Source organism: Styela clava, chromosome 15, assembly GCF_964204865.1.
Source record: "Styela clava chromosome 15, kaStyClav1.hap1.2, whole genome shotgun sequence".
NCBI classification, from domain to species: domain Eukaryota; kingdom Metazoa; phylum Chordata; class Ascidiacea; order Stolidobranchia; family Styelidae; genus Styela; species Styela clava.
In genome coordinates this window covers 12,487,234-12,538,119 of record NC_135264.1, presented here as the reverse complement: position 1 = coordinate 12,538,119, position 50,886 = coordinate 12,487,234, and the positions used below count along the sequence as shown (strand labels likewise).

Here is a 50,886-nt window from a genome sequence, read left to right as displayed (position 1 = left end):
TTTAATGAAATCTATATAATCAAATGTTAACTGTCAAAAAGTTATTTGAACTAATTATACCACTAGGAATTAGAAAGCCGAATATTAAAATAATCAAACACTCAATGAATTTTATCGTATTTTTTAAAATAACAATTTTTTTACTTGAAATATTGAACATTTAATATGTTGAAATTATAAGGTAGCAAGATTTTTTGCATATTGCATATTCTATTTTAACACTAAACGATGAAAAACCATATTTTTCATTATAAAAAATTGAGGTTTTTAAATCTGAAATTTCCATCTAATCCATCTCAACCATACTTCCAAATGGTTATAGTTTAATCCGTTCAGAGCTTTTCGTGATGCTGTGGTTTATTAAAAAATAATTTCTTGCCATTCAAAATGAACAAAATGAATTTTTGTTTTTAAAATGCCAGGGAGCGGTAAATTCATTTTTTATTTTTAAAATTAGAGTAGCTATGGATTTAGACCAAGAGTTTAATCCGCACTTAAAGTCGATATAAATTCGATATTGCATATGGGATTTCTGGCGCTCCAGAAGTGTGTACCAATATGAAGGTAACTAATTTTTTTCACCTACTTTACATCAAGTTGTGTAAAGGGACAGAAGCCTATGAGCAGAAGGTCACGTGGCTAACACAGACAGTCCCTGAACTCTTAGAACTAATATAAGAAAATCGGAATAAAATTATGGCTCAACCCTAATCTGGTACACATACTACACGGAAGTACCGAATTTTTTACCCAGTTTCCTATTCAATTATGTATTCACGTATTGAAGCCTCCGTTATGTATTTTCAACTTTATAAATATAAGTATACAAAACATATTTAATAAAATTGTAAAGTAATCGGTAATTAGATTGCTAGAAAAATACATTGATGCCGAATCACATGCTCTTATCATGAAATTTGTACTTTGTTCGTTGTCAACCAAAGCACAAATAAAAAAAAATTATCCAGACTATAGAAAAAGAATTCTGCTCAGAACAATGTTAATCCTACAAAAAACACAACAACGAGTGACGCGAGCAATGAGGTGTTAGCAGTTGTACGAGATACTGTACTGGTGAGTCGGAAATACCGCGCGCATCGACAATGCAACACAAGAGGTGAAATTATTAATTTTAGCGAAAATGAATCCAAGTCCAAATGAAGTTTTTTTGTTTTGTTTTTCAAAATAGTCAAACAAATTCCACCTCAACTCTTATTGAGCGCCCATTGCTACAACAGGTTCGATACCATGTGTTTTAGGGCCATTCCAAGCAAAAGTTGAATTCCATCAATTTTTTTAAAAGTTTGGTGAAAGTAATTTTTTTGTATTTTTTATATCAAAAGACATTGGAATTTTATCGGACTGCATTCATTTCACCTAAAAAGGTAAAATTTCACCCAGGTTTTTGATGGTTTATAAAAAATGGCTTGAAATTTTGGTGCAATTGACATATTTTGTGATGATTCGTGACACAAAGTGTTTGATTGTGTGATACAGTTATTTCAGATGAAATAGACGCACTGGATTTAAGTTAATAACGATTACATGTTGGCAGTGCTGTAGGACATTTCTTCACCCATTTAACGATTTATTACCATAATTTTAAGGGATGATAGAGGCCGCTGTTCCGAAGGGGGAAAATGTCCTGTAGTGGCACATACAATATGCACATTATTGGCATGGATTTACAGTGCAACATTAAGTAACTTAAGCAACACATCGAGGGGTCCTTCAGCTACTGCATCAGAAAGTATTGTGGGCTCCTGCTGGAACATCGCAAAAATTTACAGCACAACACATTGTAACGTTAATCCATGGTGGATTTCCCGTCCTGTAGTGTCACGATATATTTTACTATGTTTTTATATACACTAAGTAAGTCTTGTGTGTAACTTTCGTACATTTTTTTCCATATTCAATAAAGCAACTGATTGGACAATGAAACAAAACATGTAGCTGAAAATGTGAAAATATATTGCATCAAACAACATGCAAAATTTCTGGAATTGTCCTGGAGTGTCGCTTGGAATAGCCCTTTAGCGTTTTGATTATGACGCCACAGACTCGAGAGATTTGACCTGGGTCCTTGGTCTATTACTCGAATTGTTTGATTTGACCAACACCTGAGTTGTCAGATTTCCGATAAGAATAAAATTAAAAAAATTAAAAATTGTGTCGTCCTTTTTTTCTCCAATTAGAAACATGTATTCTTTCCAAATTTTAGCGGACATAAAACAATAGTGGGGTAGTAATGAAGAGTTCTGAATACTTGTCTATATTTTAATTCTGAAATCTTAGTTTTGGGGGTAATATTGATGCTTTTTGAGTATTTTTTGCTCTGTAATAAAACCACAAAAGTCAGTATCATATTGTCCCACTCAAACTAGCCTTACTATCGTTATTAACTAATCAAACAATGTTGTCCGGAATACAATTTATTTTATTGTCAGAATATTCAAAATTAGTCTATAGCAGTTTATTTTTTATAATTCAGAAATACAATGCATTTCATTATTTTTAAACAAACGATAAGAAAAAGCCAAAAAACACAAATTATAAGCACCAATGTTTCAATTCACAATTAAATGTTCCCATTTTGGCCAACAATTGAGAGAAAAGCTGATTTATGTAATAACTTTATTCACTGCACACATGCATCCATCTGAGATCTGAAAAATAAAAAATTCAAGAATGGAATTATAAATTGTTGTTAATCAAAACTTTACCTTTGTCGAGAACTAGGAACTATTTCAAAAGTTTGAAAAGTTATATTCTTATAATTTAGTAATTAATAATTCTATCAATATTCTATTTTCATGTTTTTGATCTTGTTTGCAATATCTTATAAATATTGTACGAACTCATATTTCACAGCAAAAAAAATCAGAAAAATACAGATATATATTAATAAAGTGCTTCAAATAACATAAACTATAACTCTGAAAATGCACAACACTTGTACTAAAATGTATTAGTAATTTAATCGGGTCAAAGTTTAAAATATTTCAAGGATGTAAATATATTTCGAAATCTATTATTTATGTACTTTCACCACACAATGCACATTGAAAGACATTTTGTGACATCAGAGGTCAGATGACGTCATAGATAGTTTAACATATATCATCTCAATCTCTTTTATTGTCTTCATAAAATTGTGAATATATGAAACAAAATACCGTGAATTTGATCCAGCGTTCGGTTAATTTCACTTTCCCACCGATCTCCACATAAACACGAGCCTTTTCCCATAATGTTTTCCCTTTCAGGCGACATTTGCATGGATTAATATCCTTGCTACATCTCATTCCAAGTACTTTGTTCCTAAAATTAAGGCCATATTATTAAAGATAATATTAAAAAAGATAAATTACGATATTTAGGCGGCAAGGTCGACGGTCGACTTCAATTGTGAAGTGCCCAATTCCGAATTAAAAAATGATAATTCTAAATTGTTTCAATAAAATTTCAGTTAGATTGAAATACCTTGTATACTTTCCTCCCAAAAATTATTGTTTTATGTAAGTAAATACAGATTTGTACAAGTAAAATTTAGTATAGGCATACTTGCATTCCATCCCTTCTTTTATCAATGGCCGTCTCAATTTAACTGTTTTCCCAGTGTTCAATTTACCCTCTCTAACAAGAAAATTGCATTTTTTTTCTGAACATCTGGACACTGGCGTCGTTTTGCATTGGACGGGATTCTTCGATCTGTGGTATCCAAGAAAAAAAGCAATAATATAATCACAAATAAACTCCTAAGAACTGCGACGTATATAAGAGGGAATTCATTGCAATATATGCTATACTTACGGCGGGTTAAAGACGCAAAATGGCGTCGATCGACGTCTTCTCTCATTTTCCGACTCCGCTGAGCACAGAAAAGTTCCTGCACAAAGCAATATAGCAATGCAGAGTTTCATTTTGGTAGAAGGATACCAGATATTGCTAGCTTTTTTATATTGCATATCATTTTATAGAGTTTCTAGACATTGTAGGATAATCCAACCACAAAAGCTTTTTACCCGCTCTAGAGCTTCCATCAATATAAGTTATTAATTACAACCATTTTATTTGAAAGTTTTTCGGTGGTAAGATGAATGCACACAATGGTGCTTTCCAATGTTTACGCACGCTTTCTCCAAGCTAAAGCTCGATTCCATCAGCTATGAAATAGTTCAAAATGGCGGTTTATCAGTATTCTCGGTTTTGCAATGTATTAAAATTACTCCGTTATTTTTATATTTGGTTCAATACCTTTGGACAACGTAATCTTGATATGGTAGTATACAAGTAAGACCTTTTTTTTTTAAAATGGTATTCCACAGTTCGCTGTTGTCAAGGCACATATTTTTTTGCTCCAGATTTTAAGACCTATATTTCAAGTTAAGGACTACTTCTTAAACAAAACGAGGATATTGATTAAAATATCAAAACCAATCATCACAAACTAATTTCAAATTGGCCTTGGATGACAACCACCGCTAGTTGACAATGGCTGGAAAGTATCAATCGATCGCTCAAAATTGAAATGTCAAATATTATTTTCAATTTACAGTATGTCAACTGTAACAATAGAAATGAATAAACTCGTCGCAATTTTTTAATTTTTCAATTATTGCCTCTGTTTTTAAAAACAATGACAATTGATAGGGAGCAATGATGGGATTCGATTTTATCCATGATTATGCTTTCTTTTGAAGGACAAATTTGAAGAATCTTAGACTGGATTACTACTGACAAAATTTCTCCAGTGAAGATACAACTGTCAAGAGATTTTTTTTTTGAAAAATAGTTATTCAAATTCGATGCAATGTGACATTCGGCCATCGACGCTGTTAAATATAACAATAAATACTTAACTTTTCATTCTTATTTTTATACTATTTTCCTCAAAAAAAGAAACATGAGAAACCTGAATTAAAAAAAAAAAACAGGCAACCCTAGCAAGCAAACAGTTAGGTCGAAGCTTTCCTTACGTAATATTTTCCTGCTATTCCGTATGTAAGTAGACAAAGTGGAGGCGATATTTTTACTGCAAGACCGAATTGCGCTGTTGTTATAATTGCAAGAATTTATTTTCGTAACGAAATACTTTCAGATCTATATCGAGTTAGCGAAGAAGCAAATAAGATAAGTAATAACTCAAATTTCATTTTTTTTAATAAAAAATCGGAACGGGAGAATTCCTAAAATAGATTTATTTATGCACGATATAGTGCTTTTCATTGTTTTTAGTTTTTCTTTGAGGTAGCTTTTCGTGGTACCACAGTATTTTGAAATAAATATGTGTTTATGAAACTTTTGAAGCTCGTTTTATCAAGCTAAGTATATCACGGTATGAGCGGTATTTTTTATTAAAATAACACTGGCATGTGGTAAGCGTGCTTGATAAACTACGTTTTACTGCAAACGCATGTCATGAAGAAAAGTTGTTTTTGCGATAATCCGGGATTTTGCGGGATCCGGGAAGGGAATGCCGAAACTTCGTTATGCTGGGTAATTTGATGCTCTTTTATGTATTCATTTTCAAGGAGAGTAGAAAACTCCCGAAATTCAATTCGAGTAGATGTATAAACTGAACATGAATGGCTACTTCGGACTTCAATACTTTTCAACCAATGAATGTTGCGGTTGACACATCATTCGTTTCCTTATATGGTTTACGAAAATAAGCTTTTTGTGCAAGCATTCTATGCTTTGCCAGAAAAAATGTCACGAAATATTTCAATGAGTACGTCATTAGTACATGGGATTAGAGCACGTGGAGTAAGAGTTACCACTTCAAATACTCTTACTACATGACGAAGCGCCTACAGTCTGTATTGTTATTAGGCTTCCCGCTGCTTGTCAGCAGGGAACCTATTGTATTCCTGTGATTTATTATTATTATTATTTATTTATTATTATAATTATTATTTATTTATTATTTATTTTTATTATTTTTTTTTCAAATTGGTCCTACAAACTTGAAGTTCACCTCAAATGTGCAGAAGTTCTCAGCTAGCAATAAAATGCAAATTTTATGCATGACTGACCACGCTTTCACGCTCCAGTGAGCAAAACGCGTTTTCAGTTTTTTTGCGATTTCTCAAAATTGATACATGTTATTGGGTTGCGATTCATAACAATGATTAATGGACATGTTCCGGATACGACATATCAAGGATACGCATGAGTGACCTCGGCGATACGCTCCAGTGAGCAATATAGGATTTTACATTTTCATCTTCTTCTCGAGAACGACACTACTTAGAGACTTGAAATTTACATCACATGCAGATAATAAGTCCCCCATCATAAATTGCAAATTTTATGCATGACTGACCACGTTTTCACGCTCCAGTGAACAAAACGCGTTTTCAGTTTTATTTGCGATTTCTCAAAATTGATACATGCTATTGGGTTGAAATTCATAACAATGATTAATGGACATGTTCCGGATACGACATATCAAGGATACGCATGAGTGACCTCGGCGATACGCTCCAGTGAGCAATATAGGATTTTACATTTTCATCTTCTTCTCGAGAACGACACTACTTAGAGACTTGAAATTTACATCACATGCAGATAATAAGTCCCCCATCATAATTTGCAAATTTTATGCATGACTGACCACGCTTTCACGCTCCAGTGAGCATAACGCGTCTTCAGTTTTTTTTTACGCGGGAAGCCTGTTAAAGCTGCACGCAGCTCTAGTTATTTTTAAACTTGCAAACTAATTTGAAGTTTTCGAATTGAAAAGCGTTTTATAGATTTATTTCTGGGAACTATAAGCTCTTTCAACTTCGAAAATTATTATGAACTCCACAGTTTCCGCCGGAAGTAAATATTAATTGCAATTGTTTTCGTAACAGACGTAAAGAATTTTTCGGTGGTAAAATGATTGCACGATATGGTGCTTTCCATTGTTTATTCTTGTGGAATACTTCCGTGCTATTAGATCTTAGCTTTCTCAGCCTGTGGTAGTTTAAATAAAATATCACGAGCCTGTGGTAACTTGTTTGCAGCTTGATAAGCTGTAGTTCACGACAAACGTGCAGAATACTCAGTATTGCGGCATACGATTACTCACAACTTCCATGTTGATGTTTTTATTTTAGAATAAGATTTTGTTACAAAAAGTGATGACTTTATGCAAATACCTATTTTGGCTCACTAGTACACTTGCTGACTATGATATATACTCGGTTTGCATTCGAGCTGAAATGTGGAGAATCCCAACTCTTTCTTGGCACTGCACACATGAAAACATAAAACTTCGTAACGAACTTGCAGTTCTTACATCCCCATACCGGGATTAGCAGCCATACTATATTTACAATCCATCCCAATGATAACTCATTCGACGTATTGCTGACGTATGTGATAAATCTATGACAATATTTTGCTTCATTTTAAATTCAGCAATGCGTCAAATGTTGTAAATGAATTTGTTTAACTAGTTGTCGAGACTTTTAAAAAATTTTCTACAAAGTGAGCTGGGCAGTGATCGTTTAGACCTTTAGACTCTAATGTTGCAGGGTCGACCAACCTTTTTCGCCGAAGGGCCACATGTGGTTCACTAATAATTGCGCGGGCAACTTGACATGATAGTTATGAACTAGTTTTGCTACACTGACGACAGGTTAATGAAAAAACAAACAAAACCTTAACATCAAACTTTCACAATATTTAGAACAATAAAACTGTTGTTTTCCATCCATTGATGGGACGCCATCGGGCGTTATTCCCGAAAGTTTCACCAAAGACAAGCCAAGACGCTGATCATTTTTATCACAGCTCTTAACAAACCAATGTCTTTAGTGCTATTCGTACCCTCAACAGGGACAATTTTTGCGAGCTCCACGGTTATTACATGTCATCAAACTCACCCCAAAAATCGCAAGTCGCCAACGGAGCCGTAAACTTGATGTAAGTGCTTTCGTCAAGGGCCAAGGAATACAATGAAAATTTTCCCGCTTTTGCAATTAGAATATTTTAAAAGACCAGTACAGACAGGCTATTTTTGCAAACGCCTCTTTCATTTCCGGACGTAAACATTGGCAATCCGATTAATAAATACATGATATACATACATTCCTTGACAAAATCTCTATCTGAAAATGGCCAAGTGTGTAAGCGACTATGGCACCTTTATGTATCGATATCTCCTCCCAGTTGGTTTTGATTCAAAATGTCACCCATGGCTCGTTTGGAAGGGCTGACAGAGCGCACTTCAGGGAAATAAACAAATCGTTTGTATCACATTTTTGTATAGACCTACTACATCACTCGAAATAGCTTTACTCAATTTTTTTTATTCAATACTGAAAAAAAGCGCGGGCCACTCGAAATGCTTCCGCGGGCCACGGGTTGGACAACCCTGTGCTAGCCTGTCAAAACATTATCACTCTAAACGAAAGCAGAGTTTTCAAACGGTGGGGCGCCCTACAAGTGGGGCCCAGACAATTTTTTCAGGGGGCTCGAGGCTAAATAGAAATATTTGTTAGATTTGATCTTGCCTCCCTCATTTTGGATGTTTATATTTTTTTATTGTTCAGAGATTGTTATTTTATCAACGTATTTTCAACGTGTTTTTCGAATAAAACATACTTTCGCCTTACTATTTGTTTTTGCAGCTTGTTGTTTTAACTAGTTGTTTTTGATGTGGGCGCGAAACTCGACGAATTTTAAAAAGTGGGCGGTTTGAGAACCACTGCTCTACTAAAGTTTTTATTTGTATAATATACCCTGGTTTTGTATTTAATATCATCATCGGGCATCGTTCTTCTGATATTTCCGTGGCTATACAAAATAGGCACCAACAATCTAAGCAAGTCTGAACGATTTCTCGCGTTCTGATCCTGAAGGTGATTATAGTTTGTATCGCGTTTCCGTTTTTGCCTCAATTCTATTAATGTAGAATTATGTTCACCCAATACCCCATACAAAATCATAGTTCAATTAAACACATTTTTATTGACCGGTATACGCACAAGTAAACAGCACTTTTTGAATTACAAACTCCTTGTTAGGATGTTCTGCTCAGCGCACATGCATCCAGCTGGAATCTGGGAAAGAAATTTATATTTAGATAAGTTTTATTGAATAACCACACCAATCGCGGATTGATTCAGTATATTACGTTACTTGGTCTATTCCAAATTGTCGCGGATCGTAAGCTTAAAGTATGAATCATATAGTATTACTTTTTGAGTCGATCGTGTTAGTTTTCAAAAGTAGATCTAACATGAGCGGCAAATAAACCTAAGAATAAATTATTTAAAACCAATTGAATATTTTATTAAAAGTAAATTAATTCAAACAATAACTTTTGTTTGTGCTCAAAAATATTGTTTTCTCCTTTCTCATATTTTAAGAGTCAGTAACTTTCCAAACAAAATTAAATCACAAATGTAAATGTTAGTACACCTAAACGAGAAAAATATAGAATTTGTACAATACGGTTATTTCAAAAAGCATAGACTTGCGATATACTCACATGTATTTCAACCGATTTTTGAACAGACATCCACTTTCCACTAATCCAGGCTGTTACGACTGTCTTAATACCCCAGTTTCGACATCTGCATGGAAATATTCCACCGCTACATCGCTTTATTTGACCTTTCCAGTGTTTTTTACTTTAAATAAAAATTCAGTACTTTAGGATTTGTTCACGAATTGTATTTAGGCTTTTCCGTATTTGAAGCCATTTGAGAACCCATTTTTCTTTAAAATTCAATGATTTTACACACAAACACACGCACATAACATATTATTATATTCTTACTCGCATTCTTTTCCATTTACTTTTATTGGTTTCACAATAGCAACTACTTTTGATTTTCCATTCTCAGTGAGTATCCCTTTTTCAATAGAGAGAGAGCATTCTTTCTCTTCACATTTCGACCATTTGTTCTTTTGGCATGATCTTGGTCTTTTCGATCTAAAATATTGTAAAGCAATTTTTGGATTTTTTTCATGAACTAGAAAAAAATCTGTTTTGAAAGCTGGAAAACGTAGCATGCCAATCATTTGTTATTTATAAGTTGCCATCAAAAAAATTGAAAAAAAAGGCTTGACGTTTTATTATACTCAATATACCTTATACTTACGGCAAATTTTGCACAGAACATTGAGGCTCCCGAGACGATCCCGAAACGCAAACTGCCGCACACGCAACAATACACAGCAGCAGATATATTCTCATTTTGCCACGAGGAATAGATCATATGAATACTTTACTTTATTCGATTACTTTTATAGACTTGAATCAACAAAAAAGGCAAAATACGGTGAGTTATATTCTCAACTATAACTCTTTTTATATATATATATATTTTTTTTGATACATGAGAGATACGAGAGAATGTATTTTTTTGTATATAAAACGCTCCGAAAAAAAGCGAAAATAATAGTTCAAGGCTAATAAACAATTCGTGTGCTAAAAGCTTCCTTCCATTTTTTTATTTTATTATTATTATTTGTTTTTACATTTAGCTAATACTTAATTTTTTTCTATTCATTTATGCAGACTACTTACGATTTTGGTAAAAACAATTCATATTGTTTTGTCGTTTCAATTAGGTTTCATTTTTTCATTCTATTTAATAATAATATTCCATTCTTATGATGAGTTTTCCGCAAAGTGTTCAATCATTTTACCACTTATGTGTTAGGAGCTAATAATATGTTGGCGAGTATGTCAAAATAAAAATTTATTAGTTATATCTTACCCAGCTTAAATCAAAAGTGTTGTTATATATGTATGGTTCAAACATGATATTCAACTCGAGACTCCGACGTAGGTTAGGTTTGATGAAATCTGATCATATTTAAAAGTGTGCTATTCAAAATATTTCTTATTTTATATGGATGAACTTGTGATTTATTCAACACAGACGCGCATTTTTATATTTAAAACTATTTCTTATGGAAACTTAATTGAACTCAATTGAATTAGGCAATAAATAAAACAGTATTAATTGTAATTGAACTACATATATATAAATTATGGAATATTGAAATACGTGAGCATTATGAGATTTTTTATGTATTCATTACTAAACCGTTATTGCAACATTGTATAGATAACAATACAGGTACATATTTTAGTCCGTGTTCATTTTGGATTAGACTTAAAAACTTTAAGTAACGTTATAGACAACTCAATTATTTATCGCTGAAAAATATTATAAATCTGATATAATATCTTGTCCAATGTTGATTTTCTCTCGTATGCCATGTTTCTCCCGATTTGTTTTTTTACGCCAATGGTTGTTCTGCCTTATTCAATATGCTGTCTATTTCTAGTACTTGTAATTAACTTCTAAAAATTACTCTCGCACACTGTTTTCATCACAATGCAAACTCGAAGTGTATAGTTCCATTGTATTCAATACTTATATGCGATTTTTTTAGGATCTATGTTTTTAAATAAAAGATGATAATTTTGGCTCAATTTCATACAAAAACTCACTCAATCAGCAATCTAAATTTATAATGGGAGGATGTTAACTAATTAATATCTTGATTGCATTTCATAAATATTAAATCATTTTTACCACCTTTTACGCCATGATTTGTGATCTCTATCCATACATTTTCAAGGATAACATTCATTTCATAAGATCTCCCCTATTTGTTATTTTTTGAACAGCCAGACTATAATAGACCTATAATCGACTTATAATTGGTTTCCCGTTTGACATTGGCAACAATGTCGATGATATTGAAAGAGGAGATTATTTGACTGATTTCTTAGTAATATGGAATTTCTAAAATCTATACTATGAAATAAATGGAAGTTTAAATCAGTCGAGCGACGAATCATACGTCACACTGGTCAAATGTTTGTTTCTACGGTATGCCGTGATAGATAGGATTCGCATATTTATCTCGGGGAACAGGACAGCCGACGCGACGGCTTCATCATATGGCGAACTACGACCGATCGACCGGTTAGTAACCGGTTTCAGTCAATGTCGAATATGAGATTAGTTAGCCAGTTATTTGTTTCCAGATGCGTGGTGGAGGAAGCCGTAACCACTGCACCCTACGGAGACGAGGACTCCAGCAATCCTCTCGCCCAAAATTAACCCCGCATGGCAGAAATTTATGATATCATTTGGCAAGAAATTCGATGCAACAACTGAATCTAATTTTGGTATATCATGGAATATTTATCGTGCTAAATTTCTATACTCTGATCGTGATTTTGTGAAAAAAATATTGCTGATGTTGTCGCAGTCTTGAATCTCAACAACACGAAGCGAGTATTAGCCCAAACGCCGGTTTCGCGTCGCACTACACAACAGCGCATCTCCCAAATTAGGACCAATGTACCAGTTACAATAGAAAATGATTCAATGAACTTCAATATTAATAATTTGAAAAATTATGCGGTTCTTCCATATTTCTGAATTGCTGCATGCGGCTCTTATACTAAAAAAAATTCAACCCCTGCACTATAAGATGTATATATATTGTCAAAATATAAACAGAAAATCCTGATTGTTGATGAAGGATTTTATAGAAATGCTTCAATATGAAAATAAAACGCAACTTTGAAATGCACACATTTGCTTGTATTTGTTTATATTGCTCCAGTATTGATGGCGCTCAAAATAGAATTAATTTAATTACGAATAAAAATTTCAATTTTCTTTATTTCAACTTCTTCATCTGCCATCGATTCTAGTCATCAGGTTCAGTGCACGTGCAACCCCCTGGCACCTATAAAAATGCAATAGTAGTATTTTTAGTTACTATTGGTGCTAATCTATCAAAACACAACTTATTCCATAATTTCTTTTTTCATTTCTATTCTACATCACCTTTTTAATTGCTTAAGGCCTACATTACTTTGCTTTTATAGATTTAAAATACACGTGTAGTCTACACAAATACATCTAGAAAGCCTAATGGCAATATTAGATAATTACCCTGAGTTTGACTGCTTTCGGCACAGATACCCAGTTTCCATTAATTTTCACTGTTACCATACCGACTTCCCAGATCCATTTTCCCTTATTGTAGCACCTACATGGGCAACGATACCCAGAGCATTTCTGACCCGGTTTTCTGTTATGTGGGAACATAGAAAAATGTTTTTTATTATTCTGAAATAGTCAGTAGTTGATTACAATGTTAGTTACTTCGCCATGGCCGACTCATTAAACTTTTTTAAATGATAATATTATTATTCTTCAAAAATAAAATAAGAAATTCGTTCTGGACTAATTTGGCAATATATAAATTTAAAAAAAATTTAAACAATTTTGGTTCAGAAACAAAAATAATAAAACGTGATACTATTTTTCTTGGTATACACCTTAAAAAATCAAACTATACTTACTTGCATTCATCGACTGTTACTCTGATTTTTTTCGCTAATTTTACACTCTTTAATTTTTGGTTTATTAATGTCAATCCTTCTATTGCCGTAAAAGTACATGGTCTAACAAGGCAAAACAGCGACTGTGGGACATGTGTGCATTTCATGGGGTTCTCTGATCTGAAATATTACGCAATAATTTATTTTATAACTACTATGCAATTATTTCCATATAAAATAATCAAACACAAAGTGCGCAAAAGCATAACGCAAGGAAAGATAGTAAGTTACACAATTGTTTAGTTTCCAATCAAACACAAATTATTTAAAACTTGCATAATTTTAAAATTTTTCTAATTTAATTTTTAGTAAAAAATTTGGGGTTTGAAATGATAAATTTAATATTATTTTGTGAATATGCATATCAACACTTTGATCAGCTATCCGTAAACAACATTTTCTTCTCGTGAAAAAATTGAAAAATTTGTAATAATAACAAATAAAATAATTACGCAACTTTCGAAACAATTGGACATGTTAGTCTTTGATACTCACGGTGGTTTTTTCGTCATGCATGGTGGAGGAAGCGCCGAACCCAGCACAACACATGTGGCGAAAATGACCAGCGTAAACAGTCTCATTGTGAAGCAACAATAAGAGCATATGAAAACTTGTCTTAGCAGATTGGCGTTAAATAGATAGACTGAAATGAAAAAAAATGCATTATTGTTAAAACGAAAATTGTTTTGAATCTTCAATTTTGATATTTGAGAGAAATGGAAGGGAAAAAATGTTTATGACGTATAAGCGACTGTATTTATTTGAACAAAAATTAATTTTATTATTTACAGGTAATTCCTTGTGGCAGAAAACTTGTGGCATCGTTTCGATTTTAAAAACTTCTTTGTCCTATTGATTACAACCTGCGATAAACAATGTACAGCTTTACGTCGGATTATTTTCACGCGGGTGGTCTGATTCAAATTGTATTTAATAAAATCTATATAATCAACTGCTAACTGTCAAAAAGTTATTTGAACTAATTATACCACTAGGAATTAGAAAGCCGAATATTAAAATAATCAAACACTCAATGAATTTTATCGTATTTTTTAAAATAACAATTTTTTTACTTGAAATATTGAACCTTTAATATGTTGAAATAATAAGGTAGCAAGATTTTTTGCATATTGCATATTCTATTTTAAGACTAAACGATGAAAAACCATATTTTTCATTATAAAAAATAGAGGTTTTTAAATCTGAAATTTCCATCTAATCCATCTCAACCATACTTCCAAATGGTTATAGTTTAATCCGTTCGGAGCTTTTCGTGATGCCGTGGTTTATTAAAAAACAAATTCTTGCCATTCAAAATGAACAAAATGAATTTTTGTTTTTAAAATGCCATGGAGCGGTAAATTCATTTTTTATTTTTAAAATCAGAATAGCTATGGATTCAGACCAAGAGTTGAATCCGCACTTAAAGTCGATATAAATTTGATATTACATATAGGATTTCTGGCGCTCCAGAAGTGTGTACCAATATGGAGGTAACTAATTTTTTTCACCTACTTCACATCAAGTTGTGTAAAGGGACGAAAGCCTATGAGCAGAAGGTCACGTGGCTAACACAGACAGTCCCTGAACTCTTAGAACTAATATAAGAAAATCGGAATAAAATTATGGCTCAACCCTAATCTGGTACCTATACTATACGAAAGTACCGAATTTTTTACCCAGTTTCCTATTCAATTATGTATTCACGTATTGAAGCCTCCGTTATGTATTCTCAACTTTATAAATATAAGTATACAAAACATATTATTAAAATTGTAATGTAATCGGTCATTAGACCGCTAGAAAAATACATTGATGCCGAACCACATGCTCTTATCATGAAAATTGTACTTTGTTCGTTGTTGACCAAAGCAGAGATAAAAAAAACTCTCCAGACTATAGGCAAAGATTTCTGCTCACAACAATGTTATTCATACAAAATAAAAACACACAACAACGAGTGACTTTGGGATTTTTACATGATCAATGAGTTGTTAGCAGATGTACGAGGTTGTACTGGTGAGTCGGAAATACTGCTTACATCGACAATGCAACACAAAAAGGGGGAAAGGCTGAGCGCGCATAGCTACAACAGGTTCGAATCATGTGTTTTAGCGTTTTCAGTATGACGTCACAGACTCGAAGGTAAACAAAGCAAATTGTGTCGTACTTTTCTTTCTTCAATTAGAAACATGTTTTTATTACTAATTTTAGCGGACATAAGACAATAGTGGATTATTGATGAAGAGTTCCAAATCCTTGTCTATATTTTAATTCGAAAACCTTATTTTGGGGGGTTAATATTGATGCTTTTCCACCAATTTACATTTGTTCATCAACTCACAAGTTACTGTTTTTTGAATATTTTTCGCTCCGATATAAAACCACAAAAGCCAGTATCATATTGTTCTACTCAAAATAGCCTTACTATCGTTATAAACTCATCAAACAATGTTGTCCGGAATACAATTTATTTTATTATCATAATATTCAAAATTAGTCTCTAGCAGTTTAATTTTTATAGTTTAGAATAACAATGCATTACATTATTTTTGAACAAACGATAAGAGAAAGCCAAAAAAAAACATTATAAGCACCAATGTGTCAAATCATAATTAAATGTTCTCATTTTTGCCAGCAATTGAAAGGAAAGCTGATTTATCTGTGAGGGACATTAACCACTGCACACATGCATCCATCTGGGATCTGAAAAAAAGTCAAGAATAATATTATAAATTGTTGTTAATCAAAACTCAAGCTTTGTCGAAAATTAGTAACTTTTCCAAAGGTTTGAAATGTTAAATTCTTATAGTTTAGTAATTATTAATTCTATCAATATTCTAGATTTAAATGTTTTTGATCTTGTTTACAATAGATATAAATTTTGTACGAACGCATATATCACAGCAAAAAAACATAAAAATACAGATATATATTAATAAAGTGCTTCAAATAACATAGCTTGTACATAAAACTTTAACTCTGAAAATGCACAACACTTGTACTAAAACTTATTAGTAATTTAATCGGGTCAAAGTTTCAAATATTTTATTGATGTTAATATATTTCGAAACCTATTAGTTATTTAAGTTCACCACACAATGCACATTGAAAGACATTTTGTGACATCATAGGTCAGATGACGTCATAGATAGTTTAACATACTTTTCCTTGTCTATCACCTCTAACTCTTTTCATTGTCTTTATAAAATTGTAAATATATAAAATGAAATACCGTGAATCTGATCCAGCGATTTTGTACTTCCAATTTCCCAGCGATCTTTACCCAAACATAAGCCTTTTCCCATAATGTTTTGCCTTTGTGGCGACATTTGCACGGAAGATTAGCGTTGCTACATTTCATTCCAGATACCCTGTTCCTAAAACAAGTGCCGGAAAGATAATATTAAAAAGATAAATTACAATATTCAGACGGCAAGGTCGACTCGAGTTGTCAAATTCTAAATGAAAGAATGATAATCTAAATTGTTTCATTAAAATATCAGGTCAAAAAAAAATTACTCTATGATGTGATTGTATATATATTTGTAGTAGTAAAACTTAGTGTAGACATACTTGCATTCTTCCACGTGTTTGTCCAATTCCCATATCAATTCAACTGTTTCCCAAGTGTTCAATTTACCCTCTCTAACACGAAAAATGCAATCTCTTTGTGGACATCTGGACACTGGCTTCGTTTCGCATTGGTTGGGATTCTTCGATCTGTGGTATTAAAAAAAAAAATAATATTATAATCACGAATAAACTTCTAAGAACGGCGACATATAAGAGGGCTACTCATTGCTATATCTGCTATACTTACGGCGGGTTTTTAACGGCGCAAAATGGCGTCGATCGACGTATTCTCTCATTTTTCGACTCCGCTGAGCACAGAAAAGTTCCTGCACAAAGCAATATAGCAATGAAGAGTTTCATTTTGGTAGAAGGATACCAGATATTGCTAGCTTTTTCATATTGCATGCCATTTTATAGAGTTTCTAGACATTGTAGGATAATCCAACCACAAAAGCTTTTTACCCGCTCTAGAGCTTCCACCAATATAAATTATTATAAACACTGATTTTTTTTGCTTCAATGAAACATTTTTAGACCCATATTTTAAGTTAAAGGAAGAGTACTTCTTTAACAAAACGGAGAGATTAATGAAAATATAAGAGACAATTATCAAAAACTTCTAAAATCTAATTTCTAATTGGCCTTGAATGACAACCACCGCTAGTTGACAATAGCCGAAAAGTTTCGATCGCTCAAAATTGAAATGTCAAATATTATTTTCAATTTACAGTATGTCAACTGTAACAATAAAAATGAATAAACTCGTCGCGATTTTTCAGTTTTACAAATATTTGTTTAAAAACAATGACAATTGACAAAGAACAATGCTGGGATTCGAATGTTTCCATGATTATGCTTTCTTTTGAAGGACAAATTTGAAGAATCCTAGACTGGAATACTATTGACAAAATTTCTCCAATGAAGATACATTGTCAAGAAATGTTTTTTAAAAAAGTTATTTAAATTCGATGCAATGTGACATTCGGCCATCGACGCTGTTAAATATAACAAAAACTACTTAATTTTTTATTCGTATTTTAAGACAATTTTCCTCAGAAAAAGAAGCCTAAGAAACCTAAATTAATAGAAAAAAAATAGGCAACCATAGCAAGCAAACAGTTGGATCGAAGCTTTCTTTACGCAATATTTTCCAGCTATTCCGTATGTAAGTATACAAAGCGGATTTGATATTTTCACTGCTAGACCGAATTGCACTCTAGTTATAGTTGCAGGAATTTATTTTTGTAACGAAATACTTTCAGATCTATATCGAGTTAGCGAAGAATCAAATAAGATAAGTAATAACTCAAATTTCATTTTTTTCATAAAAAATCGGAACGGGAAAATTCCTAAAATAGATTTATTTATGCACGATATATTGCTTTCCATTGTTTTCGGTATTTCTTTGAAGTAGCCTCCCGTGGTACCACAGTATTTTGAAAGTAAATATGTGTTTATGAAACTTTTTGAATTTCGTTTTATCAAGCTAAGTATATCACGGTATGAGCGGTATTTTTTATTAAAATAACACTGGCATGTGGTAAGCGTGCTTGATAATCTACGTTTTACTGCAAAAGCATGTCATGAAGAAAAGTTGTTTTTGCGATAATCCGGGATTTTGCGTGATCCGGGAAGGGAATGCCGAAACTTCGTTATGCTGGGTAATTTGATGCTTATTTATGTATTCATTTTCAAGGAGAGTAGAGAATTCCCGAAATTCAATTCGAGTAGATATAGCTAGGCCTGTAGGTAGCGCATAAAGTATAAATTGAACATACATGGCTACTTCGGACTCGAATACTTTTCAACCAATGAATGTTGCGGTTGACACATCATTCGTTTCCTTATATGGTTTACGAAAATAAACTTTTTGTGCAAGCCTTTTATGCTTTGCCAGAAATAATGTCACGAAATATTTCAATGAGTACGTCATTAGTACATGGGAATAGAGCACGCGGAGTAAGAGTTACCACTTCATATACTCTTACTACATGACGAAGCGCCCACAGTAAACGTCTGTATTGTTATTATTTTCAAACTTGCAAACTAATTTGAAGTGTTCAAATTGAAAAGCGTTTTATAGATTTATTTCTGGTAACTATAAGTTCTTTTAACTTCGAAAGTTATTATGAACTCCACAGTTTCCGCCGGAAGTAAATATTAATTGCAATTGTTTTCGTAACAGACATACAGTATTTTTCGTTGGTAAAATGATTGCACGTCATGGTGCTTTCCACCGTTTATACCTTTGCCAAAAAATGCATTCCGTACTATTTTAGTTCAACATTGATGGTGTTGAAAACCGTGAGATAATGTCACTGCAATCAAAAGGCACTGAGAATATCACCATAACAAAAAACAATCGAAATTACATATGCAGTGCACGATATGGTGCTTTCCATTGTTTATTTATGTGGAATAGCTCCGTGCTATTAGAGCTTAGCTTTCTCAGTCTGTGGTAGTTTTAAATAAACTAACACGAGCCTGTGGTAACTTGTTTGCAGCTTGATAAGCTGTAGTTGACTGCAAACGTGTAGAATACTCAGTATTGCGGAATACGATTACTCACAACTTCCATGTTGATGTTTTTATTTTAGAATAAGATTTTGTTACGAAGAGTGATGACTTTATGCAATTACCTATTCTGTCGCACTAGTACGCTTGCTCACTATGGCCGCATTCGATATATACTTGGTTTGACAGAACTTTTGAATGAACTTCAGTTCAATTTTTTCTACAGTGTTTCCGTCGGAAGTAAATATTAATTGCAACTGTTTTCGTAACAGAAATACAGAATATTTTATGTTTCTCCGTGGTAAAATGAATGCACGTCATGGTGCTTTCCACTGTTTATGCTTTTATCTAAAAAAGCATTTCGTTTAACACTAAGGATTTTGATGACCATGAGATAATGTCACTGCAATCAGAAGGCACTCAGAATACGCCCAAAAAAAAATCGAAAATAAATATGCAGCAAATATGTATGCACGATATGGTGCTTTTCCTTTGTTTATTCTTGTGGACGCTTTCCTTGATATTAGAGCTTAGCTTTCTCATTCTGTGGTAAGTTCAAATAAACTAACACGAGCCTGTGGTAACTTGTTTGAAGCTTGATAAGTTGTAGTTGACCACAAACGTGCAGAATGCTCAGTATTGCAGCATACGATTACTGACAACTTCCATGTGATTCAGTGTTGATGTTTTCATTTTAGAATAGAAGTTGATTATAAAAAGAGACGACTTTATGCGATTACTCAATCTGTCACAATAGTAAATTTGCTTACTATGGCCCCATTCGTTATATACTCGATTTCGCCAGATTTAATCGAGCTGAAGCGTCAAGAATTCCAACTCCTTCTTGCCACTGCACACATGACAACATAAAACTACGTAACGAACTTGCAGTTCTTACATCCCCATACCGGGATTAGCAGCCATAGTATATTTACAATCCATCCCAATGCTAACTCATTTGACGTATTGCTGACGTGTGTGATAAATCTATGACAACATTTTGCTTTATTTCAAATTCAGCAATACGTCAAATGTTGTAAATAAGTTTGTTTTACTAGTTTTCGAAACTTTCAGAAAATTTACTACAAAGTGAGCTGTGCAGTGATCGTTTAGAACTTTAGACTCTAGTCTAGAGTCTAACTAAATTACTAAACGATCACTGCTTAGAGCAAGGCTGCCCAACCCGGCCAGCGAGCCGCGTGTAACCCGTCAGGCTGTTTACTGCGATTCGCTATATAACGAGTTTATAAGCAAACATTTTGAATTTGTAATATTTACTATTTAATATAAGCTCTTTCGTGATTTGTGTTTGATGGTCCCGGTCATCAACATCCAAAAGTCCCTTCTCCTTATTACGCATGTATCAAGTCTTACGCTCTTGTTGACATCGATATACATATTTTTTTTTTTCATTACTTGCAGGACTGTGGGTTCTGTTCAGTAAACTTTAAAGCTACTGTGCGATCATTAGTGACGAGACGCTGATAAAAAAGAAAAAGGGAGTTGCAATTTAAAACCCACGTTTTTGAATTAATTTTATTCGGATTATTATATTTCTTGTCGGCTTTGATCGCTTTATCGCCGTTATACAATAACAAATAATATATTTACTACTGGCTCTGGGATTCGTTTTCTTTTTTCTGTTCGTATTTTCCTATCCTGTCTATGTTTGTTTTTGCGTTAAATGAATCTTCTGATTGAGCGCGTTCAGGTCACGTGTTACAAGATAGTCGAATAGTAAGCCGCTATTGTAATATTCGATTATTATGCCCAGCCCTACTCAGTAACCACTAACTATTGGCTGATGATTTTTACGTAAACAAACTTACTTTTTAGGTATTATGTAAATTCTCACGTAAATCAGAACTGGTGTATGTATACTTAGTTTAATAAAATCGTTTGCCGCCCGCAATGTATTTCTCCATGTGAAAGGGGCCACGACACCAAAAAGGTTGTGCAGGCTTGGTTTAGACTTAGAGAGAAGTTCTTTGTGTTGCGTTATATCATTTCAACAGAATGAATAAATTGTGATTTTTAGTTAACGCATATGTGATGCCCAGAACCAATCGATTTTCATAATTGCATATTATAAATTTTCACATAAGAATAATACTACTTGTTCAGTTTCTTCATATTTTTGAACACCCTTTGTCGATTGCGGGCCAAAATTAGGGATTACAAATCTTGGCGGGCCGCACATGTATTTCTGAGAAAGGTGAAAACCGAACGCGTGGCTGATGAATCACATTTGTTACACAGATCAGGAGTTGAAATTTTAGATTTCAAATAACGAGCACTGCGACCACTCGTGGACTCAAGTCACAGTACTAGACAAAAAAATTACAAATGGAAATTAATGTGACACTTGTTGTTGCATTACGCTTGCTATCTGTTCGACATCAGGCGACACACTGGATGAAGCCAAGATTAGAGCATTTTTAAATGGACTAATTTTAGTTCTAGATCCATAGGTCCGTGTCCAATAATCCTACTCCAGCATAGATTATACTATGCATACTCCGCGCGCCAGATTTTTGTGCATATGGTGCCAACACGTGACATTACGTCACATTAGTCCGCCATTTTCGGAATACTCTGTGCTCAGCTGATGCTTTACCGGTACCGATACCGAAGTGAATTGATACGCTCGATTTGTAATTTAAATGGACAGATAAATTTATTTATTTCGATATGATGGCAGGTAAGAACCAAACACTCTGCTACAATATGGCACTAGACTGTACTACCTGCGTCTGTTTCGTCTTAGTTGAGAAAGTCTTAGGTAGTAGACCCAGATTGCAGCAAGCGCGTCATCGCACAGTACTGCCTGTGTTTCAGCGACCTGCTCTCGGTTACCTGTATATTCCAAGTACAGCTGTCTCACCTTGGTTTGGCACGGATCTGCGTTTACAGGTGAGATAGTTGCTTCTGCTTGGTGTAAACAACAACATCTTAATATTGCGAATGACAACTAGCGCCAAACGTAAATTTCTTTTCTTCAAAAGCATGTTGATAATGTTTCTCCAGAATTGCAGCATCGACACGACTTCTGGGAAACTAGTACTCCCGTAGTGTATGTACCAGGTTAGGATTAGGCCGTGATTTTATTCCCATTTTTCTTATTTTCGTTCTATTACGAGTTCGGGGACTGTCTGTGTTAGCCAAGTGAATATGCTCCCTGCCCATAGGATTCAGTCTACGTACACTTCTAGAGCGTCGGGAAACTATCGCAGCACACAGCTGCTTACAAACAGGCTAAACGTTGAACACATACCGCAGGGCAACTAGGGCCAGAAGTGATAGTAATAGATCGCCAATGTCGTTTCACGTGTGGTCACGTCTGTGTATCTACCGTTGGACTTACCCCTAATTAACGGGTAAACAAATCAACCCCAACCGAAGCGCCGGGCGAAACTTATTGTTACGACAGTAGGTACGAAGTGGAATTGTGAATCGTTTTGCTAAATCGCTGTTGTTTTCATACGTTTTGTTGTTATTGGCGTGATTGTTGTTTTTTAGAAAATACGCTTTTCTCCTAGACAAGTGGTTCCCATATGATGGGACGCGCCCAACTAGGGGGACGTAGACAATTTTTTGAGGAAACGTGAAGGTAATTAAAAATAAAAATATTTTTAGATTTGATTTTGCCCGCCTTATTTCGGATATTAATATTTCTTTAGTTTGGATATTTACGTTTCATCCTCGTATTTTCAACGTGTTTTTTAATAAAACATACTTTTGCCTTACTATCTGTTATTTGTAATTTATTGTCAGCTAGTTATTTTTTATGTGGAACGCGAGACTCGACAAATCCTAAAAAGGGGGCGCAGCTTAAAAGTTTAAGAACCCCTTTTCTAGACTTATAGAACAATTGATTTTCTTTTTTCGGTACTCCGAAATCGAAGAAAAATATAGCTTTTATATGTATTGCTGTTTTTTGATTAAAAAAAAAATTTCATTTCGTCGTGTTCAACGTCTCCGTTACACTTGTTCCCCAATATTTTCAGCTCATTGTGCTCAGGCCATGCTATATCGGTATATGTTTGCTACCTTCGTGTCTTCATATTTGAGAATTAATTTCTTGCTTTTCTAATTTTTAGCGTTAGGCTATATTTTACTTATAAAAGTAGATGGGCTTGAAGAGATACTGCTAGTGCTAAGCTTTTAAGATTGCTACAGAAGTCGATAAAAGGTTTACTGAAAAGGCTTTATCCGACAGGTGAGATTATATTTTCTGTCATAATTTTAATAAAACGATTATGACTTGCTATAACCTATGATTTGTGGGAATATATTTTTGCAAATTTCATTTTGAATATTTTTTCAAAAACGTTGCAAAATATACTTTATTTTTGTATCAAACAAACTGAAATGCAGTTAGTATCACTTGGTTTATTTGAAGGATTGCTTCTTGTCGGTAACTAGACATTTCATGCTGTGTCTGTATGTTAATTTGTAAAATAGAGAGGCAGTGCATGTACTATCCATACATATACCATATACCGGTATATATGATCTTGGTACGTTTGACAGCAAATGGCTTGAAATGCTGAGGTTCTCAATAGTTGCAACGTAAAACCCCCTGATGACTGATAAAGTAATTTACAGCTGGTGACTGAAAACTGGTATAAAATGGATTTTGTGGTAGATATTGACAATTTTTCGAAATTGTTATATTTATTATTGCTAGGCCTCGCACAACCTTACCGACAAAGTCACAATCAACGGAAAATATGAAATTCTGCTTAATATGTTAGGCAAAAACCCATTTGACGATTTAAATAAGATAATATATCTAACTGATACAGTTTCAGCGTGAAACAAAAATAACAATGTTTATTGCTGCAAAGATAAATTTATTTTCAGCGTATAATTTTGACACTTTATCTGCGTTCGTCTGGTATTTAATTTATGACTCCGTGTTCAATCTATCTCGACAATGAGCGGTGAGGCACATATGCATCCATCAGGAATCTGTGATAATAAAATATTATTTTGAGTTATATATCACTAAAATTAATCAATTTATAATGAGTTTGCAAAAATATTACGTTTTTTTAGATATTTGCTCACAGGTGACTTACGTAACATTTGAGCAGTGTCAATGTTCTAATGGCGTCAAAAGTGTCAAAATGTGTTTGAGCCATTAATGGACATTTATATTTGTTACGAAATCTGCATTGAAAGGATGACATTCACAAGGCTTGTATACTTAACAAGACTTACATTGACTTGAACCAAAGTTCTAATAGATTTCCATCTTCCTTTAATTTTCTTTGCGACATACAAGAATTTAAAGATTTTTTTTCCCATATGTTGACATCTACACGAGAATAAAAACTTGGCGTCGCATTTATCCAGATAGTCCCTGTAATTATTTTTATTAATGTAATTTGAAAATTAATTTGATTACATATAATTTAATTACATTCTATTAAGTAGCACTCTTTCGTATCTTATCAAATGTTTGTACGAATAATATACTCAAAATACAGTTTGGCCCATACTAAGTTCCGAGTTGCCAATTCATGGATCAGTCTCTTCAATCAGTTACATATGTGTGTAATATAACAATACATGGATTTAACCTACCGACATTCAACAACTTTTATCTTTTCCGTCCTTGCAATTTTGACCTCCTTCTTTTTTCCATTTTTGTAAATGTATCCCTTCGTTATTGTAAAGATGCAAGTTCTCGGAAAACATTTAGACTTTTTCTCCTCGCTACAAAGTTCAGGATTTTTCCATCTGAACCAAAATTTATATTACAAATATAAAATTTTCATAAATATTAGAAAGACAAAATATTAGGAGCCAATATTTTTGACAGTGAACTATATACTCACGGTGGAATTTTAAGTTTGCACGGCGGAGGAACAGGCAGAGACAGGTCTTTGGGTCCTATAGGCGGCCAAGCCCAACCCGCAGTCACACAAGCAAGTACAATACAAAAAACTGCAACTTCCATTCTAACGCAGCAAATTTAGCAACTGACGATTTCGATAGTCATAACCCTGATTATATAAATTCTCAAAAAAACACAGAAACCTATTTTCGTCATGATTGTTAAAGGCTGAAAGACGATTTCAAGAACATCTTTATAACACTAGTACTTGTTACAGATGAAGCGGTATGATAAGTAGAATTAGTGAAAGAATGGGAATTTCCAATGTTTACGATAATTGTTGCTGACATGCGATAATAGTGCAAAGTTCATTTGATCGGAAAAATATATTCCGGAATCTTTGCTTGCGGCATTGCTGTTGACGCATGCTAAATTGAAACTAAAACAAATGCCACGCGGTTTCGATTTTAATAATTGTAGTTAAATGTTTATTTCACTCCAGTATACGGCACACATTTATTTTATTATCTAGAATCTTGATAATGGTCCAGCAAAGCTGAGTCCCCCTGGGTATTGGTATAAACCAGAACAGTACTTTGGTAAATTATCCATATTACCCGTATTCAAATACAGAAAAACTTCAAATCTTAGCCACGTGTATTACATTCATTCAACTTGTTTTGTCACAATAGTATTTCTGATGATATTCCCGTTAGTGAGTGGTGGGATTCGAAATTTTGAAAACAGGTTTTTCTTTGTAAAACTCGCTATCAACAGATTTCAGAACAGGGACAAAGCAAAAGAACAAGAACCGGTTCGCTGATCCAAGGACTGCTTTGCGCGGACCCAAAATCCCACTAATACAGTTATTTTTTTATAGCCGATATCGTTCCACCATTTTTTCTTTAGTTTTGCCATTTTAACTAGACAACGAATAAAAATCGCGTAGCACAATAAGATCATTTTTTTGGGCATTTTAAGATTTCCTGAAACCGTGACCATTATTTAAATAAAGATGATGCTTGCTATATTTCCTGTACTGCTAAAATATGCAATATATATCCAGAAGTACAAGTAAGTTTCTATTGATTAGCATCAAACAAAATATGTCTTTTTATACAACTCATGCGTTATTTTTACCTAAAAATATATGCTCAGTCTAAATAAATTCCTGATTTTTAATTTCCTTGTATTTTTGACAAAGCAAATGCAGACAAAATCTTATTTATACTCCTAAAACTGTATTTATTTCTGCCACCTTTGCCAAATTGCTTGTATACACAGATCGTTATGTGTCATTACAAAATGATAAAAAGTTCACAAATAGACATTATTTCTGAAATTCACAGTTTATGGCCAATTTCATAATAAAACTTATCCTAGCATATTATGAATTTTAAATAAGCTATCAGCTACATCAAGAAATTTTTCTTATCGTGGTATATTAATTATGTTATAATAAGTCAATCAACTTTAGGAAACTCGAGGGAAATATTCTAGTGGCCAATAAGAATACGCCAAAATGCATTTGTGACGACGCTGTAATAGAAAACTGTAAACAACTTGACAAACAGTTTATTATCAAATGATGCCTTTAGGTATGTCGTCATTTAATTTGAAACCCACGTCTTCGGCTCGGGGTTAGGGAAGATTATCTCTTATTTGTTCACATATGAATTTACGTAAGCTAAGTTTGGGTATTTGAAAAAATAAACGAAGAAACCCCATTGCGTATAATCACCCTAGGCCTAGAGTAAAATGGACTAATTCATTTTCCCCAACCTTCGGGTCGCGACCGAAAACTGGGTTGCTCGTTGTTGTTTTGTTTTTCAATCAAAACATAAAAGTGATTTTATTTTCTAGTAGATTTTATTGTTTATTTGGTATTGAGTAATATTTGTAGATTATCTTGTATTTATAATTTAATTTTGCGGCAATAGAAACCCTAAATGCCTTTTTTTTTTACAAAATTTGGTTGGCTTGAAAAAATGGCTGAAAAATACTAGACTTTAGCTGACTTGACATCACCCCACATTAGTCTAACGCACTAATTACTCTTTCTCATGGAACTCTTTCTTGAAGAAGAAGTACCCACGCATTGGATGATTGATTCATTGATGATTTTACATAGAAGAATTTTTTTCAGTGCCAGGCTTATTTTTTTATATTTTGTTATCTGAGAAACTAGATGCTATATACAGTTATTTACTCTACCAAAGGGCATGTGTCCCATTCATAACTAAACATATTGCCAATTTTAGATGTATTTAAGACGTTTTACCCCCTATATATATTTAATAATTTTGTGGAAACTAAAGTTTCCCTATAGTTTTTTTTTTGTTTTCATTAACAAGTGCACATCTTCTGCACTTGTGCACAGCTTCTAAGTATCCAGGAGAATAGTAATCTTCCAAGTTCGGCAAATTCGATTCTGAGAGGGGGTTGTTTGGGTTGATGATTTATTCAGTGGAGAACCCTATTCGTTATTCATGTCCTTCATTTCTGCGACATGTTACATTTATACTTTGGATTCTGTATCTAGTTTTGAATTGTATCTAATTTTCAGCTGTCTGAATAAATCATATAACACGGAAATATCGTCGCAGTCGTGATGTGATAACTTTACTGACATGAACCTCTTCATCATTTCTAATAAAATGGTGCGAAATCGCCCAAATTGAATACTGATCCACATGAATGACATAAATAATCAAAATGCATCAATATCAATTTATTTATTGTCAACTTGATAAATCGCTTTTTCCATAATATGATTTAAGATCCGATAAAAAAGATATTATGGTACGAAAGATGCTATGTTTCTCCTTGCACACATACATCCACCCGGGACCTATAAAATAATATTAAAATAAATGAGGGCTAAAATGTAATTGGATAAGCTAGAAAATAGTAATGTGACTACGGGTTGCTTTGGTAATCACAATTACATATTAGATTAGATTACCAGAAAAAAATAGTAAATATTTTTATATATATCTCGGAATAACTGACAATTCAAATACAGATTAAGAGTCAGAATATAAGTCTCAGATAAAATATTAAATCTTAGTATAATATATCACATGTAGGGGTGGGCAAAATCGAATATTTTTTTCGAATCGAATAGTTCGAATATTTTTAACGAATACCGAATAACGAATATTTTTTTATACACAACAGGAGGTCTACAACGTCGGTCGATACTCCCTTTGGAAATTAATAAAGACATTGAAAAATTCGCTACAAAGCGTTTTTTTACTGGTTAATTTCGTCATAATCGCTGATTGTTTTTGTCACCGTGACCGTTTTTGCGGCGATATATAATTTATAAAACCGTTCTGTTATTTGCAAGTATTAATTCTTTCGGGTCGGCGGACATCGACGTTTATATTTCGGGTTTACCCGTGCGGTCACGTCGGCAACAACTGTTAAAACCATTAAGGATTGATGTAAAAACCCAAATTAATATTATTCTCATTTTTATCATTTGCGTTGGCTCTCATATTACTTATCAACGTTTGTAAATTTACCGTCACAATATTAAGCGAATGGTATATTATTATCGATACTGGGATGTAGATATTTATTAAGACAATACCGTAATTAACTTTGCTATGCTTTTTTATGGTGTCTATGTTACTTTACAGATAAACCTCGCAAAGCTGCGATTGCGTCAATCCCGAATGTTGATTTAAAATAGTGACTAAATAATTCGACAATAAAGGCATTTCTGCGTGGCCATATGACGAGATGACGTTAATAAACAGCGCTTCCTGAATAATAATTTACATATGCGACCTAATGCTGAAAAAAATTGCGCTTTTTTACTTTTGTGCATAATAGATGGCCAGGCACTAATTATAACTAACTCTTCCAAGTTCCGACGTTTTCTTTCAACAAACCGCGCGATCATTATAGCTAATATCGTTACCGAGTAATTCACGATTTTATTTACGGAATTTGCGAATTCACTTTTACTTCTCTTGACAATTTTGATAATGTCACGCCCTATTTATTAGTGCAAAAATGCTCAAAATATAACGAATGTAATCATTTCCGACGATGAAACAATTGGTAAACGAGACAGTGCGCGTTGTTACATCGAAATTCACGATTGATTTTACGCCATACTCCTGTTCACGATTTCTACACTCCACCCGCCATGCATGCCCGAGTGAAATGTTTACACTTTCGAAACATTATTTAGTCAAGAATGAAAGGGATCACTAAAGAATTATTTGAAAGTACATTAAAAGAACTATGTCCTGCCATTTCTTTTCTGGTCATAGCTTGTTCGTGTTATACTATGTACGGTTTCACGCAAAAGCTAATTCAACTTTTAATTTTTGTTTAACAAATTTATGTTTGGTTCATGCATGAAACGGCTAATCCCGTGCCGCCAATCACACAGAGTTTAAAATCTGGAATATTTATTTTAAATACCTCATCTGATTTAACGTTTCTAAATTTAGGGAACGGTGTCGGTACCTCTTTGTGCGACATATGGAATTGAAATGAACGATCGAAACGCAAAGAAAACAAATAACACCACAACGCAAAGACGATTTTTCAAATTTGTCGCTTTTGTCTGTTAGCGAGCGTTGTAGGTGAATTCTCGCGCAATTCACGATCGGTTCAGAGACGTTCTGTGTCCAAGTGAAGCGACGCAGATCACGTGGTACCTAATATTCGAATAGTAAATCCGTTGACAGTGATTTATTACATGACGAAGTATTTATTAGTGATACATTGAATAGCCATTTTTAAGACCAATGTTGCAAGCAAACTCTATTTTGAAAACAGAAGCCATTACAATATCTGTCAGGATAATTTTAATCAAGCTTGTCAGGTTTTTTCCGTTTCATTAACTTACTAGCGCTTCAACTTTTTTGAGAGCAGAAATATGAAAGTTGTTCTTTTTCCAAAGTACCCAAGACATTGAATAGCCATTTTTAAGACCAATGTTGCAAGCAAACTCTATTTTGAAAACAGAAGCCATTACAATATCTGTCAGGATAATTTTAATCAAGCTTGTCAGGCTTTTTCCGTTTCATTAACTTACTAGCGCTTCAACTTTTTTGAGAGCAGAAATATGAAAGTTGTTCTTTTTCCAAAGTACCCAAGCCTTTATCTTAACCCACTCTCCCTTGTGTTGGCATGTGCAATATTTTTTTCCAGGACTACATATTTTTCCATATTTTCTGAAAATAAAATTAGATTAATACGACTTACCTTTTTGCGAGTGTAACGAATTTGAAACTATGAAACTATACTTTAAATATGTAACGTAGATTTTTCAGCTGTCCTATTAAAATTGTAACAGCGAAGAATATCTAGTAACATGCAACTTTTAAAATTACATTTAATAGAACAGATATTTTACATACTTGCATTCCCGAGATAAGTGGGTTACTGGAAGAGACAGTTTCACGTAATGTTTCACGCCTTTTTCTCTTACAATCCCTTTCTTAATTGTAAATAAACATGGTTTCGGAGGCAAACATCTGTGTTCCCAATAGACATGCATGGGACAGGGATCCGGATTGTTTAATCTAAAATAATTTTTAGAAAATATTTAGAAAAATGTGAAATGAATAAAAAATAATTAAATGACAGGACATCTTGTTTAAACTTTTTTTAAACGACCTTTCTAGATATTAACGAGCTCGTATTAAGGACAATTTGACTTACATTAAAACGAATATGGGTGAATTAGATTACCAGGAAAGTATAATTACATTATTATAAAATATAAACACGCTGAAAAATATAAGCAATGGCAGTTCACTTACGGTGGTCTTTTAAGTTGGCATTCTGGTGGTGGTGGTGGTGGCGCTTTATCCCGTCTTGGTGGACCTCCCGCTGAGCAGAAGGCCGCGCCAACACACAGCCAGACAAGAAAATGAATAAACCGTTTCATTTCATCGGCAGCTCAAAAGCAAAATGGTGATATTTACCTCAGAAGCTTTATAAATACGATTTGCCATAAGCGTTTTTTAATTGTTATTAAAATATGGTAGCCCACTTTTACGTAGAAAATTGAGTAAACCGCAATCTGAAGATTTAATCTCCTTTAAGAACGATTTGGGAATTTCCATTGTTTACAATTCGTGTACAATCGAAAGTATTGTCAATCTATATTAATGCTGTGAAGTCAAGATTGTTATTTTTAAAAGATGACTGATAATGGAGCCACACCTACATCACACCCTCGGGTTGAGCATGCGTAAAAATTCTTGTGCTGCAGTTACAGATAGTTTTGGCAGATAGTTTTTGCTATTTTTATTTGGCTCATTTTGCTATATATATATAAATATATATGAATAATTCAGAAATGCAGTATTACTTTATACTTCAGTATAATATTCATATTATTCGCAAAGCAACCCACCTTGATCATAGTGATCGGTATATTTCGTTTCTTTCCTTGCGCTGTCGCTTGCTTACACAATTCCAAATATTTTCCTAAAAATCAGATCTTTTTTTTCACTATTTCATCTCGTTTTTCCAGAGCTCGTTTGAATTAGAAAATAGATATACGCTCAAAATATTAAAGTGTTTAATTTATAACATATTTATTGATAAAATCATATCTGAAATTTATTCCTTATGTGAGAAATGTAATTTTCTGTGTAACTATTCTTTCTGTCTAACTAACACCTCGTCAATAAGTTTTGATTCAAATGACGAATACGTTAATAATCTTTTCGAAGCGCATACTTGGCATTATCGGGTTTTGTAAACTGCGAACGCCTAACAATGCGAGGTATTCTGAACAAACACCAATAAAATTTATTTATGTACTCAAGATGGCGCTGTTTTCTTATTAACTTAAAATATATTTTGCATGGAGTATTGCAAGACTGTGCACATCTCCCAAATGCAAATATAAATATGATTGTTTCAAATCTAGATTTATTTTTGCAAAATCTTTTCACTGGAAAAAATATGGATTGTCTAAACTTTTTCACAGACATTGAACCAGACTTTCTTGGTCTGATTTTCGTAGAAGTGACACTTTGTCAACACTGTATGGCATTTTTTTCCAATTTGCGTTTTGCTGAAGAATCTTCTGGCTGATTTAACTTGATTTGTTTAAATTCCTGTAAAAGAGAGTATAATTTTCACATCATTTTACGCATTCACATTTTTTTAGTATTTATTTCAGAAGTGAATATCCGAACAAGGAGAAAAAAAAAGATTTTAGTTTGAATGAAAACCCAACAAAAAATCACAAAGGAATATAAACAAATTTGGCATTTAGGTGGGATCGAGAAGTTGACATCTAGAGACTAGCAATATGTTATCACACAATAATGAACAAAGATGAACAGAAGTATCAAATTCTGGAAAAAATATTGAATTTTGAAAATTTTAGCCATTTTTATAGTTTTCCTTGTCGATCGATGACAGAAAAATTCGTTTACCATTTCTCTGAATTGCGACCCACCCGTGACTATATTTTTTTATTCGAATGTAAACGGCTTTGAATTACGTAAAAATATTAAAAACCCTTCGAGAAAAGTACCAAAACATGTATTAAAAACACTCTCACTAAATAACGTGCACAATTTGTTTATTGAATGCAACATTTTAGTATAAAAACATATCAAAAATAAAATATAAATGAAAATATACTTGATGAGTTGATTGCGTATTGTAATATTAAATGGTACATGTTATTTTTAAAACGCCGATAAACGGCCTATTGCCTGTAGTTTATTTTTAAACATAATTTGTTTGAATTTATCATGACCAACAATACTATGTTCTACATTCATTTTATATTTCTTAATTTTTACAATTTTAACAAATATAAAATTAATAAAATATAAATTGTTTCACGATTTTCGTAGTAAGACTTTCAACAAATATGAAACTTGTCACATATAGTTTCATTACCACATGATTTCTGATGTTTTCCAATTTTTATCTAAATCGTGACGAAAAAAAGGATTTTCGTAAAAAATTATCGTGTTAAAACACTCTCTTTTTTACTCTGTATTTATTTTTACAGTATGTTGCTATATGTGGCACATAAGTATCAAGATAATAATAATTATTCAAATATCGCGTGCGCGTTGTGTCATGTTATCATTCACGTTCGTGACAATAGAAAATTTCGAATGGAACTTGAGAAAATGTAAAATGCTAATATACTCGAAAAAAAATTTCAAATTTTTTGAACGAATGTAGACAGACATAGCTAGTTCTCAGTTTGAACTTTCGTTAATTATTTACAATTCTTTTTTTATCGAATAGTATACAAACTAGCCTCGTCTATGTAAAATAGTTGTTTCCAAAACACATTTTGCTGCTTGCTCCATTCGTATTTTTGTATTTTTAAAATTTTAATAGGAAAAATACTTTCCATAAATGTTAGAAGAGTGATATAAAAAAAATACATTCATGTCATGTAATAGATTCATTTTATTGATTTTAAAAGTGCCTTTATTTTTATGTCTATAGGAACTCATCATAATCTTACATAATATTACTTCTTGGCATTGGTAAATTTGATAATAAAAATTAATTTATTCCAAATGCATTTCAAAAATTACAAATTTACTGATAGTTTCATGTACTTTATCTCAAATTTGTTACACACTAAAAGTTTGAACCTTTTTCAGTTATAGATCATTTTTTTGAACAACAAGGCCAAAATCTAACCAGGAGACTGAGATAGGGGCTATTGATAAATATACCCAACTCATCAATAAAAACCAAATGAAAAAATTTACTTGCAAAAAATGTTACTTGTTTCAATTCAGAAAGTCTGAAATTAATATTATAATTACCTTTATTCTTATTTCAATAACATCGGTAATTTTGGAACAATTGCGTCAATTTTATTGCGACATATTCCACATTACTTTCAGCAAAAAAAAAACAAATACTTAGTATCTAAATGAAGTATGAGTTTACTCATCTTTTATATTCTTATCTGAAAAGTCCGGAAGTCTAACAAATTTTTAAAAAAAATTTGCAATCACATGACAAGTCTCATCTATCTCATAATATTCTTGGGCAATTGTAATTTGCATAGGAAATTCTAAACCGCAAATAACCGCAGGCAATAGATTTGTCCAATGCGTTTTGTACGTCATTTAATATTAGAGATTAGGGCTCCCGATCGTGGAATTATTACAAGAACATGGTACTTTCCAATTCCCAAATCATGTCAAACAGGAAAGCCACTAATATTTAAAAACTAAAAACAAATGTTCTTCTTGAAGGTTCACTTATATTAATACATTTTTGAGATTACTGCTACACTCATGCATTTTTTTCTATGTAATAAAAATCGTCACCAAAAAAGTGCAAAAGTTTATAAATGGCTTGAAAACTTTCAAGCGTTTTGTTTTGATTCCATTCAACAGGGCCAATAATTATTTTCTAGGGGCAATAAACAACAAAGCCACATTGAACTACCATGTGTCAATTGTTTATTAATAAAGAGTTTCTATTTTTATTAAAGACTGTTCTACAAATTCCCCCGACAAAAAAATATTAAACTTACAATACTAAATTTTCACACAACTGTATATTATTTATTTAATTTGTTGGTGGTGGTTTATTTAAGAAAACAAGAAACGAACAGAGAAAATATATGCATTTATGTAATATTGTTTGCGTGTGAATGGTTGTATGTATGAATCTTTGTTGGAATCTTGTTATTAAATGATCTGTACTTTCGCGACCGAATTCCATGCATTGTTTCACGGTGTCGAAGTTTTTAATCATGTAACCCGATATTGAATCTCTAAAGTTTTTTTTTTTCTTTTAGTTGCCTTCAAGCTTCGCGCACTACTTTAGAATCATTTCAGCGTTTTTTTGTATAATTCGAGAAAATTTTTTCTACTAATTGATACGAGTTATTTATTTGTTTTACATTTTTCTTGTCCGTCGACTTAAGAAATGCAAGTAGTGATTTATTTTTAAATTTTATATTTTTGTTGAAATCATTGTTGAATTAGTATATTTGTACGTTAAGGCGTTTATTTATGTGTTTTCACAATTAACTTGTTGAACAAAACATTAACTTCATAAAAGATAAATTAAATACCGATTTAGCCAAGTTTATGTGATGAAATCCTATTTCTAAAATACTCGTTTCTATCATATAATGAGATATAGACTATGAGAACTAAAATTGTATTGTTTTCACAAATTGCTACTAAAAGAGTCAATAACTTTAAAAAATATTCTAAATAATAATGAGAAAACGCGAGACGTTTTGAGGAATTACTATTTATTGATAGTTCTTGTTGAAGTAATTTAAAATTGGTTCTTAGATACCAGCATATAGTATTCATTAAATTTGTCAGTGTGTTTAAACATTGTTCTATAAGATGGATTTGAGTTTCATTACATCATATTCTACAGATACATATTGGAGTACAATACTTTAAGATCGGTGGGCGTAAACTTCGTGCAAATACTAAATCAATTGCATGTTCAACCAATAATTTTTCGCAAAATGTAACGTACTTCTAGGAAACATTCAAAGTGTCACGTTTAGTTCATAGGAATCGGGCAGCACGGAAATATATTTCAAACGAGAATACAAATATATGATATAATTTTATCTCAAAAGTCAACTTTGCTTTTTGATTTTCTGTTAAATGAATTGACATATAGAGGTCTTGACCCGATAGCCTTTATTTTTTAATTTCAAGAATGGGTAATAGAGAATTGGGTAGAAACTAGTCCCAGCTCTAACATTTCAGCAATTGATTGTTTAGTCAAATTTATCGCCCTAAATAATATTTCATTTGGTGAACTTATTGTTCGTGCTCACAAATAGAATAAAAAAAAGAAAATTAATTAAAGATACATTTTGTTGATAAGCTTCACCCATACGTAAAGCTTATGATCATTTAGGATATATATATATTCATCATTCAAACTTTATATGTTTGAAATTTTTGCCCTTGGTCATCAAAAGAAGAATAAAAAGAAAAATTGCCATAATTTTATGAAATGATTTCAGGAACATTTTTTTTATTTCTCCGTTTTAATGTATCTAACTTATGTTGTGCTCTGGGGTTATTGTGCTGAGAGCTAATTATTTACTGCAATGCTATCAAATACTCTTCGTCATTTGTGAAAAGCCTGCATCTAAACAACCCGTTTTATCAAAATATTCATACTGGAAAAAACGACAAAATATTTTACCACAACATAAATTTTATTCCTTTTTTCAAAATAATTTTTTATACGGATAAATTCACACAAATTTATTGAAATTGACTCTAATTGCCTTTTGATTATGTAAAAGAACAGATAATGATGATGATCAAAAAATTTTTTTGTTGCGATGATAATCTCTTTTGATGTAGATTGCTTCATATTAATTTGGAAACTTGAATATCTTGTCATCCAGTATGGCAGTCTTCTTAGCACAAATGCAACCATCTGGAATCTAAAGAAATAGGATAAACACTGGTTTAATATGCAGTAATCAACCTTTAGGAATCAGAACACAAAATGATACTCACCCTGATGCGGACATATCTTTCTGCTGGTTCTCTGGATATTTTGGTTTGAATTTTGGCTTTCCTCCATATCATCTTGACTCTCGCTTGACATGTACAATCTTTAACCCATAAACTGCATCTCTTATTGTATATCCTAAAATATAGGAAACAAGGTAGATTTTTTATATGATTTTAAATGGAAATAGATTTTTGTTTTGAAAAAAAAGCATATTCTCAAATCAAATGTCTATGTATAATTTGATAATTGACTTACTCGCACTCGTCAACTGCCTCGTAAATACCTCCAATCAAGTCTACTTCACTCGGGGGATCAGTTGCCAAAAACCCTTTTGTAATTTTGATTCTGCATTTTTTCGTTGGGCAGAAATTAGTCGAGGTTGTAACTTGGCAATATTCAGGATTCTTAATTCTGAAAAAATGATTGAACATTAGCATGCATAATTAAAAAATCACATACGATATTCAGAACTTTTAAGAACTCACGTTCTCTAATAAATATTTTAGAAATCTCCATTCGAAATAAGAAGAAAGAATTAAATCATTGTTTCAGATTTTATTTTTACATAAAAGCACTCATTAAACCCATAATATAAACGGACTTACGGAACATTTTTCATTTGACATTCTGGTAGAGGATTCGGATTTTCCACGTCTAGAGCCATGCAATATGCTATAACACAGCAATAAACAAAGATCGTAAGAAGTCTCATATTGATAGATAGTTGGTATCATGAGATACAATAATTTTGGAAATATGATTTTCTTGCTCCTAATCTATTCTTTATATAGTTTCCGTCAACTTTTTTTTTTTTTTTAATTTTTATGAGTCATCACTTTTTATGTTCGTGATAACATTTAATATCTGATCTTTATTTGAGTTTGAAAAAGATTTATATAAAAAAGAATTAACATTGAAACTACTTAGGAAAGTACCAGAGCATGTTACAAACACCTTCTTGAGTTATGGTTTATGACGTAAAGTAAAGTAGTATTGTTAGAGATCTAATCTTGTAACATTTTTGGTTCAAAAACGTGATCGAAATAAATGATTTTATGGTACCTCAATTCTTTTCTAAATTGACTTTTTTGCAAAGTTGAGTAATTTTTGTGTGTTCGAACACGTTTTTATTTAAAATTATTTATGCGAAACCCTAAATATAAACTGGATATTTGAATAGTCCCAGAAATGGGTAATTAATTTAAAATAGTTAGAAGACAAAAAACATGTAATATTCCTATATTACCATCATGTGTTGTTTGAGTTATTGTGAAAGCCAAATATTTATCGAAACAGATCTCATTTGAAAATGTTCATGTGATGATTGCACGATTGGATTTTTTCCTAATCTATGCATTCTATGATTTAACGCGTCATTAAAATATCCACCCATTGTCTCAGGTTTATCAAGAAACATGAGCCTGGAAACCACAGACATTTTTGGCACTTTCAAGATGATAGAAAAACAAAATATTCATTGTATGCACTGAAATAAATATTCCATTATATTACTTTGAAAAAATGAATTTTTCTCCAGATGTTACAAATTTATCAACTTTTTAGGTGAGCAATAAAGATGACAAGTGGATTTGACAACACTTTTAATTTTTTTTAACTTGTCAAAATACTTATTTCACGATAAAAATACACAGAGATGTTTCAGTAATAGCATATATTGGTAAATACCAAATTTGTACCCAAATTGTCCAAATTTTCATTTTAGTAAAATTTCCCTAATTTATGATCACATCTACATATATTATAAACAATCTCAAAATACATCAACCTACTGTAAGTCCTTTGAGCAAATTTGAGTATATCTAGGTTAAGAAGCCGATGATCAATTCATGCTTAAATCTGACTACATTTCAAAATACTTTTGCATATTGACAAATTTTGGTGAAATATTATCAACATCCGTAATATTATTATTATTTATAGTTCATTAGTTCAGTCAGTCAGTAAGTTATACACACCTACAGTCCCATCTCAATACGTTAATTTAACATAGCCTATGTAGTTCCTACATTTTTCAATTGAGTAAATATTGTGTTATCAGTCTGTATGTTACCGGTAATTCCGAATGCGACCAAAATATTTTCACTCAGCATTACGATACCGGTACTTACCTTCCGATCAAAGTTATCCTCTGTGACGTAGGTCGTTACTGTAACTCTTGTAACTGTACACAAAGAACCCTCATGCGGTGCATAATTTTGCAATAATATTTGTGCTGTATATTTGATGATAAATGTACTAGGTTATATTTATGTAAAGTGTAAATATTACTTGTTCTGCACGAAATGCATTCATTGCGAATGATATATCATTGCTTATGATATAAAACAATAAAAAATAAAAATATTTTTTTCTTTTTCGTTTCATGGTGTTTTATTTTGACAAATTTTAAATGCTGGTCCCAGTAAATTGACTATGTAATTATGATGATTAAATATTGTCTATATCAGGGGTGGGCAACCACTGGCACGCGTGCCGAACTTGGCACGCGAGCCCATTTATTCGGCACGCGAACGAGTCCTCTGAAAACGAGATCATTCTTCTTCAGATAACAAGTTTCAAGAATTATCTGATGAAACTAGGTGTTCGTTTATTCATTATCGTTTAAAAATCCGTTATTTATTTAAACTCTTTTTGTCTTTTCATGACATATGGCTACAAAGAAACATATTATGACGTAACAAATGAGTGAGCTTTCGAGAGGAGAGCAGCATTCATTTGGCTACATTCTTACATAATATAGTTTGACTGTGCGTGCCACCCTTTTTGCTTCATTTCTGCTTTATTCATAAAGTTGTAAAGCTCAAGTTGGTTAGAGTTACTTGCTAACTTACGGTTATCCATTAATTTCAAAAGAGATTATGACCGGAAATACAGAGAGAGGTGCAGAAAACTAACTATTGCATGATTGGGATGCCATTACCGAAAATTTTCCTTTTTTTAAAAACTTTGCAACTGAATTACCCCTCTATGTTTTCATCTACATATGCTTGTGAATCTCTGTTCTCAGTTATGAACTTTATTAAATCTTGTAATAAGAGTAGTCCGAAAAATGAAACCAGTAATTCGTTTATTTCTTTGAAAGTTACAGAAGAAAGACCCAATGTAAATCTCCATCAGCGGTAATACAGCAGCAGAAGCCTCACTAATATAGAATAATAAATGGAATCAAATTCGTTTGTCGGATTGATATTTTCCCGACTAGTGAATCTGTCTGCACATGTTTAAAAGGTTTATTATTGTGTATCTTTTCTTTGAAAGCAGCGAAAAATTGTTTTTAATTTTGGTCGGCACGGGAAGGAATTTTGTCGTTAAATTTAGCCGATTTTGGCACGCAAGCCGATAAAGGTTGCCCACCCCTGGTCTATACCAATCTCACTTTTTGTCTGTTCATTTATTTCATTCTAACATATACCTATTTGTGTTCCTATTTTTTAAACCCTATCAAAACTTCCGAAAAAACAACCGAAAATTGTGTTTTATTTTCTGCAGTTTAGGAAAACTTGAAAATAGACGTGATCTAAATGTAACAAAATAACGTCTTGAAAATCAAAATAGAAGTACTATTACATGGAAAATTGAAAAATGTAGTATGAAAAGTTCAGATTACAAAATTTTTGAAACAAGTTTTGAAATGGAATTTTTTGAAATTGAGATTTAGGCGAACGAGAAACAATTCCATATTTATTCAAATCTTAGATATGTTCTCAAATATAAATACATGACTATTTCAGTATAGATTACCGTAATATTATATATAGCAGGGGTGGCCAACCTGCTTTCGTCCGCGATTCGACAAAAATCTTCAAAATAGCTTGCGATCGACTGATCGTTAATAAGGTAATACACAAAAACGAACGAGTACTGAATATGCAGATAACTGCACACACGCATACAAAAAATTCAATGCCACTGCTTCTTTTGCGCATAAATATCATCACTACACGTTTGTTAGTCAAGACACAAAATGTTCGGCTCGTTCATTTTAGACCTTGGTAGCGGCGAAACTTGCATTTGTTACGTAATAAAATGCTTGTTGGGCTTGCCTAGAATCAAATACTGTGCATGTATTTTTGCACATGTAGAGTACTGTATTCGTCCTGTTTTAAAACACACAGCAGGCGTTGCATAAAACTGGTTCAAGGCAATTTTGGGGGTATGACGTTAAATTTACGAACATCTGACGCGATCGACCACTCGAAACGTGGAGATCGACCGGTCGATCGCGATCGACGTGTTGGCCACTACTGATATATAGTATAGCATTTTCGTGATAAATTTTATGCTTTATTAGCAAAAATGTCGTCGCATTTCGTTACCATCTTCTTGTGCTAATTTACATACTTTCAAGTAACCGCGGGCGAAATATATATTTACACCATAGAATTGCAAGATCGGAAGTAAATTATCGTGAAATTATTACATTCACGTTTTCAAGATTAAAATTCCCTATTTTTCTGATAAGAAAATTTACTAATTTTTGTAATTTTAATAACTTTCGATATTATACGTGATGCTGCATGTATTTTTATGTAGAGATTGGGTTTTAAAAAATGAATGTTGTTGTTGATTTTTATTTAAATTATCAATGCAAATACTTATACTTAAACATTGCTGAATCATTCATACAACTGTGAATTAATGTGTTTGTTAGAAAACGTATTATTTTGCAGTTTTTTGTTTTGAGCAACTTTTTATTATGCTCAGTTAAGAATTGCGATGTTAATCATTCAACGTTAATATTTACTTTTAATTGAAAGTATACTGTGATAAACAAATGATAGATGGACTGTAACTCTGAATCTAAAAAGTTGGTAATTGATAAGCGTCATGAGATCTTGCTGCCATTTCAGATTTACCAATTTTTAAAAAGTTTGTGAAAAAGAAATCCGCTTCATCAACTTAATGGATTCATGTTATATGGTTACGAGATATCATTTTTGAATTGTTGTTTTGACGAAAGTAAAATACAAATGTCATAATAAATTCTAATTTTTTTGATGGCAGCATTCCTTCCCCGAATAACTTTAAATTCCCCAATTTGTTCGTACAATTTACATGTTGTTATCATATTTTGAAGTTGTTTTCAATATATACAGTATATTTCGGCTTTTGTAATTTGAACAATTGCTGATGAACATGAGGTCATCAGTTTCTACCTACTGCCATTGCCTGCAACTATTTACGACGGACCCCGCGACAATTTATTTCCGCGACCGCCATTTTGATTTATATTGTGAGGTACTGCGATTACGAAACAACACATTGGCAACATTCAATATTTCACAAATAAAGTTTAATGACCCTTTCTATTGATTCAAGTATGTGTACAATGTTCACAGCTTATAAAAGACTGACAACGCCGAAAATGAAAGATTTACTGTAAGAATTTGGAACCCTGCTATCTTGTTTGATCAAACCTATTATATCAAAATTCATTATGGAATGACTGACTAACTGTTGATGAAAGTCATGTGTCGTTATTATGCACGTAATATTCTATATACAAATAGATTAGTTTGTGTTATATGTCTGCATGCCCTCTTTTTGTACGATAACAATTGATGAATTTTTTACTAAACACAAATACAGTAGATTGTTTTTCAGATACCTTCATATAAGCCTCAATAAAATATTTCTATAATTAATATTACTTATACCCATAAAAGTAATTTAGGGTCATATAACAGGACTGCACAATACAAAGATGTAGCACATTATATATTAGTTATTTTATAGGACAGTCTATCCAGCAAACGAAACGAACAGAGAAAATATATGCATTTATGTAATATTGTTTTCGTGTGAATGGTTGTATGTATGAATCTTTGTTGGAGTCTTGTTATTAAAAGATCTGTACTTTCGCGACCGAATCCCATGCATTGTTTCACGGTGTCGAAGTTTTTAAATCATGTGACCCGATATTGAATCTCTAAAGTTTTTTTTCCTTCAGTTGCCTTCAAGCTTCGCGTACTACTTTAGAATCATTTTACCGTTTTTTGCATGATTCGAAAAAAAATTTTCTACTAATTGATACACGTTATTTATTTGTTTTACATTTTTCTTGTCCGTCGACATAAAAAAAATCAGGTGGGCCACTCCTGCTATATATAATATTACGGTAATCTATGCTGAAATAGTCATGTATTTTTCTTTGAGAACATATCTAAGATTTGAATAAATATGGAATTGTTTCTCGTTCGCCTAAATCTCAATTTCAAAAAAATAAAAAAGTAGTGATTTATTTTTAAATTTTATATCTTTGTTGAAATCATTGCTGAATTAGTATATTTGTACGTTAAAGCTTTTATTTATGTGATTTTACAATTAACTTGTTGAACAAAACATTTATTTCATAAAAAAGAAATTACATACCGATTTAGCCAAGTTTATGTAATAAAATCTTATTTCTAAAATACTCGTTTCTACCATATATTGAGATATAGACTCTGAAAAAATAGAATTGTATTGTTTTCACAATTTGCTACGAGAAGAGTCGATAACTATAAAAAATATTCTCAATAATAATGACAAAACGCAAGATGTTTTTAGGAATTATTATTTATTGATAGTTCTTGTTGGAGTGATTTAAAAAATTTAAAATTGGTTCTTAGACAGCAGCCTATAGTATTTATTAAATTTGTCAGTGTGTTTAAACATTGTTCTATACTAGGATAGATATCAATTTCATTTCGTCATATTCCACAGTTACATAATGGATTACAATATTTTAATATCGGTGGGCGTAAACTTTGTGCAAGTACTAAATAAATTGCGTGTTCAACCGATAATTTTACGCAAAATGTAACGTACTTCTAGAAACATTCAAAGTGTCACGTTTATAGGAATCGGGTAGCACGGAAATATAATTCAAACGAGAATATAAATATATGGTATAGTTTATCTCAAAAGTCAACTTCGCTTTTTGATTTTCTGTTAAATGAATTGACATATAGAAGTCTTGACCCGATAGCCATTATTTTTTAATTCCAAGAATCGGTAATAGGGAATTAAGTATAAACTAAAGTTCCAGCCCGAACATTTCAGCAATTGATTGTTTGGTCAAATTTATCGCCCTAAATAATATTTCATTCGGTGGACTAAAAAAATTCTATAAAAGATAATTTTCGTTGATAAGTTTAACATATACGCAAAGTTTATGATCATTTAGGATATATATAGCTATCATTGAAACTTTGTATGTTTGAAATCTCTACTCTTGGTCACCACAAGAAGGATAAAAAGAAAATGATTTCAGGAACAGTTTTTTTTTTATTTCTCCGATCCCGTTTTAATGTATCTAGCTTATGTTGTGCTCCGGAGGTATTGTGCTGAGAGCTAATAATATACTGCAATGCTGACTGAACATTGAATAGGCTAATGAAATTAAACAATATGCTACCAAACACTCTTCGTCATTTGTGAAAAGTCTGCATCTAAACTACCGTTTTATCAAACCATTCATACTGAAAACAACGACCAAATATTTTAACACAACAAAAATTTTATTTCTTTTTTCAAACTAATTTTTATACGGACAAATTTACAGAAAGTTATTGAAATTGAGTCTAATTGCCTTTTGATTATATAAAAAAAAACAGATAATGATGATGATGATCAAATAACTATTTTGTTGCGATGATAATCTCTTTTGATGTAGATTGCTTCATATTAATTTGGAAACTTGAATATCTTGTCATCCAGTATGACAGTCTTTTTAGCACAAATGCAACCATCTGGAATCTGAAGAAATAGAATAAACACTGGTTTAATATACAGTAATCAACCTTTAGGAATCAGAACACAAAATAATACTCACCCTGATGCGGACATATCTTTCTGCTGGTTCTCTGGAAATTTTGGTTTGAATTTTGGCTTTCCTCCATATCATCTTGACTCTCGCTTGACATGTACAATCTTTAACCCATAAACTGCATCTCTTATTGTATACCCTAAAATTTAAGAAACAAGGTAGATTTTTTATACGATTTTAAATGGAAATATATTTTTGTTTTGTAAAAAAAGCATATCCTCAAATCAAATGTCTATGTATAATTTGGTAATTGACTTACTCGCACTCGTCAACTGCCTCGTAAATACCTCCAATCAAGTCGACTTCAGTCGGTGGATCAGTTGACAAAAAACCTTTTGTAATTTTGATTCTGCATTTTTTCGTTGGGCAGTAATTAGTCGGGGTTGTAACTTGGCAATATTCAGGATTCTTAATTCTGAAAAAATGACTGAACGTTATCATCATAATTAAAAGATCACATACGATATTTAGAACTTTTCAAGAACTCACGTTCTCTAATAATTATTTTAGAAATCTCCATTCGAAATAAGGAAAAATAATTAAATCATTGTTCCAGATTTTATTTCTACATAAAAGCATTTTATAAACCAATAATATAAACGGACTTACGGAACATTTTTCATTTGACATTCTGGTAAAGGATTCGGATTTTCCACGTCTAAAGCCATGCAATATGCTAAAACACAGCAATGAACAATGATCGTTAGAAATCTCATATTGATAGATAGTTGGTATTATGAGATACGATAACTTCAGAAATATGATTTTCTTGCTCCTAATCTATTCTTTATATAGTTTCCGGCAACTTCCTTTTTTTTTCAAATTTTTTATGAGTCATAACTTTTCATGTTTGTGATAACATTTAATATCTGATTTTTGTTTGAGTTTGAAAAAGATTTGTATAAAAAAGAATTAACATTGAAACTACTTAGGAAAGTACCAGAGCATGTTACAAACACCTTCTTGAGTTAGTGTTTATAATGTAAGTAAAAGTAGTATGGTCAAAGGTTTCTCCTTGTAAAATTTCTGCTTTGAAAACGTGATCGAAATAAATTATTTCATGGTACCTTTTTGTGTGTTCGAACACGTTTTCATTTGAAATTGTTTATGCGAAACTCCAAATATAAACTGTATATTTAAAAAAGTTCAGTAATGATTAATGAATTTAAAATAGTTGGAAGACAAAAACATGTAATATTCCTATATTACCATCATGTGTTGTTTGAATTATTCCAAAAGGCAAATATTTATCGAAACAGTTCTCATTTGAAAATGTTCAAGTGATGATTGCACAATTGGATTTTTTCCTAATCTATTCATTCTATGATTTAACGCGCCTTTAAAATATCCACTTATTGTCTCAGGTTTATCGGGAAACAGGAGCCTGGTAAAACACAGACATTTTTTGACACTCTCAAGAGGATAGAAAAACAAAATATTTATTGTGGGCACTGAAATAAATATTCCATCATATTACTTTCAAGAATAGAATTTTTTTCTCCGGATGTTTCAAATTTATCAACTTTTTAGGTGAACAATAAAGATGACGAGTAGATTTGACAACACTTTTAATTTTTTTTAACTTGTCAAAATACTTCTATTTCACGATAAAAATACACAGAGGTGTTTCAATAATAGCATATATTGATAAATACTAAATTTGTACCTCAATTGTCAAATTTTTTTTTCAGTAAAATTCCCCTAATTTATGATCACATCTACATATATTATGAACAATCTCAAAATACATCAACCTACTGTAATTTCTTTAAACAAAATTGATTATATCTAGGTTAAGAAGCCGATGATCGATTCATTTCAAAATACTTTTGCATATTGCCAAAATTAGGTGAAATAATATCAACATCCGTAATGTTATTATTATTTATTTCTTCTTTTTCGTTTCATGATGTTTTATTTTACCAAATTTTAAATACTAGTCCCGGTATATTGACTATCTAATTATGATGATTAACTATTGTCTATATTAGCGTTTCCCAAACTGTGTTCCGCGGAACACTAGTGCTCGGTGAGCGTCTTCCGAGTGTTCCGTGGAAAATGGATCAAAATTACGACTAAATTGGTTGCCATCGCGATCGCGAAGTTGGCGACCGTTCAATATCGCGTCACCGTCGGCCTAACCTTTCGAGGGTAGTGGTATTATCGTTAACTGTCCGCCTAGCTTGTTTAATGTCTAGTTCATTATCAAGTTGACACTAATCATTTTGGTTTTGCTATTTACTATAGGCCAGTGGTTCTCAAACTTTTTAAAAAGTTATGCATAACGGCCCCCGTACAATTTTTCTGATGACTCGCGGTCCACTAAAGAAATGGGAGCAAACAGCAACGCGGTATATCAAGCATTAATATATTGAATGACATTGACACAGTTCAATGAGATGGGTGTCCTTGCTTGGCTCCAGTTCTTCTATCTTGGGTTCTGTTTTGGATAATGCAACTTTCATATCGTAACTCACGTCAATTCTGTTTCAACATTTTGTTTCAATAGCGAGAAATGAAGAAAAAGCTGCCTCACATTTGTAAGTTGTTACAAATGAAATGATCATTTTTAGGGCTATCTCAGCAACATCAGGATAAGACTGTGGTTTTTGTTTTCCTCCGGAACTTATCACAGCTAAACCAAAATTTGAATCGTTATATCTAGATACGCTCTGATCTCCTGACTTACCACGTTTATCAACGTTTGTTACGTAATAATGTCTTCGGTAGAGCGTGTCGTGCTTTGGAGAAACACTGTAAAAGCATGACATCAACATTTTACTTCAAATCAAAGTGCTTCTGTGCCGAGGTTAAAGTTGTCTCGCGGTCCCCCTAAAATCGCTTCGCAGACCCCTAAGCGACCGCGAACCCCAGTTTGTGAACCAATGCCATAGGCAAACGTGTAAAAGTAAAAAGTCAGCTCTTAGCCCCCCATCGCCGCCTGATTTTACTCTGAAATGCTGAAAAAATCACTCATGTTCGCTAAACTTGATTCAGCAGATAAATAAACTGGAGTTCTGCAGCTCGCGAAATTACAGCAAGAACTTCTATTTCCCTTGTTACGTAACATCAAAGACATTATGTAATAGAAAGTGAACGACATAGAAAAGAAAAATGAATACCGGTATATTGATTCATATACAGAGCATTTGCAATATGTAAAACATTCATTCATATTTTAGGTATGCTTTACACAATTTTGTTAGTTTTGACGACTTTAGTGCGTCGCGGCACACCCTTTGGGAACCGCTGAATTGCACCATTTTTACCCTTTCATTTTTTGGTGTTCCGCGAGGCGAGATAAAAAACGTAAGTGTTCCGTGGTCAAAAAAGTTTGGGAAACGCTGGTCTATATCAATCTCACTTTTCATCTGCTCATTTTTTTCATTCCGTTATTTTCCTTATTTGTGTTCTAATTTTATAAACTCTATCAAAAGGTCCAAAAAAATCAACCGTCAAAAATCTCGTGGAGTAAATAATTGACTTGCAAAATAATTAGTATGTTTTATTTTCTGCAGTTTTAGAAAACTTGAAATAGACGTGATAGATAACTTGAATGATATTGATACCATTGTATTTGTAAACTTCAAAGACAACTCTTTCTCGTAGCACTCGTTATGTTTCCCATGATATAAATGTAACAAAATAACGTATTGAGAATCAAAATAGAAGCACTATTACTTAGAAAATTGAAAAAGTAGTAGTATAAAAAGTTCATATTACAAAACTTTTGAAAACAGTTAGTTAATGGAATTTTTTGAAATTGAGTTTTAGGCAAACAAGAAACAATTCCATATATTTATTTATATTATTCATTCAAATCTTAGATATGTTCTCAATAAAAAATACATGACTATTTTAGTACAGATTACCGTAATATAATATATAGTATAGCTTTTCGTGATCAATTTTATGCTTTATTAGCAAAATGTCGTCGCATTTCGTTACCATCTTCTTGGACTAATTTACATACTCTCAAGTAACCGCGGGCGAAATATATATTTACACCATAGAATTGCAAGATCGGAAGTAAATTATCGTGAAATTATTACATTCACGTTTTCAAGATGAAAATTCCCTATTTTTCTGATAAGAAAATTTACTAGATTTTGTAATTTTAATAACTTTCGATATTATACGTGATGATGCATGTATTTTTATGTAGAGATTGGGTTATAAAAAATGAATGTTGTTGTTGATTTTTTTTTTTAATTATCAATGCAAATACTTATACTTAAACATTGCTGAATCATTCATACAACTGTGAATTAATGTGTTTGTGAGAAAACGTATTATTTTGCAGTTTTTGGACAAGTTTATTTGTTTTGAGCAACTTTTTATTATGATCAGTTAAGAATTGCGATGTTAATCATTCAACGTTAATATTTACTTTTAATTGAAAGTATACTGTGATAAACAAATGATAGATGGACTGTAATTCTGAATCTAAAAAGTTGGTAATTGATAAGCGTCATGAGACCTTGCTGCCATTTCAGATTTACCAATTTTTAAAAAGTTTGTGAAAAAAAAATCCGCTCCATCAACTGATTGGATTCATGTTATATGGTTACGAGATATTATTTTTGAATTGTTGTTACAAAGAAAGTAAAATACAAATGTCATATTTTCAATTTTTTTGATGGAAGCATTTTTTCCCCAAATAACTTTATCATATTTTGAAGTTGTTTTCAATATATGCAGTATATTTTAGTTTTTGTAATTTGAACAATTGCTGATAAACATGAGGTAATCAATTTCTACCTGCTGCCATTTCCTGAACCATTTACGACGAACCCCGCGACATTTTATATATGCGGCCGCCATTTTGATTCATATTGTGAGGTACTGTTATTACAAAACATGCCATTGGCACCATTTAAAATGTCACAAATAAAGTTTAATGGCCCTTTCTGTTTACACGTGTATATGTACAATGTTCACAGCTCATAAAAGACGGACAATGCCGAAAATAAAAGATTTACTGTAAGAATTCGGAACCCTGCTATAGAATTAGAAAGCATTCTTGTTTGATCAAACCTGTTATATAAAAAAATATTTCATCATGAAATGACTTAATAACGCAAAATTCTGACTAACTGTTGATGAAAGTCATGCGTCTTTATTATGATCGTAATATTCTACATACAAATAGATTGGTTTGTGTTATATGCCTGCATGCCCTCTTTTTGTACGATAACAATTGATGAGTTTTTTACTAAATACAAATAAATTAGATTGTTTTTCAGATACCTCCATATAAGCCTCATTAAATTATTTTAATAATTAATATTACTTATTCCCGTAAAAGTAATTTAAGATCATATAACAGGGCTGCACAATACAAATATGTTGCACATTATATATTAGTTATTTTATTGGACAGTTTATCCAGCAAACGGAACGAACAGCGAAAATATATACCATTATGTAATATTGTTTGCGTGTGAATTGTTGTATGTATGAATCTTTGTTGGAGTCTTGTTATCGAAAGATCTGTATTTTCGCGACCGAATCCCATGCATTGTTTCACGGTGTCGAAGTTTTAATCATGTGACCCGATATTGAATCTCTAAAGTTTTGTTCTTTTAGTTGCCTTCAAGCTTCGCGCACTACTTTAGAATCATTTTACCGTTTTTTGCATAATTCGAGAAAAAATTTTCTACTAATTGATACACGTTATTTATTTGTTTTACATTTTACAAAATGCAAGTAGTGATTTATTTTTAAATTTTATATCTTTGTTGAAATCATTGCTGAATTAGTATATTTGTACGTTAAAGCTTTTATTTATGTGATTTTACAATTAACTTGTTGAACAAAACATTTATTTCATAAAAAAGAAATTACCTACCAATTTAGCCAAGTTTATGTAATAAAATCTTATTTCTAAAATACATGTTTCTACCATATATTGAGATATAGACTCTGAAAAACTAGAATTGTATTGTTTTCACAATTTGCTACGAGAAGAGTCAAAAACTTTAAAAAATATTCTCAATAATAATGACAAAACGCAAGATGTTTTTAGGAATTATTATTTATTGATAGTTCTTGTTGAAGTGATTTAAAAAATTAAAATTGGTTCTTAGATAGCAGCCTATAGTATTTATTAAATTTGTCAGTGTGTTTAAACATTGTTCTATACTAGGATGGATATGAATTTCATTTCGTCATATTCTACAGTTACATAATGGATTACAATACTTTAATATCGGTGGGCGTAAACTTCGTGCT

At 32.2% G+C, this 50,886-nt stretch overlaps 7 protein-coding genes across 8 annotated transcripts; all 7 read right to left on the bottom strand.

Moving 5' to 3' along the window:
- Window positions 1–8,947: 8,947 nt before the first annotated feature.
- Window positions 8,948–10,244, bottom strand: LOC144432388 (uncharacterized). The gene is made up of 4 exons (XM_078120418.1): window positions 10,107–10,244; window positions 9,782–9,937; window positions 9,491–9,632; window positions 8,948–9,059 (listed from the first exon to the last, which is right to left on the bottom strand). Exons 1-4 carry the CDS (start codon window positions 10,199–10,201, stop codon window positions 9,006–9,008), a joined length of 447 nt encoding a protein of 148 aa, XP_077976544.1. The 5' UTR covers window positions 10,202–10,244; the 3' UTR covers window positions 8,948–9,005.
- Window positions 10,245–12,478: 2,234 nt separating this feature from the next.
- LOC144432360 (uncharacterized) lies at window positions 12,479–14,011 on the bottom strand. Its single transcript, XM_078120369.1, has 4 exons — window positions 13,883–14,011; window positions 13,349–13,507; window positions 12,936–13,074; window positions 12,479–12,726 (listed from the first exon to the last, which is right to left on the bottom strand). The coding sequence occupies exons 1-4, from the start codon at window positions 13,966–13,968 to the stop codon at window positions 12,688–12,690; spliced, it is 423 nt and encodes a 140-aa protein (XP_077976495.1). The 5' UTR covers window positions 13,969–14,011; the 3' UTR covers window positions 12,479–12,687.
- Window positions 14,012–15,836: 1,825 nt separating this feature from the next.
- On the bottom strand, window positions 15,837–17,344 carry LOC120333609 (uncharacterized). 2 transcript variants are annotated; one of them, XM_078120353.1, is made up of 4 exons: window positions 17,211–17,344; window positions 16,964–17,110; window positions 16,623–16,767; window positions 15,837–16,093 (listed from the first exon to the last, which is right to left on the bottom strand). In XM_078120353.1, exons 1-4 carry the CDS (start codon window positions 17,321–17,323, stop codon window positions 16,046–16,048), a joined length of 453 nt encoding a protein of 150 aa, XP_077976479.1. In that variant the 5' UTR covers window positions 17,324–17,344; the 3' UTR covers window positions 15,837–16,045. The 2 variants fall into 2 exon arrangements, with proteins under 2 accessions (XP_077976479.1, XP_077976480.1); XM_078120354.1 differs by having other exon boundaries at window positions 16,623–16,761.
- Window positions 17,345–24,167: 6,823 nt separating this feature from the next.
- On the bottom strand, window positions 24,168–25,555 carry LOC120334329 (uncharacterized). The gene is made up of 4 exons (XM_039401813.2): window positions 25,324–25,555; window positions 25,070–25,225; window positions 24,704–24,845; window positions 24,168–24,451 (listed from the first exon to the last, which is right to left on the bottom strand). The coding sequence occupies exons 1-4, from the start codon at window positions 25,443–25,445 to the stop codon at window positions 24,401–24,403; spliced, it is 471 nt and encodes a 156-aa protein (XP_039257747.1). The 5' UTR covers window positions 25,446–25,555; the 3' UTR covers window positions 24,168–24,400.
- A 2,515-nt stretch (window positions 25,556–28,070) lies between these two features.
- Window positions 28,071–31,258, bottom strand: LOC120334328 (uncharacterized). The gene is made up of 4 exons (XM_039401812.2): window positions 31,115–31,258; window positions 30,710–30,874; window positions 30,385–30,523; window positions 28,071–28,173 (listed from the first exon to the last, which is right to left on the bottom strand). Exons 1-4 carry the CDS (start codon window positions 31,240–31,242, stop codon window positions 28,120–28,122), a joined length of 486 nt encoding a protein of 161 aa, XP_039257746.2. The 5' UTR covers window positions 31,243–31,258; the 3' UTR covers window positions 28,071–28,119.
- Window positions 31,259–36,606: 5,348 nt separating this feature from the next.
- LOC120334518 (uncharacterized) lies at window positions 36,607–37,565 on the bottom strand. Its single transcript, XM_039402026.2, has 4 exons — window positions 37,427–37,565; window positions 37,077–37,232; window positions 36,824–36,956; window positions 36,607–36,747 (listed from the first exon to the last, which is right to left on the bottom strand). The coding sequence occupies exons 1-4, from the start codon at window positions 37,531–37,533 to the stop codon at window positions 36,676–36,678; spliced, it is 468 nt and encodes a 155-aa protein (XP_039257960.2). The 5' UTR covers window positions 37,534–37,565; the 3' UTR covers window positions 36,607–36,675.
- Window positions 37,566–44,386: 6,821 nt separating this feature from the next.
- Window positions 44,387–45,398, bottom strand: LOC120333594 (uncharacterized). Its single transcript, XM_039400921.2, has 4 exons — window positions 45,262–45,398; window positions 44,912–45,067; window positions 44,659–44,791; window positions 44,387–44,582 (listed from the first exon to the last, which is right to left on the bottom strand). The coding sequence occupies exons 1-4, from the start codon at window positions 45,366–45,368 to the stop codon at window positions 44,511–44,513; spliced, it is 468 nt and encodes a 155-aa protein (XP_039256855.2). The 5' UTR covers window positions 45,369–45,398; the 3' UTR covers window positions 44,387–44,510.
- Window positions 45,399–50,886: the final 5,488 nt, after the last annotated feature.

Bases quoted from the DNA above. Each gene is read 5' to 3' on its own strand.
- LOC144432388 (XM_078120418.1), bottom strand. From the start codon at position 10,201: ATGAGAATATATCTGCTGCTGTGTATTGTTGCGTGTGCGGCAGTTTGC. The intron at 9,633-9,781 runs GTAAGAATATAA...TTTTATTTAAAG, and splicing joins GTAAATGGAAAAGAATGCGA to TAAAAAACACTGGAAAGGTC. The intron at 9,060-9,490 runs GTGAGTATATCG...TTTCTTTCCCAG, and splicing joins AAAAATCGGTTGAAATACAT to ATTCCAGCTGGATGCATGTG.
- LOC144432360 (XM_078120369.1), bottom strand. From the start codon at position 13,968: ATGAGACTGTTTACGCTGGTCATTTTCGCCACATGTGTTGTGCTGGGT. The intron at 13,508-13,882 runs GTGAGTATCAAA...GTAATATTTCAG, and splicing joins TGCATGACGAAAAAACCACC to ATCAGAGAACCCCATGAAAT. The intron at 13,075-13,348 runs GTAAGTATAGTT...CCCACATAACAG, and splicing joins GTAACAGTCGATGAATGCAA to AAAACCGGGTCAGAAATGCT.
- LOC120333609 (XM_078120353.1), bottom strand. From the start codon at position 17,323: ATGAAACTCTTCATTGCTATATTGCTTTGTGCAGGAACTTTTCTGTGC. The intron at 17,111-17,210 runs GTAAGTATAGCA...TTAATACCACAG, and splicing joins TGCGCCGTTAAAAACCCGCC to ATCGAAGAATCCCAACCAAT. The intron at 16,094-16,622 runs GTATTTCATTTT...ACTTTTTTTCAG, and splicing joins ATCGCTGGATCAGATTCACG to ATCCCAGATGGATGCATGTG.
- LOC120334329 (XM_039401813.2), bottom strand. From the start codon at position 25,445: ATGGAAGTTGCAGTTTTTTGTATTGTACTTGCTTGTGTGACTGCGGGT. The intron at 25,226-25,323 runs GTGAGTATATAG...ATTTTGGTTCAG, and splicing joins TGCAAACTTAAAATTCCACC to ATGGAAAAATCCTGAACTTT. The intron at 24,846-25,069 runs GTAGGTTAAATC...AAATAATTACAG, and splicing joins ATAAAAGTTGTTGAATGTCG to GGACTATCTGGATAAATGCG.
- LOC120334328 (XM_039401812.2), bottom strand. From the start codon at position 31,242: ATGAAACGGTTTATTCATTTTCTTGTCTGGCTGTGTGTTGGCGCGGCC. The intron at 30,875-31,114 runs GTAAGTGAACTG...AAATTATTTTAG, and splicing joins TGCCAACTTAAAAGACCACC to ATTAAACAATCCGGATCCCT. The intron at 28,174-30,384 runs GTAAGTTAATGA...ATTATTTTATAG, and splicing joins TCAAAAAAGTTGAAGCGCTA to GTCCCGGGTGGATGTATGTG.
- LOC120334518 (XM_039402026.2), bottom strand. From the start codon at position 37,533: ATGAGACTTCTTACGATCTTTGTTTATTGCTGTGTTATAGCATATTGC. The intron at 36,957-37,076 runs GTAAGTCAATTA...CCTATATTTTAG, and splicing joins GAGGCAGTTGACGAGTGCGA to GATATACAATAAGAGATGCA. The intron at 36,748-36,823 runs GTGAGTATCATT...CTATTTCTTTAG, and splicing joins AAAGATATGTCCGCATCAGG to ATTCCAGATGGTTGCATTTG.
- LOC120333594 (XM_039400921.2), bottom strand. From the start codon at position 45,368: ATGAGATTTCTAACGATCATTGTTCATTGCTGTGTTTTAGCATATTGC. The intron at 44,792-44,911 runs GTAAGTCAATTA...CTTAAATTTTAG, and splicing joins GAGGCAGTTGACGAGTGCGA to GGTATACAATAAGAGATGCA. The intron at 44,583-44,658 runs GTGAGTATTATT...CTATTTCTTCAG, and splicing joins AAAGATATGTCCGCATCAGG to ATTCCAGATGGTTGCATTTG.